The following is a 60948-nucleotide window of genomic DNA, read 5'->3' as shown; positions in this document are numbered from 1 at the left end:
CAGCCAAGACTTCCCTGTTCACTCACCCAGGAGGCAGAGTTGGAAGACGCCTCTCAGATCCAGTGTAGGAGGTGTTGTGCCTCGGGGTGGGTATGAAGTAGGTGAGGTTTTTCTTCATCACTTCCTACCTCCATCCCATACAGGATTAGTCTGCTCCCCTGGGGGAGGGGAGTCCACGATGTGACCTCCCACGCCTACCACCCTTGGTGTTGAATGGCCAAGCTCTCTGGCCTTTCTCCAGGTGACACTTGCTTTATCTAATTCCGGAGCTGACCAACCTTGGTAGGTAGGTAGGGGAGCATAGAGATGTACCCTTTTCTCTTCACTCTAGGGAAATTTGTGGCCCCGTTTCTGTGTCAGCCCTCTAGACAGGAAAGGTGTGGGCAGTTGGTTCCTCATCCCTCGTGATGAGCTGGTGACCAGGCTCGTCCTGAGGCATGGTGACCCTAGAGGTTTATCAAAAAGACCACCATAGACTCCAGCATCATTATGTCCCTGCATCTTATGCAAGCCTGGCCATGGCTCCTACTACTCACACATTTGTCTCATTTCCTTACCAGCTTCCTTTCTACCTTTCTGTGAGTTCTTTGCCCCATTTTCTGGAATCTCTCCCTCCCCTCCGATTTTCCAAGTCTCTGGCCCCAGTCCTCTGTTCCTCCCATACCTCATCCCCACTCAGAGCCAAGGACTTGGCCCCAGGCCCTTCCTACAGCTACCTTAGAACTCATGACCCATCCTCATCATCTGGCTGGATCTTGTCTCAATCATGTTCATGTCAGAACTCTCTCTTTTCCCTTCTTCCCTCACTATGCCTTAAGTGTCCCCTCTCCTGATTTCTCTTGCCATCTGTGGTTCTACCTGTTATTAGCCCCACACCTTAGAATCACTTTGACTCCTGCCCTCCCCTCCCTCTGCACACCTAATTAGCCACTGAGTCAGTTGTCTTCATAGTCCCTTCCACTGTCACCACCCCTCTTCAGGCTCCTTGGCTCACCAGATCACCTACTGTGTGCTTGGTCCTGGGGGTAAAAGGAAATGCCCACTGGGGGCCCTGCCTTGGGGGAGCTGTTGTGTCCTCAGTCCTTGATTCCCTCCACTTGCGTGGTCACAGGGTAAGGGCAAGAACTGGGGCTTCTTGGAGTGCTGTGGCGGCTCCTCATTGGTGGCCTGAGTATCATCTCCCGAGGACCCAGGCCCTGAGTCCCTCAGCCTTTCTGCTTCCTGGGAGTCGGAATCTCACCTCAGTAGCCTCCCTTATAGGAGGGCCCTGCTGCCTCTGGCCTCAGGACAATGGAGGCACATCCATCCTGGGGGAACCCTTTGTTTTTCCTCATCTCTCGTAATGCAGAGAGATTCTTACCTAAAGGCAGAGAATTCCAAAGAGCTAATAACCTGGAACTCATTTCTCTTGGGGTTTGGAGGGCACAAAATCAATTTTGTTTGTTTTACATTAATGAATTTGTCTTCATTTTTTTTCCCTGAAAATAAAAATTAAATTTATTTACACACTTGGACTCATGACAAATGATTTTGATCCCTGGGTCAGAGGTGGAGAATTTTTAGAAGAGCTCTCTGGGCTGAGTCCTCCTTTGTCCTTTGTCATTTGAACTGCTCAGACCACCCAGGTGAGCCATCTCTCAATTCCAACATCACCACTGCCGTCTTTCCCTACTTGGCACCTTCTCCCATCAGGGCTAGGGGAGAGAGAGGCATCCACCAGGGCTGTCCGAGGTGACACAGCTTCAGGTTGGACTTGAATTTCTTGCATCTAGGCTAATTGGTGTGGTGATGCATCCACCTATAAAAATTATAGAGTGGCTCACTCAGGGGCCTTGCGTGTGTCACCAGCGGTGGAAGGGAGGAGAACTGTTCTTCTCAGTGGGTTCCAACAGACTGGGGCTCAGAGAACCAGCCTCTCCTGCTGTCTCCTGAGCCTGATCCTTCTTGGCCATCACCTCCCCCTGCCCTATGGCAGCTCTCACGGACCTCTCCTTTATGTACCGCTGGTTCAAGAACTGCAATCTGGTCCGCAACCTCTCAGAGAAGTATGTCTTCATCACGGGCTGTGACTCGGGCTTCGGGAACCTGCTGGCCAGGCAGCTAGTCGATCGGGGCATGCAGGTGCTGGCTGCGTGCTTCACTGAGGAGGGGGCCCAGAAGCTTCAGCGGGATACTTCCTACCGGCTGCAGACCACTCTATTGGATGTCACCAAGACGGAGAGCATCCGGGCCGCGGCCCAGTGGGTGAAGGACCAAGTGGGCGAGCAAGGTGGGGTAAATTGCAGTCTTTGGCTTTCTCAGTTTGTCTTTGTTCTCTCTCTCCCCCAGGCCTCTGGCAGTTATCAGGGGTCCTGTTGTTCAGATGGGGCGGGAGAGGTGATGTAGAGAAAGGGGCTGGGGCTCTGGCTCGGTGGGATTGGAAACTGTTGCATGATTTGATCTGTCCACGTGAAGAGGTGATTTCCCGAGGAAGTTTTCTGTCCTAGAAACGCAGAGGGATCAGAGGGAGGTTGCAATAAGAGCGGGGAGAGGGAAGATGTGTTCTGTGTGTCCAAACGTGTAAAGATGGAGTTGCCTCTTGGGGACTTCAGTAGTCCCGACCATCAGCTCCTATAGAAATGTGAGCACATTTCTTGTCGGGACCAGACTGGGGAGAGGGTAAGAGAAAATGAAGTTGGCCTCCCTGAGTGGGGCATTTGCTCTCCTTGGCTGTGTCAGGCTAGAAGGCCGGGGAGAGAGAGACCTACGCTGCTCCTCACATCATGGTGGATAGTGAGTTGACCTCAGGGTAAGTCCAGACATCAGAGTGGCTGCTCCTATTGGAAAAGGAGGCTGTGTGTGTGTGTGTAGGGGGGTGGGTCAGGACTGCATGGGGACATACCTAGGAAAGCTTCCTGCACACAGAATGTGGGCAGGGGAACGAAAGGAACAGGGTGGCTCTGTTGTAGAAGCAGCAGCCTGGGGGAAGTCCTGACTCCTAAGTGAACTAGTCTGGGGTCCGTGTGTACAGGTAGGGGCAGGAGAGCCCTGGGCTCAGAAGGGGCCAGGCAGTAACACCTTGCTTTGTTTTTCTCCTTGGCATTTACCACTATCCTATACACAATATATTTTACTTATTTTTCTTGCATATCGTCTATTTCCCCTGCTAGGATAAAGCTTCCTTGGAGGGCCGGGCTTTTTGTCTCTTTTATTGACTGCATATCCTTAGTACCTAGAACAGAGTCTGGTATCTAGTAAGGTGCTCAAATAAATATTTGTTCAATGAACTAAGTAATGAAGAATTCAGCAAGAGTGAGTCTCTTTTTTTCAGCAGGCTGCCTCACCCAGCAACCCACATTCAGCCTTGGGCCACTTACGTTAATGAGCAACCAAGTATATTAGTTTCCTGCTGCTGCTGTAACAAATTAACACAAATTTAGTGGTTTAAAACAATGCAAGTCCATTATCTTTTAGTTATGGAGGTCAGAATTCCAAAATAGGTCTCCCTGGGCTAAAGTCAGGTGTCTCCAGAGCTGTGCTCCTTCTGGAGGCTGGAGGGGAGAATCCATTTCACTGCCTTTTCCAGCGTCTAGAGGCCGCCTCCATTCCTTGGCTTATGACCCTCTTCCTCCATCTTCAAGGCCAGCAAGGTCGGGCCGAGTCCCTTTCATGCTGCCATCTCTCTGGTTCTCTGTCTTCTGCCTCCCTCTTCCACTTAAAAGGACCTTTGTGATTATGTTGGGCTCACCAGGTTAATCCAGATGAATCTCTCCATTTTGAGGTCAGTTGATTAGCAACTTGAATTCCATCTGCTATCTTAATCCCCCTTTCCCATGTAATCCACCATAGTCACAGGTTCCAGGGACTAGTACGGGGATATCTTTGGGGGCCATTATTCTGCCTACCCCATTGGGAGACACTCTTGGTCTAAGAAGCCCTGGGAAATGGGGAGAGGGGCTCTTACATGCTTTCTTGTTGCTCCTGAGAGTCTCTGGTCACGGCAGGTTGGCACAGCCCTGAAGCTGTTCACACGCTCTGACAACTCTCTAGCTGCTCTTTGCAGGAAAAAAAATTAAGGTTGCCTGATTTGCCAGCAGGCAGAGCCGTTTACAGGGGATGGTCAGAGGAAGTGGTGAGTGTGTGTCCTTTCTCCACAGGCAGAGACCACTTGGGTTTTATAGTCTTTGGATCTCAGGAGCCTCATTTCCTCTTCTGCAAGATGAGAAAGCCCCCTCTAGCTGGAAAGGTTCTGAGTTCTGCCAGCCGGTTGGTCTCCTCGGGTCTCTCTAATTGGAGGAAGACAGGAAGATAGGATGGAGGCACGGCTTGTGTGTGGATCCCAGGCCTAGGGGGAGGCACCGTGAGTGGTGCTTACATCTAGACCTGCCCTCAGGAGAGAGTGGAAAGTGTGCCCAGAGGAATATCTTGAGGCTGCAGGGGTCAAGGTGAGGTGCTGGGATGCGGGGAGGGGAAGGCAGGGGGAGGAGTCAGGGCAGTGGGGATCATGGAATCCCTGAATAGAAGAGCCAGAAGGCATCCCTGGGGATCATTTAGAGACTTTTCCAATGTGTTTTTAGCATCAAATATCCTCCCCCAAGTGGAATTTTACTTGGAAGCTCAGTACATAACACAAATGAGAGTCGAGCTTCTGCATCTCCCTCTCTCAGCAGGTTCTGGAGTTCAACCTGGAAAGCTGTCAGGTTTGCAAACCACAGGATGGAAACAGCTGTTCTAGTCTAGTCGATGAAGAACCTGAGGCCCAGAGAGGGGAACTGAGTTGTTCAAGGCTGGAGGTCGAAGCAGGACTAGAACTTGAGGCTCTTCAAGCCTGGACCCCTGCAGAATTGAGTGGCAACACTTAGCGTTTTTCCTCTCCATTTATACCAACTCAAGTGAAATATCTCAAAGGAAGCCCTTATTACATTTCCCATAATTATTTTATTTAAATGTGTTATATATTTATGTATGAATATTATTTATTTTCCCTCTGGTTTGTGAGCTCCTGGAGGGATAAGAGCCTGTCTTGTTCATTTTCCATCGCCAGCACCTTCCTCTGTAGCTGCCAGAGGATGGATGCATGAATAAATGAATCAAGGGATGAATGTGCGAATGGATGACTATATGACTGATTTTGGCAATGTGTGAAATGGAGTTGGTTCCTTACACTTAGGTGGATAGAGAGAGGGAAGCAAGATGGGGGAGGATTTCAAACATTAATTCATTGGTATGAAAATGGTCTCTCTCTTCCCAGAGCTAATAGCTAAAGCCTGGATTACAGCTGGAAGAGGGCCCCAGCTAGCTGGCAAACTGTATGAATCAGAAGTGCCCCTTTAGGGAAAACTAGTTAGTGAAAGGCACATCTTCCTCTGGGCTGTCATAGCTCACCACCCCATGCCCCCAGCCTGGCCGTCTTGTGCCTTGTGCAACTGCTCAACCATCCTTGGCAGCCCCGAGCTGCTGGGTAGTGGACCCTGGCACTTTTCCAGAGACACTGCTGATTTCTGTGTGGTTTTCTCTCCCTCCATCATGCCCCCAGGCCTCTGGGCCCTGGTGAACAACGCTGGTGTGGCCCTGCCCAGCGGTCCCAATGAGTGGCTGACCAAGGAAGACTTTGTGAAAGTGATCAACGTGAACCTGGTAGGACTGATTGAAGTGACCCTCCACATGCTGCCCATGGTCAAGAAAGCCCGGGGCAGAGTTGTCAACATGTCTAGCTCCGGTGGTCGTGTGGCTGTCATCGGTGGTGGCTACTGTGTCTCCAAATTTGGTGTCGAGGCCTTCTCTGACAGCATCAGGTGACTGGGCCCTGGTGCCAAACCACCCTGGGTGGGCATCCTGGGGGTTTCACCTCAGGAACAGAGGGCTGCAGGGGGATGGCATGTCGATAAAGTAGTTCTGGAGGAAACTGAAACAGAAGCAGGAGGAGGGCTAGTCTTCAGGGGGCCTTCCCCAAGGACCAGGAGAAGAAGGGACGAGGAGAAGAGGAAGGATGGTGATAGGAAGCTATCTTCCTGACTTCCCCTGAGCTATCTCAGAGTAAGCCAAACCCTTTTGGGCCTGTGGGAGTAGGAGAGAGAGCTACCAGACAGATAAAGAGGCCTGGGGGCGCTCATGCCCGGTGGAGACCCTCCAGGGAGGAGGCAGGCCTCGCATAGACCTCCTCACTCCCTTCTCTACATTCTTGCTAGGTGTGGGGCTGAGTGGGAGGGACCCAGTGGGAGGCAAAGCCTTGGTTTAGATTCTCTGTTGACTTCCTTCTTGCTGGGTTTTCCTAATGCAAATTGCCCAGAGACAGGCTTGGGAAACAGTGAGGCTCTAAGCCAGGGCTTATTTGCAAGAAGGCAATGCCTGGCCTGGTGCAGAGGTCAGGGGAGCACCTCCAGGTTATCCTGGGAGATAAGCCCCTCTAGAGGTGTCAGAGGTAACCCTCCCTGATGATCCTCTGTCATCTTGGGGTCCCAGACTGAGTCCGACTCTTCTTTCCCAGGCATGAGCTCCACTACTTTGGGGTGAAAGTCAGCATCATCGAGCCGGGAAACTATCGGACATCCATTCTGGGCAAGGAGGGCATCGAGAAGCGCATGCGAAAGCTGTGGGCGCGGCTACCGCAGGAGACCCGGGATAGCTATGGAGAGGAGTACTTCCGCGTCTGTGAGTTCCCCGGGAGGGAGAGGGGTCTCTGAGAGGAACAGGGAGATCTTAGGGGTCACTGACTAGCTTTCGTTTTACAAATGATGGGTTGGAGGGCTCTGAGGGGCCAAGGCCACATAGCTAGTGACAGAGTGGGATTTGAGAAGAGAGACCAAACGGGCATGTGCTGGAAATGGCAGAACCACAGCTGCTGGGGAGATGGGGGTGTTGGGAGAGGGGCTGCCCAGGGATGCTGCCCCCATGCCTGGGCACTGGCGCCTGCCCCCAACATATCATTATGCAGGGGAATCTGGTGAAAGTGCCCTGACATGAGTACAGAGAAATTACTAAGAGCACGGCTGCTTGGGCCAGACGGCTGGTTTGACTGCTGGTTCTGCCGTTTGCCAGCTAGGAGACTTTGGGCGTGTTACCTGGTCGCCCTCTGCCCCAGTTTTCTCCTCTATAAAATGGAGCTAATGATACCTCACAGGGCTGCTACGAGGGTTAATGTCTGTGAAGTGTCTTGCGCACACTAAGTGCTTGTTAAATCAATAAAGAGGCAAAGGAACACTTGAGTATTTAAAAGGAAGGGGCTCCAGGCAGTCCCCTTTCTCCCTGAGTACAGATCTCTATGAATTTCAGGTGTCTTTACAGGGTGGCGGAGGGACATCTCAGCCATTTCTATATTGCCTAAAAACTTGGTGCAGTCCTTCTAGATTTTTTTCTCTTATTTGGCCCCCATGAACATCTCTGAGAGGCAATTTACCATTGTGATTAAGCTCTTAGACTCTGGAACTAGACTGCCTGAGTGCAAATCTCAACTCTCCTGCTTGCCCTGGGCAAGCTACTCAGTTTTCAAATCTGTACTGAGTTATGAGAATTAAATGAATTAATATAGATAAAGGGCTTAGAATATTAGCTGGTCCCTGGTAAGAACAATTTGATTTAAAAGTTTGTTGTTTTTAGCCTCTCTTGGACTGAGTATGGCTTCTTTTTCTACATTGCACAGGTATCTACAAGCCATAAGTTCTTGTATTGCAAAGAGAGACCCTTAGATCATAATTACCCAAAATCAAAAGTGATGAATTTTTAAAATATACCCAGACACCCTGGATGGGCTAAATGTAACCATTCAGATCAAATCCATGACAGGGGATGGCTAACTGTCCAGGGGTGGGGCCTTATTTTAGTGACATGCATTCCTGGACATCATACATCAACAGAGTCAAAAGTCAAGACACCAAAACCATGACAGCCATTTATTCACTTATAATACACACTTTACTGAGAGCCTGCCACATGCCAAGCACTGTCTGGGGCTGAGGGGTGAGACAGGACCAAGTAGCCGAGTCACAGCTCACTGCCTGTAGCGCAAGGCCCGGTAGGGGAGACAGACCTTAATAAAAACGCACACGTTGAATGACAAATGTGGATAAGAGCTATGGAGAAAAACTCAGGGCTATGAACAAAGAAGGGGGTTGGGAGTGTGGCCCCAGTTTAGTTACGGCTTCGGGGAGGGCTTCTCTGAGTCGACTTCGAGGAAGAATAAGTCAGGCGTTGTTGGAAAGTGGAAAGCGGGGGCAGGCAGAGAAGTTGGCGCAGGAAGGCTCTGAGGCGGGTGACTCTTTAGAGGAACTTTAAGGATGCGAGAGGGTGGGGAGCAGGGTCAGGGAGCAGAGGGGCCCAGGATAAAGACACTGAGCATTATGTGATTTGTGATTAGGAAAGACTGCTCTGGTTGCTGCAGTATTCCAGGCTAGACACGTCGGTGGTTTGGACTAGAGAGAAAGTGGAGGAGATTGAAAGAAGTTGATAGACGTCAGGTGTGTGTTAGACCTACTGGTACTTGAACTAAGGAAACTGGTGGATGGAGGTATGATTCATTCATTGATTTAAGGAAGATTCAGGGGAAAATATTTGAAGAAGGATTCCTTGGAGAAAGTAATCTTTTGGTTCTGGACATACAAGAATTTTGTGAGGAGAAAAAAAGCTCTAAGATTTACATCAGCTGAGACTTTCTCAGTTGCAAGTGACAAAAAGGCCAACCCAAATTATTTAAGCAGAAAAGGAATTTCTTGACACTCTTGACTAAAGAGTTGAGGGAGATGGGCTTCAGGCACAGCCAGATCCAGCCCACAAATGATGTCATTAGGAGCTGGGTTCACCCTATTTCTCGCCTCTGCTTCTTTTGTCCTGGCTCCAGTCTCACAAGCTCTCTCCCCTGTGGAGTTCACATGGCTGCAGCATCTCCTCATCTCCTCCCAGGGATAGTCCTTTCCAGTAGCTCCCCAAAGGGCCTAAGGTTCAGTCTGACTTGGTGGGCCTATAATCAGGGCAGGATCAGATGGAACTGCAGGATGTACTCAACCCTGCGTTCATGACTGTGCCCAGGGAATGTGAAGGTCTGATTGGCTCAGCTGGGTCGTGTGCTGTGCCCGGACCAAAGATCACAGAGTGGAAGAGGCGTGGATCCCCAGAGAGAAATCTATAGCTGTTGCTCTAGACAGAGGACTAGATGTTGTGGAAGGGGAATGACATGTCCTCTGTGAGATCCCCCTAAAACGCTCCCTTAGTAAAAAGCAATCCAAATCATTTATGGGGCCACTAGGAGGCTGGGGCGAAACAAAGATTCAGTCAGGGTCTGGGAACCTCACAAGGCATCTTCCGAGTAAAGTAGCTCAATGCAGGCACACGTTGCCGAGCCTTCAGTGCGGGCCATAAAAGAGCCTCTTCCTCTGAAAGCCTCTTGTTGCAAAGGCGGTATCGTTCTTCTGAAGAACGGTAAGGATTGGGTTTATAAAATACCGTAGGCTGATTCCTCTGTCATCCACCTCGTGATTTCAGATGAAAATTTTCAGGCAGGTGTTTGACTACTTATACATAAAAACATTTCCAAGTGAATATACTCTAATATGCATTTCAGTTGAGCTAGCGTTTCCTGGGGTAGAGAGATGAGACAAAGTCTCCAGGAATCTCGCAGGGCAGATCTGAAAGCAAATAGCACAGCACGTGGAGAACTGTGCAACAATGGGCGGCATACAAAACAAAGCAACACTACAGAGACTTAATTCTTCTGCCACAAAAGCTTTCACGGAGCTTTGACGATGGATGCCTTGGTGAGTTTTGAAGAGTGAATAGGAGTTCACCCATAGGGAAGGTGGCAGGTATTTCCCACAGAGGGAGGAGCATGAGCAGCATTCTGGAGACCTGACACAGCACGGCGTGCTTTTGGAGGCAGCGAGGATTCAGTCAGAACTTCAGTCTTCGTTAGAAAGTATAACTCCTCTCTCATGGCTCGTTAGGAGAATTAAACAAGAATGTAAAGGACTCGGATCAGCCATAAAATAAGAGTTCAACGAACCGAACCCATCTTTCTTGTTGCTGGTTTGGCCTGAGTGAAGTGCGAGGGGTGTTGGGCAATGAGGACGGGAGAGATTAGGAGTCAGATCATAAAAGGCTTTATGGCTCCACTAAGGAATGTGGCTCTTATCCTGAAGGCGTCGGAGTGTGCTGTGGGAAGGATGAGAGTAGAAACAAGAGACCATCTGGGAGGCAACGGCGGAAACTCAGTGCAGGAATGGACACAGGAAAGGTGATCGTGGGAAGTGTGTGTGTGTGTATGTGTGTGTGTGAGGCGGGTGTTGCAGGGGACTATTTCGGGAGGCTGGTGCTGTGGAGATGCACTGAAGACATCTTTCAGACTGGGCATACAGCACCACTGGGCACAAACTCCGGCAAGTTATTGTGGCCAACAAACAGGCCCCTGGATTGTGAGCCCCGGGGCCAAGTCGGGTATCGTGGAGTGATTTTTAACTACACCCAAAATAGAACCGGGTTGGAAATGGCTAGTAATAGCAACCTAAGGCGGGCACATTCTCACAGAAGCAGCATATGGAATCAGGGGACAGCCTGGGACCAGAGCACAGTGTTCCTGTCCTCACAGGCCTGGAGCTGAGCCACCGTCTGGCTTGGTTAGCTTTGCTTAGGGACAACAAGCCACCTGCCAAGGGCCTTTCTCCATCTCAAAGGCAGCCAAAATTTCCCCCTTTATTGTCCTTTCTTCCTGAGGAGGGACTAGATCAGAAGGCCAGAACGTGTCCCTGGCAAAAGGGACGGGGACAGAAACTGAACTCTTGGTCCATCCTAAGGGCCAAAGCTGGGCCTCTGCTGCTCTGTAGACTTCATCCTGTTTAATTCTTGCCAGAACCCAAAAGTTTCCTAGTTGCCTGAACCCAGAGCTTATGTTCTTCCTCACTGTCTAGGCAAGTGACAAATTAGGACCTCTGTCTCCCTTCCCACTCCGTGCCCAGCAGGGTGCCCAGCACAGAATAGGAGCTCAGTAAATATTTGAGAGAACAATGAAAGAATGTGCCTTATGCTACTTCCATGTCTCAGGTAGCTTCTTCCACCCCACTGCCCATGCGGGCCCTCCCCATCTTTCAGAGCCTAGTTTCAAAGCCATCTGTTCACATCTGCTTGCCTGGCCCTCATCAGCCCGTACAGCTTTCCCTGTGGCAAAGAGAGCACACTTGGCCCTGAGCACCTTGAACGAGTCCTTTGACACTTGCCTCCCTGCCTGGGACCTGCTGGTGCTGGACTCTGTGTCAGGCCAAAGGATGGAGAACAGAGTGTTGGCTTCCTAAGACGTTATCCCTCTGTAGACAGTCTGGCTTTAAGTTAGTGTGGCTGTTTTGGGGATCCAAAAATGTAGTGTGCCTTCTTCGCTGCTGGAGTTTTCTCTCTCAGAAACAGAAAGGGAGTTCCTTGGAGTTGGGGGTGAAGGGTCCTTGAACGACACTGTCCTGCCCTCATGAACTGTCCACCAGGGTCCTCGCAGAGAGGGTGAATTCTCTGCCTTCCTGGACCATCCTCACAGTTGGCCAGCTTTTGCTCCCTCTTTGTTTTTGAGTTTTAATTCTTTGTTGCGAAGTCTGACTCTCAGGCGCCACTTCCTCCGGTGTTCTTGGGGCTCTCACTAGAGTATGAGTCCCCTTGACCTGCCCCTGTCCTGGAGTCCTGGGGCGAGGGTGCAGATCAGCGCCCCATAAGTGTATCACGTGGCTTGTCTCCCATCTGTGTTGTGAGCTTTGACAGACTTGGACCGCTTGGGTGCCTTGTACCCATCTCCACATCCATGTACGCAATGCTAACAGAAGACCCCTCACATTTGTTAGGGCCTTACAAGGTGCCTGTCTGTGTCTTAGATCATTTGAGCCCCACAATGGCCTTATGACCAAAGCAAGGGCAGTGTTATTACTTTTTAATAACATTGTTTTCCTGCATGCTTCTGTAGAAAATTTGGGAACTTTAGGAAGTACATAAGAGAAAAAAACCCTCCAGTAACTAGGAATCCCACTGGCCAGTCAATATTTTTACCTGTTTCCTTCTTGTCCTCCTCCACTGTCTACCTGCTAGTATTCATCTTTATTATTCTCTAGGGCAGGTATCATTATTCCCATTTTACAGATAATGACAATTTCAGCTCAATGTCACACAATAAGTCGCAGAACTGGGCACAGATCTCATTGCTAGTCTAACGCAACAGTAGGAATTCAATACACAACTGTTGAATTCAGGAAGAGAACCAAGACTATTTGCAGGGTGTTTGTAGAAGGAACAACTGAGAGGGAGCGGTAGATGTGCCTGAAATGTTGCATCAGCGATCTGATAGAAAGGGAGCTTAGAAGGAATTCAGAAGAAACCGTCTTTAATGAAGAGTAATAGAGCCTTTGATTTTTTTTCCTGCCTATACCCTCAAACAGATACTGACAAGTTAAAAAACATGATGCAGTTGGCAGAGCCAAAGATCAGCGAAGTCACCAACAGCATGGAGCATGCCGTTATTTCCCGGAGCCCCCGCGTCCGCTACAACCCTGGCCTGGATGCCAAACTGCTCTACATCCCTTTGGCTAAGTTTCCCACCCCTGTGACAGATTTCATCCTGAGCCGGTACCTTCCAAGGCCAGCAGACAGTGTCTGAGCTGGGGAAGCCCAAGGGTGGTCAGCGGAATGTAGAGGAGAGGGGTGGGAGAAGGGACTATGGGGTCCCAAAGGGGGTATCAGATGTTCTGGGGGGACACTATGCTTAGCCGACACCCACTGCTGGGAAATTTATGGATAACTTCTAACAGAGGATAAGTGCCTCTTCCTACTCGCCGGGGCCCCACAGAAACCTGAAGTGGCCTTTGCATGTTCAAAGACTTGCAGCGTGGCCCTAAGAACAGATGTCCCCCAGTCAGCATATGGCCTTTCCTGGACCTGGGAAAACCAAGGAGAGGAAAACCAGCTCCTGCTGAATCGTGAGCCTCCCTGAGTGATCACCGCCGCTGGGAAATATTGTGGGATAATCCAGCCCACAGGAGAATCTCAACCACTTTCCTGCTGGGCCTCTAAATATGCATTAACCTCATTCACATAACCCATTATTCAAAGTACACAGTAGGGCAGACAGGAAGTGCAAAAGTATATCAGGCAAAAGTTTGTAATATTTTCTCTCTCTTTAGATTTCTCTATCCATCGGTGATTGGGATCCACAGGAAATAATAAGCATTTATTTAATCACCATTGATTAATTCTTCAAATATTTATTGAGTGCCTACTACATACCAGGCATTGTGTAGGTGCTGGAAGGATGTAAAGATGACTAACTCATCTTTTTATTGTTTATTTTGTGTTTTTGGTTTTTAGCACAGTGTCTACTACCAGGGATAGGACAAACAGTAATAGAAGAAACAGAAATCAGAAAAATCACAGTTTTAGAGTTGTGAGGAACCCTAGAGTTCATCTAATTCAGTAGTTCTCAAACTTAGTTGTACATCATAATCACCTGGTTAATTAAAAATACAGATTCCTGGGCCTCAATGTTAGAAAATCTGATTCAGTAGGCTTGGGATGGGGCCCAGAAATCTGTGTCTGTAACAAGAAGCTAGATTATTCTGATATACCTGGGCACTCGGGAGTCACTGATAGTTCCATAGAAGTAACTAATGCTCAGAGGAGGAAGTGACCTACCTAAAGCCCCCCATCTTGGTGGCCAAGACAAAACTCAGGTGTCCGGGTTCCCAGACTAGGGTTTTAGCTATAAGAAAATACATTTCTGAAATTAGTAAATATTGTCAGATAAGTCATTGAACTAAATTAAAAAAGAAAGCCTTAGACTTCTGAGTCATATGAGCTTCTATTGAAAAGACTTTTTTGATCTTGAGAAATAGTCATGTAATAAAGGTCAAACGTGAGATTTTTTAAGAAAAAATGTCTTTAATTTGTTTCTTCAACATCTGGCTGAACTTGAAAATAATAAAATGTAACTAATTACATCCACAACAGACCATGTTTCCAAACAAGGTAACGTTCACAGTTTCCAGGAATTAGGGTGTGGACATATCTTTTGGGGGCCACCAGACAATCTGCTGAGTCTGTTATGTGCAACACTTCTATTTCTGGCACCAAATTCTATACCAGGTGGGATGCATTGAGCAGCAAGTAACAGAAAAGCCAACTCACATTGATTTAAACAATAGAGAAAGAATTAGAGCAGGACCCTGTAGGTGAATGATGGCACCAAGGATGCAGGTTCCTTCTCCTTCTTTGCTCTGCCATCCATAGTTTTGGTTTTATCCTAAATCCGATTATCTTTATTGTTGTGGTATGACTGCCAGTGGCAATGGGAACTCTGTGCTTCCTTGCTTGCAGTTTATAGAAGAAAGAGCCTGTCTTCCATGGCATTAAAGATTGAGGAAATTTCTTCCCCAGAGCCCTTGCCAAGGCTCTCTTTGAGTCTCAATGACTCACATTGGCTTAGGTTTGTCCATCCCCGAACCAATCACTCACAAGGGGGCAAATTGCCATGAACTGTTTCACTTAACCATGGAACAGGATGGGAACACTGGGGAATCAGTCACAGTGCCTACTGCCCTGGAAAATTCAAAACTCAGACTCTGCTATTGAGAGGGTTGAATCTAGGTCAAAAATAAATTTTCTCTGTTGGAGACACAAAAATTTACCAGAGGGAGACTATGGCTAGGTAATATTTTGAGGTATTTATCTACACATTTTCGTTGCTCCTTGGTTTCTTATCTCCCTTTTCCCCACTCAAGTAGGGAGCCAGTGCAGTGCTCCTTTACCTGCAGGGAGATATTTGACAGAATGGAACAAGCACATTTCCTGCACTTTGTCCAGCGTTAGTTTTCCCCAACCTTAATACCTTTAGAAGAATTACAGGATTTGGGGAAAGAAGACAAAGGAATGTGACTTGTGGGCATCCACAACGTCTCAGACTAGCAGGGCCTTTCTCCTAAGACAAGGAGATTCACTCTGGCTGAGGAGAGAAGCGGGTGAGGTTTGGAACTCCCAGAGCAGGAGGGACCGGGCTTCACTTTCTGGAAGTACATCGGGGAGATGGCAAGATTCAAGAGAGTCACAGCTGCATCGTGTGTTTAGGCTGATGAGACCCTGGGTGACCTCACTGAAGATTCATGTGTCCCACCACGGCAGGAAGGCAGGAGAGATTCACCAGATAGAAAGGGCACGTAGACTGGGACAGCAGACGTTTGAGAAATAAGCTGTGCAGATAGAAGACCTAATTTTTTGCTCTGAGGGCTATCCCACCACCCCATCATTAATAGTTGAGGTATTTTTTGAGGACTAAGATTCTTATCTGCTCCAATATTACATTTCAGTTTATTTCATATTAGGATCATAACTTTTCCTGTATAGCTTTTTTATTTTCCTAGAGTTTTGAATTGCCTTTCCTTTTCTTATTCACTCATTCAGCCTCTTTGTCAAATATTCTCCACATTTTTTTAAACAGAGGAGTAATGTGATCTGATTTAAATTTTAAAAAGATTACTCTAGGGCTTCTGTGGAAATGAGGGGGCAATGGTGGAATCAAGAAGACTTCCAAGGGGACCACTGCATAATCCAGCAAGATACGATGGTACCCTAGGCGAAACTGGTGATAACGGGGATGATGAGAATGGATGAAATCAGCATACAATTTGGAGGTAGTACCACTGAAGGATTTTAATGAGTTAGTCTGTCAAGAAGAATTTATTGTGCTCCTACTATGTGCCAGGCGTAGTTCTAGATGCTGGAATTATAGTGGTGGACAAGGTAGACAGAGTCCCTGCCCTCCAAGAGTTTCTATTGTGATGGGGGAGGAATTGGGCAATAGGCATCTAAAGAAATGAATGACATATTTTAGAAACTGATAAATGCCATTGAGAAGAGAAAATAGAGAAATGTAATAGATGACCAGGGAGGCTGCTTGCTTTTTTTTTTTTTTTGAAACAAACGTTATTGAAGTGAAATTGCTATAAAACAAAATTCATCCTTTTAGCTGTAAATTTTGATGAGTTTTTACGTATGAATCCACCTGTGCAATCACCACCATCAAGATGGAGAATGTGTCTCTCATCCAGAAGGTTCCCTGGTGCCCCTTTGCAGTTAACAACCACTGATGTGCTTGCTGTCACTGCAGATTTGTTCTGAGGTTAATTACTTTTAAAGAAGATCACTTTTGCTGCCATTGGGGAATGAATTGGAATTGGAACTGGATTGGAGGGGGGCAAAAGGAGCAAGACTAGAGATGATGAGAGAAATGTAAGAATAAAATAATAGAAATAATAATTATTAGCGTTTATTGGACATTTACTCAGTCCCAAGCGCTATGCTTAGTGTTTTCTGCACAATATCCTTTTAATTTTGTTTAATCTCTGCAACAAGCCCTGTGAGGTTTCTCCTGTTTTATGGAGGAGGAAACTGAGGCTCAGAGAGGTTAAGTAATTTGCACAAGATTATGCAGCTAATAAATGGCAGAGTCAGGATTCCAGCCCCAGCGGTTCACCAGACACTGTAACAGCAAACACGTAGTGCTTACCATGCCAGGCCCTGTTCTGAGCACTTCTTCACAGACCTTGAAAGGAGGGTATTATTATTCTAGTTTTAATGAGGAGGAAACTGAGACCCAGAGAAAGTAAATACATATCCTGTAAGCAACTGGCAGGGCAGGTCCTTCTGGTTCTAAAATCCTATTCTTTGAGTGTGTCCTTGCTGTGTTTCAGCCTGAGGGGTGCCTGTGTACACACGCACGGCCAGCAGCTTGTGATGTGGCTTGCTCCTGTTTCCGTGAAACTTCTCCTAACCAGCCTTTCTTGGGCCTCTCTTCCAGCTCTTTCCCTGTGGAGACAGAGGAGGCTCTGTCCTCCCCGGGCCTCGTCTTCTCCTGTACGATGTGGCTGCCTTTCCCCCAGCCTCAGCAAGCTCTCCGATCTCCAGTGACCCTCAACCCATAAGTGAGGAGAGGGGGAGGAGAGAATGCATTCCAGAGTAACACGGGGCTGGCTGGTCACTGAGCGATCGCCTGGCCAGACCGGTTGAGACATGCTTACACAACCAGTGTGAACGCTGTACCTGGGCCAGAAAAAACAGACACAGAGAATTTTAATGCCAAACTTGAAATGACGAACAAAATGTTCCTTTTGGGATTTCTGACGCAGGAGTGAGGATTTTAAATATTGTGTGTTTGTTTAACAGTTGGGGATAAGTTTCAACTAGGAGATGAAAATGAACAGCTAGTAAATAATTTTCAAAGCCAGAATCGAAAGTCCACTGAGGAGGCATTTCAGAGGGCTTTGTATGTAAGGAGAGAAATGCCAACTCTTCTCTCTAAGTTTGCCAGGAAGGAGAGATCTGAATTTCTCCTTCTACCGAAGGAGACCTCTGCCCCCCGCGCCCCCACTGTCCTTGTGGCTTTACCACTTTCTGCCCTGGTACCTGGGGAGACAGGTGACGGGTGAGCCACCTCCAAGATGACTATGACTTAATTGCAACATGTGACTTGGGCTTTGGGAGACTTCTGTCCAGGCAGCTGGACCCGTGAGGTTTGAGGGTGCTGGCCGCATGTCTGACGGAGAAGGGAGCTTAAAACCTGAGGGACCAGACGTCAGACATGCTGGAGACGGCGATCCTGGATGTCACCAAGACACAGAACATGGCTGCAGACACCTAGTGGGTGAAGGAGTATGTGGGGGACAGAAGTATGACTTAGATATATTACTCTTAATCTAGATGTCCTCTTATTCCAAGTACTGACCCCACAAGAAGATGACACCAGCCTACTAAATAAGACAGAGATACTATTAAGTTATAAAGTTTGCTGTTAATTGTCTACCTTGACGGAAAAGAACGATGATCCAGATCTAAGACAGCAGCTAATTCTACTTAGTCATGCTCTATGGTATGTAGCCGTAGGGATATAAGCAGACTTCACATAAGCATAAGCTGTTTAATAATAAGTCATCTTTGTGTAGCACTTCATAATTTTACAAAGTTCTTTTATATGGGTTACCCCATATCCCACGCAAAGAGCTTTGACTTCACCCAGATCATCCGCCTGCAAGGTCTTTGCTCATAGCTTCTACACACGCTGGGGCACTGGGGCATGTGACTTGGAGCCCAGATACCTGCAATAAAATGCTGGCTCCACTCTATGTGACCTTGGGTAAGTCATCTAAGCCCTCAGTGTTTCAATGTCTTTCCCAATAAAGTGGGGATAATGCCACTTCCCCCAAGGGGCTATGGTAAAGTGTACATGAGGTAGTATATGAAAAGTTTTTTGTAACGGACAGATGGAGCCAGCTAGTGGAGAGGAGTCACAGGCCAAGTTAGAGAATTAGTACTCTGTCTTCTGTGCAATGGGGAGCCATAGCAGTTTATGGAGAGAGGTGGTTCTTTTCCTGATCTCGCCCAGATTTTCTTTGTCTATCCTGAATCCTTCTAATTTCTTGGACTTTGGATCTCTTTCCCCTGACAGTGTCCAGCAAATCCTGATTGAGAACTAGAAGAGCGAGAAAACTGTTGACAAGTGGCTACAGCAATAAACACCCAGGAAAGCAAGGAGAGGGAATAAGTTTCCAAAAGACAGAGCAGGATATAAGGTAGAATACAATTTAAAAAGAGAGAAAAACAACTCGACATCAGTTTATAAGAATCTCCTGTAGATTCCAGGGCAACAGTTTTTCTGTGATGGCTGCATGGTCATGGACACCCCAGGGGTAATGGCTCCAGACTCTTCATAGGAGGGACCCTTGAGAGGTGAGTAGGGTGGGCTGGGGCACATGGGCACATGCCATGGGGCTGCTTTTGCATGGCAAGCCATTTTTTCCTTTCAAATCGTAATTAAAAATCATTGATCTGGAATCAGACTTCATGAGTTCAAATCCCCCTTTGCCACTTACTAGCTGTGTGACCTTGGGCAAATTACTTAATCTCTTTGTGCCTCATTTTCTTCATATGCAAAATGGCGATAATAACAGTATCCATTTCATAAGGTTGTTGTAAAGATTAAATGAAGTAATATGTGTAAAGCTCTTAGAATACTGCATAGCCCACAATAAATACTATATAATCTTACGTTATTATTATTTTTGTTGTTGTTGTTATATGTTGACTTGAAGGGAGTTAGAGGGCCAGGATGGGGATTATGGGAGGATGAATTCTCCCCAAATGACCTGGCACCACCAGTGATTATGAGGTTTGTCCCGGTGCACCCCTCACTTCTGCCGGCCTTTTCTATCTTCTTTATGTCCATCCCCACAGCCTTGGTGGTCTCAGGCAGAGCCCCATGGGACACCCCCACCCTTCCCAGGATGGATCCTGCCCAGACTAGATCCTATATTTTGGCTCTTCTTGTCATCCGCTCACCTCTATTCCATGGCCTGTTCCTTCTTGGTTACCTGTCTCAGAAAGCCACCTCTGTGAAGGGTAGGAGAAGACCTGGAGACCGATGATCCAGCAGAGGGTGAAAAGCAGGAGGCAGGCGGAATTGCTGGGTTGATAGCTCTGAGTAGGAAAGACGGACTGGAAACTCTGAGTAGGAATGAGTGTACAAGCAGAGGCGATGTCTCCTGTCCACACCTCTGAGACTAGTTTCCTCTTCACAGTGACACGTGGCCTTTGACAGTTCCCAACCTCACACCTCATAGCTTCATCATCAGACCAGAGCTAAAATTTGCTCTCTTTGGAGCCAAGTTAAAAAAATATTTGGCTCAGATGACAATCCCTGGATCAATGAACTGTAGCCAGGGGTCCAGGGTTCTATTCTCAGCCTAGCTTCAGTCAAAGGCCCATCGTTTGATTAATCAGTGGGGCCTTGGGTGTGGGTGGGATCTCTGAGAGGATGGCATCTTCCATTTAAACCACATAATAAGAGCATTTCCCAGAAAGGGAGGTGGATAGATACATGGATGCTATTTTAGGCCAGCGGTTAAATATCTCCTACATCTGCAAAGTGAAAAAGGCAGTTTATAAACCATTTTATGGTAAAATTTAGTTGACAAATAATTAAAAAGTTAAACATTTATATATAACAGCATACATGTATAGTGAATATATTTTATAGTATTATATATTTCTTATTATTTTAATTTATAATATATTATAAATATTTATAAAACTGGAAGGTTATATAACATAAAATTAACCACTAACAGTATTTTTCCAGAGTAATACAAATTAGGATAATTCTCCAGGCTAGATCACATGATAAGTTACAAAGCAAGTCTTAGCAAATTTAAGAAGATTGAAATCATACCAAATATCTTTTCTGATTACATTTTTAAAAAACTAGAAATCAATAACAGGAGGAGAGCTGTAAAATTCACAGATATGTGGAAATTAAACAACACATTCCTAAACAACCAATGGATCAAAGAGGAAATCAAAAGGGAAATAAAAAAATATCTTGAGGGGCTGGCCTCGTGACCAAGTGGTTGAGCTCACAGGCTCTGCTTCGGCCGCCCAGGGTTTCCCCCGTTCGAGTCCTGGGCGTGGACATGGCACCGTTCATCAAGCCATGCTGAGGCGGTGTCCCACATGCCACAACCAGAGGCACTCACAACTAGAATATACAACTATGTACCGGGAGGCTTTGGGAAGAAAAAAAAAAGAAGATTGGCAACAGTTTTTAGCTCAGGTGCCAATCTTTAAAAAAAAAAATCTTGAAACAAACAAAAATGAAAAACAAAACCGCAATGAGATTTCACCTCACACTCATTAGAATGACTGTTATCAAAAAGTCAAGTGATAACAAGTGTTGGTGAGAATGTGGAGAACAGGGACCCTAGTGCACTATTGGTGGAAAGGTAAATTGGTGCAGCCACTGTGGAGAACAGCATGGAGGTTCCTCAAAAAATTAAAAATAGACCTACCCTATGATCCAGCAATTCCACTTCTGGGTATATATTCAAAGGCAAAGAAAACAGGATCTTGAAGAGATATCTGCACTCCCATGTTCATTGCAGCATTGTTCACAACAGCCAAGACATGGAAACAAGTGTTCGTGGATGGATGAACGGACAAACAAGATGTGGTATATGTATACATATACACATATGTATGTATGTATCTATGTATGCACACACGAAGGGAATATTATTCAGACACAAGAAAGAAGGAAATCCAACCTGGATAGATCTAGAGGGAAATGGGGAGATGTTGGTCAAAGAGTACAAAGTTCTGCCTATAAGACAATTAAGTTCTGGGGATCTAACATGCAGTATGGTTATTATAGTTAATAATACTGTATTATATACTTGCACGTTGCTAAGAGAGTAGATCTTAAATGTTCTCACCACACACACAAGAAGGTAATTATGTAACTTGATGGTGTTAGCTAATGCTATGGTGGTAATCATTTTGCAATATCTGTGTATCAAATCAACACATTGTACACCTTAAGCTTACACACTATTATATGTTTGTTATATCTTAATAAAGCTGGAAAAAAATTCAAAAATTCAAAAGTTAAACATGCATGTATAATAGCATATACGTATAATGAATATATTTATAGTATGATATATTTACAATATACATTTATATTATATTAATTTATAATATATTATACATACATATAAAACTAGAAGGTTATATAACATAAAATTAGCCACTAACAGTGTTTTTCCAGAGTAATAGAAATGAGGATAATCCTTATTTTTAAATTTTATTTCTAACATTGCTACAATTAACATGTACTCGTATTTTGTCTAATAAATGAAAAAGGCAGCATTTCATGCTCATCACGGGTGTGGGCCTCTCCAAGCCTGACACTCTTCAAATTCTTGGAGGGAGCCACTGCTTTCCACACAATCTAGTTTTGTAGCAGTTGCATATCCTTCCAGCCATCTGCTCAAGCAAGAGTAGAGGTGTTTTAGTTTGTTGGTGGTGGCATTTAGAGGGGACATATTTGATCAGTTTCTCCTGCATCTTCAATCTATGACACTTTTTGGTGGCTTGGTTGCAGAGCTTTGTCTTAGAATTTTGATGTGTTCTGCTGGACCCCGTTCCGGTGGAAAGTGTTTCTCTTCCTGTTTGCTTCCTGCAGACGGCCCCACTTGCAGGTCTGTGGGAATGGATGGTTCCTTATCTTCCAGTCCCAACTCTCCCTCAGTCTTTCACAGGGTAGGGGTCTGTCTGAGTTTCAGGGGCCATTCACCACAATCTCTGTCTCTGTTCATTTGCCCATCTATGTTTATGCCCTTCCTTCTCCAGCATTGGCACAGTTTGGGGCAAAATCATTTCAAAATAATTTCCTGCCTTTTGCAATCGTCTTTCTCTATGAAGATTTTTCGCTCTTCTCCTCCCCAGCCAGCCTTGTAGGGTTGTCCTTTGATGCCCCAGTGTCCTGTCCTGTAATTGTGCACAGCCTCTTCATGGAGGCTTTTCATGATCTCTGGGCTCAGACCTGGAACCAGAGCCTGAAAGAGCCTCCCCTCCCTCTGCAGGAACGGCTTCAGCGGATTGTAACATTTCTCACACTGGTTTCTGTTCTCCTTTACGCAAAGAAAGAGAAGTTTGCCAACCGCAGCCATCCTCGCTAGGTATTTACTGGTCTCCTTGTGACTCAGCAGGGAAATGCTCCGGATGTCAGGCCTGGATAGAAATGTTGCCTTCTCTCCCTCTGTCCCTCTGTCCCTCTCTCTCCCCCTCCCTCCCATCCTGCCTTCCTCCCTTCCTCCACTCCTCCCACCTGTCTTTCCTTTCTGACTGGTTAATGGATGCGTTTGGAAAGAAGTGCCCCCACTCTGCAGCTTCTGGATTGTAACAGGTGGGATTCTTGTTGTAGGATATAGTTTCAGCTGCATGTCCAGACACCAAAATTAACAGTGAATTACACAAGACAGACGTTTCTTTCTTCCTCATGGAAAAATCTGGAATGATATGGTATCTCCTCTCTATTAATCTCTCAGGGGTTCAAACTCCTTTAGTCTTTTTGCTCTGCCATCCTACAGTCCAAGATGGCTCCAGCAGCAGGAATGGAGAAAGGAAGGACAAGCCTCGGCCCTTTAAGGCACAGCACAAATGTTCCGCACATCTTGCTTTGCTCACTTAATTTGGTCAGAACTTAGTTACATTGTCACACCTCGCTGCAAGACAGGCTGAAACTGTGGGTTCTCCTTCTGAGCAGCCATGCATTCAGCTAAAAATTTCATTATCATGGATGAAGGGAATAATGCGTATTGTGGGACAGACGTCTGGCAGTCTCTGCCACACAGAAAAAGTCAATTCTTTTTGGAGATCTCCAGTAACAACTTCTTCCTTGATAGTCTTCAGTGTTCGGAAGGTTTAATAATTGCATTTCTGTACCTATGGGTAAAATGGTTGGAATTTCTCTGGGAGGATTGGACTAGACTGGCAGACTCCAGGAATTCTCCTTTTCTAATGTACCCAGTGTCCCTTAAGCGCAGAGAATTGAGAAGAGTTTGGAGACATTTCTTGTGATGAATCAGTTCTGGTCTTTGGGTTGCCTCCTTTGCAGGTTAGAGATTCTTACTTTTTTTTTTAAACAGTTTTGTTGAGGTATAATTTATATACCTCAAATTCACGTATTGAACTGTATGTAATGTACAGTTTGATATCTTTTTTTTACTAAATTTATACAATTTGTGAAACCATCCCCCGGTCCAGTAATAAAAAATTTTCTTCGTCCAAAATGTTTTCCTGCACCTGTTTGAAGTCAATTCCCACTTGCACTCCAGGTTTTCCTAGGCAACCACTGATCTGCTTTCTGTCACTATAGATTTACCTTTTCTAGAAATTTGATATAAATAGAATCATACAATAGGTAGTCTTTTGTGTCTGGCTTGTTTTACCTAGAATAATCTTTTGGGGCTTATCCATGTTGTTGCATATCTCAATAGTTCACTCTTTTTTATTGCTGAATTGTATTCTATTATATGGATTTACCACATTTTGTTTATCCATTCACCAGTGATGGACTTTTGGATTACTTCCAGTTTGGGGGTAATATAAATAACACTACTGTGAAATTCAAATTGCCTTAATTTCATTTCTCTTGAGTAGATACCTGGGAATGGAAGTGCCGGTTCATATGGTATGTTTAACTTTTTTTTTTTTAATAAATTTTTTCTCTTTCTTTTTTTTTAAGATTTTATTTTTTTCCTTTTTCTCCCCAAGGCCCCCGGTACACAGGTGTATATTCTTAGTTGTGGGTCCTTCTAGTTGTGGTATATGGGATGCCGCCTCAGCATGGCCTGGTGAGCAGTGCCATGTCCACGCCCAGGATTCGAACCGGCAAAACCCTGGGCCGCCGCAGTGGAGCTCGAGAACTTAACCACTCAGCCATGGGGCTGGCTGGGTATGTTTAACTTTTTAAGAAACTGCCAAACTGTTTCCCAAAGAGGCTGTACCATTTTACAGTCCCACTAGCAATATATGACGGTTCTGGTTTTTCCATGTCCTCACCAGTACTTAGCATTGTCTGTCTTTTGTATTATAGCCATACCAGTATGTGTGCAGTGGTATCCCATTCTGGTTTTAATTTGCATTTCCCTGATGATTAATCATAGTGAGTACATGAAAAGCTGTAAAATTCCCTCTGAGCACAGCTTAAGCTGCATCCCATAAATTTTGTTTTCATTTTCATTCAATTCAAGTTATTTCCTGGGGCCGGCTCTGTGATCAAGTGGTTAAGTTCGCGCGCTCCACTGTGGCGGCCCAGGGTTCGGATGCTGGGCGCGGACATGGCACCACTGGTCAGGCCATGTTGAGGCAGCATCCCACATCCCACAACTAGAAGGACCTGCAACTAAGATATACAACTGTGTACAGGAGGAGGGTTGGGGAGATAAAGCAGAAAAAAAACCAAAAAAAGATTGGCAACACTTGTTAGCCCAGGTGCCAATCCTTAAAACAAACAAAACAAAGTTATTTCCTAATTTCCCATGTGATTCTTTTCTTTAACCCAAGGATTATTGAGACATATTTTGCTTAATTTCTAAATATTTGGGGGACTTTCAAATTTCTTCTTGTTGAATTCTAATTTAATTCCTCTGTGGTTGGGAAACAATTTTTGTAAGATTTCAATCTTTTAAATTTTATTGGAACTTATTTTAAGGCCTTGCATATCATTTATTGTAGAGAATGCCTCATGTGCGCTTGAAAGAAAGTATGTTCTGCTGCTGTTGAGTAGAGCGTCCTACAACTATCAGTTAGGTCACGTTGGTTAACAATGGTGTTCAAGTCTTTCTATCTTACTAACTCTCTGTCTAACTGTTTTATCACTATTCAAGAGAGGAACACTGGAATATCCAACTGTAATTATTGAGTCGTCTATTTTTCCTTTCCATTCTGTTCATTTTGCTGCATGTTATTTTGGAGTTCTATTGTTAGGCATATACATTATAAATTTTATACCTTCCAGATGTAAGGACATTATAAAATGCCTCTATTTGTCTCTAGGAATATTTCTATTCTTAAAGTTGATTAATATAGCCATTTGAGCTCTCTTACAATTGCTATTTGCACAGTATATCTTTTTACTTCCAATCTGTTTGTGTTTTGGATCTAAAGTGTGTCTCTTGTTGACGGCATACAGTTGGGTCTTCCTTTCATAGCCAGTCCCACAATTTCTACCTGTGATTGGGATGTTTAGACCATTTATACTACTGTAATTATTGATGTCATTGGATTTATATCTGTCATTTTGCTATTTATTTTCTTTAGGTCTTATGTCACTTTTGTTCCGTTCCTCATTTACTGCCATCTTTTGTGTTAAAAAAATTTTGGTGTGCCGTTTTAGTTCCTCTCCTGATTTTTAAAAACTTCTTTTAAAATGTCATTTTCTTAATAGTTGCTCTAGAGCAATGTTTCTCAATGGGGGCCAATATTGCTCCCCCAGTCCTGCCAGAAGACACTTGGAAATGTCTGGAGACGGTTTGGGTTGTCACAGCCCAGCAGGGGCATTCAGAGACCAGCCATTTCTCCAATCAGCCTTGGCATTAGCCTTCAGCTTGGCTCTCACAGGTCTCCCCATGTGTGTGAGCACTGTCCCAGTCAGCTGGCTCTGTATGGAGAGCTTATTCCAGCCCTTCAATGGCTCTCTCATTTCCGGGGTCTCACTGCTAAATTTCTGTATGTCTTCTGTTTGCCTCAACCAGGGCCACAAGCTCAGGCTAGAAGAGCTGTGGGTTGTCCCTGTTCTACGTTCCACCTAGTTTGCTACTTTTCCTGATAACGCAGTGGTGTGTTTTCACCTTCTGCCTGAAATCCAGCCTGCCCGCTCTGGCAGCAAAGCTGCTGATTTTCCAGTCAGCTCTGCCATTCTCACCTGTTGAGTGGGGATGGGAGAGTGGCCACAGGCAAGGAGATCACAGATTCCTTCTGATCCCACCTGAAGAGCTAGCAATTCTTCATGAATAAATTATTCTCAATTTGTAGTTTACCTTTGGTTAATTTCCGGAGACCTTAAACCATTGTTTTTGACAATTTTGTCCAATTTTAGACTTGTTTTTGGAAGAGAGGATTTGCCAACCTCTTCAGTCTAGAAGTCTCCCCACTACTTTGGAGTTCAAGTTTGCATCATAAAACCTGGCAACTTTAGGATAGTCATGTTCACCCCGAAGGGGGTGAACAGCGTCCTTGAGGATATCCGGGTCCATGATTCTCTAGAAAGCAGAGAAAACTAAAGGTAAAAGTTCTTTGAAAACTGTAGGCCCTCTCCTACCAGCAGTCAAGCAAGTATTTTCTATATTTCATTCAGAACAACTGATTCTGAGGCCCCAATAGGGTTCTGATCCATGGGGAACAAGTCCCTCAAAGCTGGTGGGTTTAATCCCCAGAGAACTAGCTTCCTGAGGTCTTACACTGTGAGAGCTGCTCTCTCTAGCATGTTGGTCTCCCCATTCTCTCATCTTTCCACTGTATGTGCACACACACACACACATACTCCTGTGTGTGTACATAGATATACTGGCAGTTTGCTTTCTAGAGCAATCCAACTCAGGCTTCAGTAAGACCAATAACTTATATCTGAGGTGCCCCAGTCTAGGCCCTGGATGGGGCTATTGAAGACATTCTCCTCCAAGCGCCAAAAATCCAGGGCCACACCTTGTTCTTCATGCAACTGATTTATGTTGAAGCACCTGCGATGGAGCCCAGCACTGTGCCAGGGGCTAGAGACGTGGCAGTGAACATGCCATAGTACCTACTGTAGGGGAACTTTCAGTACCACGGAGCAGACACAAATAAACAAGTATTTACAATAAAGTGTGATGAGCATAATGGCAGGAGAGGTACAGGCTGTTTGTCAATAGGAACTCCGGTAAGATGGAACACTTGGGCTAGACTTGGGGGATCGGAGATGGCTCCTTGGAAGAAGTCATGTCCGCACCGAGACTAAGGAATGAGTCAAGAGTCAGGCGGGCAGCTAGCTTACGCTGTGTATGATTCCTGAATGACCAAACCAAGGTAAGATTAACTCACCTCCCACCCACTCACCTTATTTCCTGATCACCCTCTGCTTTGCTTCCTGGCCTCACCCTGCCTGTATAATTTGGTTTGTGATCTTCCAGGAATGCCAGCTGATATTAATATTGATTTGAGCCAGATAGATTTAGAAAGGTAAGTATCTAGCTGTAAAAACAATCCTTGGCCTGGTGATTGAGAAACAAACTCCCAAATTTCCTGGCAGCTTCTGAGTGTGATATGTAAAACCAGTTGACAGGGCGTCTCTAGAAGAGATTCATGCCTCTGGTGGGGGCTGGACTAGATAACCCTGAAATTCTAGTCCTGAAATTCTGCCCTTGAGTAACTGGGTGATGTTGGACAAGTTTCTTAATGTCTCTGGGCCCCCTTGTTTTCTTTATTAGTAAAAAGAGAGGGATAAGTCAGTCCCTAGTTGCCTTCCGCCTCTAATATGGAGTTAATCAAGTTATTGGCAAAGCTGGATAGAAATGCTCTAGAATGGGTGGTGTCACAGAAACCATTCTGAGAACGACTCTGCCTACAGTGCAGAGTAGAGTTTAGGAACAGAAGTAGAGGGCTTGCAATCTACCCTAGCAGCTCTCCCAGCTTACCCCGGACGTCTCTCATAGGTCTCTCTCCTACATGTGGTTGAAAACATTGTGTCTCTGTAGATTGTACCTGTTTATAAATGTTATTGATTGAAGTAAATCGATGTATCTCTAGGGACAGACAGCAAAGGGCACACATTGCTTCATATCTCCACACTTACTACTCTGCCAAGTTACGCTACATTCCTCTGTCTTACTAACTAGCTTTCCTGGAAGAACTCCTGCTTCTAACTGGGATGAGGGAAAAACCTGTAGGAAGTGAGGTAGACCCACTCTAGGGCCCATTACAGGGGTCCAGACACTATACGGAAGTTTAAGCCAAATGCACAGGTGGCCACTAACTCCAATATATGCCAAGTCCTGAAAAATCCCACAACAAATGTGACTCAGAAGTCTTGGCTGAATATGAAAGTCTTGAGTATGCTTGAAGAGTTAACCCAACTTTTCCAGTTTCCAAGTTCCAGTTTTGGAATAAACAACTTCCCTTTTAACACTGCCACTGGGAGTGGAAGATGGTAGACAATCTTTCCATTCATTGTGAGCCCCGGGTTCTTGTATGATCCAGGGAACAGGGGAGGGGCGGCCCAAGAGTGTCAGACTTCCGCAGCCAATAGTGTGTGTGTGTGTGTGTGTGTGTGCACGCGCGCACGGGCAGGGAATGTCAGGTTGGTTTTCATATCATTTGGGGAAAATTAAATGCGAATAACTGAGCTGTTCGTTAGTGACAAAGGTACAAGCAAAATTTTACCACAGGGCCATTCTAACCCGCCATTGGTGATGTCTTTTTGACTGTCCAGGAGAAGAGAAAAGTACCTTATAGTAAGCGTCAGTCACTAGCTCTTTCAAAGTGAGAGTTTCTGCTGTCCTGGGTTTGAAGGCCCTCAGTAAGATGGGTGGAAAAATCGAGTAATACTAGCAGCCAACATTTAATGAGCCTTTTTTATGTGCCAAGCCCTGGGCTAAGTGTTTACATAGAAATGTTTACACACATTATCACCTTGGAGCTTGTGAAGTGTTATTTCTCCTGTTTTGTAGAAGAGGAAACAGACTCAGAGAGGTTATATAACTCATCCAAGGTCACACAGCCAATAGTCTTGATCTGAAGCAAATTTGTCTCGAGAAAGTCATCGAACCCTTGTCTCTGGATGACATTCTGCACTTTGATCATGAGCAAATACCAGGAGGTCACTGCCTGTCAGTCTAGGAGGGTGGTCCTTCCACGTTGGAACGCTCCACTGTTCGTGCTGCAACTAAGCAGCCACTTGTGCTGTTTTGTGAGTGTTCCTGACACCTCCTCTTCTCAGACTGTCATTTCCTAGATGTCACTGTGTATAGTGGTAAGATGAGGATTACTATATCTTGCCTCTCAGAGTAGCTTTGAGGCTTAAGAGAGGGAGTGTCAGCGAAGAGCTTTCCTCGGAGCAGGGCATCGCGATAAGCTTAGGATAGACAGCGGTTTGAACATGATCAGTCCTCTTACCAATTCCTTGTTCCTCCACCATGTATATTTTTATCTCTGCTTCTTTTCTCTAAGTCAATTTCCCATCAAAGTTATGATCGCATACTTTTTTTTTTTGAGGAAGACGTTGCCAATCTTCCCCCCCTTTTTTTTCCCTCCCCAAAGCCCCAGTACATAGTTGTATGTCCTAGTTGTAAGTCATCCAAGTTCTTCTCTGTGTGACGCCGCCACAGCTTGGCTTGATGAGGGATGTGTAGGTCCATGCCCAGGATCTGAACCATGAGCCCCGGGGATCCCCGAAGCAGAGCACGTGAATTTAACCCCTTGGCCACGGGGCTGCCCCGATCCCATACTTCTTTGAAAACTGGACTTTGGAGTAGGCTTCCAAAAATTCAAAGTAACTTCATCTACTCGATTATCACATACGCACATTGTCTAACCACTGCACTCCTCTCATTCCAGTTAAACTGCAATGGTTTGCAAATCCACAGACATGGGATTCATTGCCCCTGTATTGATCATTTGTTTTAAGGAAACAAATGGGAAGCTGGGGACACTAGAGGGTCCTATTTCCTAAGAGGGATCTGCAGCTCTGGTTAGAATCAAGCTCACCTTTCAGTCTTTGTTCTAGAGATTGAAACCTATCCTTGACAACATGCGCAGAAGGGGAAAACATGTGCTAGATTGTCCTCCCCACGTTCTCCACCCTAGCAATTCCCACTGGTCATTCGAGGCGCCCTGTAAGCATCCTCTCCTTCAGGAAGCCTTTCCTGAATCCCTCTCATGTGAGGTGACTCTCCTCTCAGCACCCACAGCTTGCGCGCTTCTCATCCTTTATTGTCATGGTGCCTGATGATCTTGCCCTGTAGACTCTGTGCTCCTTGAGGGCAGCAACATTGTTTCCATTTCTGTACCCTACCCATAGCACCATGCCCTGCTCATAGGAAGTGTTCAATAATGTTTGTGGAATGAATGTCGCATAGTTATTTGCTTCCTGACAGGAAGGTGAGTTTGGCGGGCGTATTTTCCCCTTATAGCAATATTGTTTATATTGTTCCTGAGCAGATAACCAGGGAATGCTGGATTGTAAATTTAGCAAACCTCACCTGTGCTGACCCTGAGGGCTCGTCTGTTTTTCCCATTTTACCTTAAGGTTTTTTCATACCTTAAAGCAAATGAACAAACAAGAAAAACACACACACAGAGCACACATGCACAGGCACGCACGTGCTGTTTTATGGTTTTCCCTTATTATATAAGCAATATGTGCTTATTGTAAGACATTAGAACACACGAAAACAAAAAAGGAGGAAATAGTAATGAGCATAATTCTACCACTCAGAGATAACCATGATTAATATTTTTCTAACCATACATGCAGACTTTTCTTTATGCATGCGTATACTTTAAAAATGGGTCATAGTGTTTCTATGATACTTTTTTCTCTTAATACATATTTAAGTACTAAATAACCTTTTATGTCATATTTAGATCACATAGTTTCTATTGTATTAATATGCCACATTTTGTTTATTCTTGACTGGCTGCAATCTTTCCAATTTTTAGCAATTATCCACAGCACTCCAAGGCGGTTAAATGTTTTGGTCGTTATTTTATTATTACTTTAGGATACATTTTTGATAATAAAAATGCTGGTCCACTGGACATGCATAATTTATGCGGGTTTTTAAATTTTTTTACGAGCTACCAAATTACCCTTAGGCCCCACTCTTAGTGTCTGAGTGTCCAGGTCCCCCTGGACACTTGCATGAAAAACAAAGCAAAGCAAACAAGGCACTTGGTCACTGCAAAGTCGTTCTTGTTTTATTTGGCGTTTTATTCACCTGCTGGTGAACAAATTTCTTTTTGTATGTTTATTGATGCTTATCTCGTTGGCAAAGTGAGTAGTCTCATCTTTTGCTTATTTTTCTGTTGAATAATTTGAATGCTTTGTTTCACATGGGAATTAGATCAAGACTGGAAATCTCTTGGACTCAAAGCCCATTTCATAATGTGTTAAGTGAAGTTTTGCGCGTGTGTGTGTGAGTAGGGGTGTGCCCATGAGCAAGGCATTTATGAGTAGAAAAGACTTTTCTGGGGTTACTCTGCTTATTAAAATTAATGTTTGATTTACTAAAGTTCTAATTAAAAACATATTTTTTCTTTAATAATTTGTTCATTTTATAGATCTTATGTTAGCCATAAAATCTAGCAAATTTTTTCAGTTTTTAAGGGGGAGAGGTTAATATTTGGTTCTGCTGATTAAACTCCCTTGAAAAACTTAAAATGCATTTGTAAATGTAACATATTTCATTTTCTTTTAAAGTACATTGATTGTGTGACTGAGAAACAAAACTTAAGTAAGCCTCATAAACCAATAACAGCATATAAATATGGCAAAGTCAAGTTATCTTAAACTTGCTGATAAGTTTATGAATTTAGAACACTTTTTTTAATCTTAAAATCACAAGTCTAATAAATACTCATTATACATTTTAAAATTGGAATTATAAGGTGAATCAGTTAGTCTGTTATGCTAAATTGTTCTTTACTATGCCAAATTCTCTTATAAGTACAGTACTTAAAATACTATATACAAAATATACTACAAAGCTATAGTAACCAAAACAGCATGGTACTGGCACAAAAATAGACACATAGATCAATGGAACAGAATCGAGAGCCCGGAAATAAACCCACACATATGTGGATGGCTAATTTTCGACAAGGGAGCCAAGAACATACAATGGAGAAAGGAGAGTCTCTTCAATAAATGGTGTTGGGAAAACTGGACACCCACAGGCAAAAGAACAAAAGCAGACCATCGTCTTACACTGTGCACAAAAACAAACTCAAAATGGATTAAAGACTTGAATGTAACACCTGAAACCATGAAACTTCTGGAAGAAACCAAAGGCAGCATGTTCTTTGGCATCAGTCTTAGCAGCATATTTTCAAGTACCGTGTCTGACCGGGCAATGGAAACAAAAGAAAAAGTAAACAAATGTGACTACATCAAACTAAAAAGCTTCTGCACAGCAAAGGAAACCATCAACAAAACGAAAAAACAACCTAACAATTGGGAGAAGATATTTGCAAACCGTATATCAGATAAGGGGCTAATATCCAAAATATACAAAGAACTCATACATCTCAACAACAAAAAACGGGCAAAAGATCTGAACAGAGATTTCTCCAAAGAAGATATACGGATCGCCAACAGGTACATGAAAACATGTTCAACATTACTAACTATCAGGGAAATGCAAGTCAAAACTCCAAGATATCACCTCACTCTGGTCAGAATGGCTATGATTAACAAGAAAGGAAACAACAGGTTTTGGAGAGGATGTGGGGAGAAGGGAACCCTCATACACTGCTGGTGGGAGTGTAAACTGGTGCAGCCACTATGGAAAACAGTATGGAGTTTCCTTAGAAAATTACGAATAGATCTACCATATGATCCAGCTATTCCACTGCTGGGTATTTATCCAAAAAACTTGAAAACACAAATGCATAAAGGTACTTGCACCCCTATGTTCATTGAGCATTATTCACAATAGCCAAGACTTGGAAGCAACCTAGGTGCCCATCAAGGGATGAATGGATAAAAAAGGTGTGATATGTATACACAATGGAATACTACTCAGCCATAAGACAGGATGAAATCCAGCCATTTGTGACAACATGGATAGACCTTGAGGGTTTCATGCTAAGTGAAGTAAGTCAGAGGGAGAAAGTCAGATACCACATGACCTCACTCATAAGTAGAAGATAAAAACAATGACAAACAAGCACATAGCAACAGAGATTGGATTGATGGTTACCAGAGGGGAAAGGAGGAGGGAGGAGGGGAAAAGGGGTGATTAGGCACACATGTGTGGTGATGGACTATAATTAATCTTTGGGTGGTGAGCATGATGTAATCTACACAGAATTTGAAATATATTATGATGTACATCTGAAAGTTATATAATGTTATAATCCAATGTTACTGCTATAGAAACAAAAATTAAAATTAAAAAAATACTATATAGCTATAGGGTATCACCAAATTTAATTCAAAATAGTAATAATTCAGGGTTCGGTTTACTTAACCATTTCTTTTTTTTTTTTGAGGAAGATTGGCCTTGAGCTAACTGCTGCCAATCCTCCTCTTTTTGCTGAGGAAGACTGGCCCTGTGCTAACATCCATGCCCATCTTCCTCTACTTTATATGTGGGATGCCTACCACAGCATGGCATGCCAAGCAGTGCCATGTCCACACCTGAGACTCGAACTGGCGAACCCCGGGCCGCCAAAGTGGAATGTGTGCACTTAACTGTTGCGCCACTGGGCCGGCCCCAACCATTTCTATATTTACTTCTAAATCTCCTCAGATGTTTATCCATGAAGGAGGAAATTATTTCCTCCAAAGTAGTTTGACATTGCCCTTTTGGGTAGCTGAGGTTGCCTAGGGACTGAGAATTTCGTTGGGATAAGAATATTTATAGCTGTAGACATTGACAAAACTAAAACAATTTAGTAAGAATTTTGATGTCCTTTATTCAAGGAAAAATAATTCACAGATTGGGGGAGTACAGTGTCTTGCAAGCTGTGGAACACTCTTCCGGCGGGATTTTGGGCAATAGTGAGCTCTACGGAGCATTAGGAGTGCCAATGCCGACACAGTGCCTGATTGGCTGGGGTTGCACATCTGACCTTATTTAGAAAGATGAAGGAACAGGGAAATAAGTATAGAGCCCAGAGTTGGCTTGGCATTTGGGGATTGGCTGACTGGATATACTGTGTTTCTGGTCAAGAGTAGAGTACACAGGGACACAAAAGTTTTGCTTGCTGACGTGACACCCTGGGCAGAAGCGGCTCCATCTTGGGCTTAGAAATTTATTTCAACAACATCTAGAATGAGTTTTCTCACATTGATGGAGGATGAGTATTTCCAGAAGCCTCTTATAACGTCCTGTGCCAGATCAGGGCTGTCACACGAGCCCCTGCCCCTGCACTGGAGTATGTGGCCCCTAATTTTCATGTCTGATTTAGGCCTGCAACCCCCATGCATGTTGCTTCACCAACTGATTGGATCCAATGGATCATCTCCAGTTATATTCTAAGCTGAATTCTTGTCATATTCTTCCTATGTGTAGCGCCACAAGTCTTATAGATATTTGAACGACATCTGTTTGGATTCTGTCAAGTCTAGGTCTGATTCAAGGGTCACAATTCTAAGATCATTCTTGTGACTACACTTTTTCTTTTTGGTCAAAGCAAATAGAACAAGATAAGCATGAAGTTTTACAGTTACTTGAATAAATAATCACTGTCATTTAACCAGGTTTAACTCGACCATAGAGTTCTCCTTTCCTTCTTCTTTTCTTCTTTCTTTTACAAATCACCGCAACCACATATTTATCACTTCACTTATAAACGTTGATGCATAAGGCAGCTATTAGCTCTAAGTGGGGAGATGATCTCAGAATTTGAGAATAAAGTTAGAAACAATGTGACTCTCTGAATGTGAAGTGAGTCACCTTAGAAATAACCCCACCCAAGAGGTGGTTTGCTAGTGTCACGATGAAGTGTCATGAGAAATTCCTGAGTTTCATCAGGACAAGACAGGTCCTCAAGAAAGCAGGCCTGGAACATGTGTGTACATCACATGCATGCCCCTGACACACTGCAACAAGTGTGGAGTACGGTAGGGTTCTGACAGAAGGATGATAGGTTACATGGAGCGTAGGAGAAGGTAGCCAAAGAGGAGGGCCATGGCAGATGGTCTGCTGCCCTGCCCTGGAGAGAGGCTGTTCTGGCCCTGAGGGCTGCTGCTAACCCTCAGGACCCATGCTTCTAGAGTAGAGAGAGGGCAGTTCACTCAGGTAGTAACTTGATGGGAATATTCTTTAAAAACACCTAGTTCCTTTGTCTCTACACCTGTCCTTACTAAACAGCCTTCTGATCTATGATAGGGACTCCAGGTGTTCTTGGTCTCACTCAAGATAAATTATTACCCTATAAAAATGCCCTAGATAGGTTTTACACCCAGATGTAGCTTTCCTTGTAAATTGAGTTCTTGGTTTATAAATCAGCCTCCTCCCAGAGTTTGAGCTTCTTGAGTAATGGCTAGAATTGGATGTAAGGACCTGCAAAGCTGAAATACAGAGTTGGCTGAGGGATCTTTTGCCAGGAAGAGTCCACCATTGGCATTTAGCCTGAGGCCGTGGCCAATTGACCTCCCCACTGATTTTTCTTTAGCCATACTTTGACTATGAGTCTGGTGAATATAGAATTCAGAACCAGTAGGCTCTGATATCTCTGTGGAATAAAGCTAATTTTGACCTAAGTGGAAAGAAGAGTTCAGATAGGGAAGAAGTTAGTGGCTGTGTGTCCAATGGAAATGCCATCAAGTAGGGAACTCTTGGTGAGTCTTGATGAGGTTTGGGGGATAACTGGTTTCTATTCATAGCAGAGACAAAAAGAAGATCAGTAGCATTTAAAGTTGCATGTTATTCCTAACAGAGCATGCTCTCCAAGGGGCAGCCCACCGTCATGGTGAAGCATGTGGACCCTGGAGCCAGCTGTCTAGGATCGAATCCTGGGTCCACCACTTACCAACTGCGTAACGTTGGGCAAGTCACTTAACTTTCTGTGTGTCTTGGTTTCCTTAACTGTAAAATGGGTTGTTGTGAAGATTAAATGAGATGATGTGCATAAAATGATTACCACTGTGTCTGACATGTAGTAAGTGCTACATAAGTTTTTGCAATTATATTGTCATTAAGTGATAGTATATCAATCTTCTAACAATAATTCTGGAGTAGCGTACTTCTCATGAATTAGATGGGAAAGAGAAAACCAACCATCAGCTTGTTAAGAAGTTGGCACAAAGAATGGGAGAAATGGTTAACTAATTCTTAAGTCTGTCATCTTCCGTGAGTAGTAAAGGAAATAGACTTCTATTTGAACCCACTCAGACAGAATTTATTTCTATCAATCATGAAATGCTTACATAGAACCTAATAGGTGCAGGACACCCGTCTATGTGCCTTACAAATATTAACTCATTTAATCTTCCTTAACGACCTTTGCTGTTACTAACACACCCATTGTACAGATGAGGAACTGAGTGGGAGGAAAGCCGTGTTCCAGTTGCAGTGTTCAGGCTCCAGAGACACGTGCTGAACCACTGTGCGATGCTGCCCAGCTCCCCCGTGAGACAGGGTGGCAGCTGCAGAGTAGGGAAACTAAGAGGCTGCAGCCAACACCAGCAGACAGCTCTGGGGCCAGCCATTTCTCATCTGTTTGCCTTGTTAAGTTTTTTCCTTCATCAGGTTGGTGTAAGAGAAGAAGTTATGGCTTTCTTTACCCAAATCAGGTTTCAAGTGTGCAGAATTTAATTTTCTTATTAGGATAATAAAGCTGGGAAAAATAAACCACCTGGGGTCACCAGGCCACTGCACTGCCACAGCTTTCTACTGAAGCCATATCAAGGATAACCAGGTCACTGTCAGTCATGTCAGCCAAAGGAAGGTCTGTAAGCACTTATTACACTTGACATTTTTTGCTGGTAGTAAGAATTAAATTTGTAAATTCCTGATTAGTCTGTAGTGGGTTTCATTTTGAAAGTGTATCACTGGGCTTGGCAAAGTTTCTTCTCTTTCTAGAACTTCTGGAGCTACAAAGACTAAGTTTACGAAGTGCAGTGTTTGCTGATAAGAAATGAAGGAGGGCAACTTCTCAAGCCAATGAAAACTCCGTGTTGCTCTTACCTCCATTTGAGTAAGTCTCACACTTACTCGAGTAACAGAATTAATACACAGGGACTGCGTCTTTGTCTTGATGTTCTTGGCACCTCACACGATGCCTGGCGTGTAGCTGGTGCTCAGCTGTGCTTGCTCCGTTCAGTTAAATCTGGCAGTGCAACAGGAACGCACTAGGTTGAATGCTCACCAGCGAGGAAAGACACGGAAACTAACAGCTGAAATCTTAACAGCAATGATCTTTGGGTGGTGAGATTCTTATGCCTTCTATTTCCTTCTTTATACTTGTGATATTTCCCCAAAACCACAGCTTTAGTCTTTGCAACAGGTGACTTGCTTACAGAACTAACAGAACCCTTTTCTCTATCTCATTCCTTTTGAAATTGTGGTTTTTATTTTTACAAATCCATGTTTTTACAAAAATGTTATGGGCACACAGACAGTCAAATGGTTGCTATGAAAAGTAACAGGCTCCCCCTCCCTCTCTCTCCTTCCACTTCACAATCCACTGAGAATATCACTTTGGATTCTTTTAGTCGATAATTTTGGTGTTTAGCGCCATATGTCAAATAACATGGTTATGCTGCCTGTGTTTGATTTTGGTATTTTCCATTGATTCTCTCTGTGGGGGATGAGACTTCAGCTTGTTTTGCCACCACTCCCACCCCACCACCCAGGCACATTCCAATTACCCCCATTCTTCCAGCTGTGCAGAAATTGGCTGGATTGATACTCAGTGTTGACATTATACCAACTCTGTGAATAACTACTTCTGATTCCCTGAACAACATTTAATTTTCTCTAGAGTTAATAATTATGTTTTTTTATTTGCTTAGTTTTTGATGTTCTTACCACTAAATCAAACCCCTCCCCCCACCACCATTTTATAAATCACCTCTCAGGATGTTCAAACACCTTAGATATTCTATAATTTCATTTTCTAGAACCATTTATTGGACCTCTGGACTTGCTCCAATCTGAACTGATTTCTCCAGGCCTGCACAGAGCTGTCGGCGTGGGGTTTCTCTTCACTGTTATCCTAGGGATTCCTTTTGCCCTTTTCCTACGTGGGACCACAGTTGCCTGGATCCTCATGTCTTCCTTTGGTTAAGTCTGTCATTTTGGAGTAGCTTCCCAACAAAGGATGCAAGGGAGATAATATTTCTGAGAATTTCCATGTCTGAAAACATCTTTTTTTATTTTATGTTCATGTTTAATTGATGTTGGCTGGATGCAAAACCCCAGAATGGAAATCTCTTTCTGAAATTTTTAGGCACAGCTCCCTTCTCTTCTAGCTTCTATCATTGCTGTTGAGGAATCTGATGCCGTTCCAACGCTTGACCATTTCCAAAAATCATGTTTCCCTCCCTGGAAGTCTGTGGGATCTTCTCTTTGTCCCTACTGTTCTTTCCTTTCACTCTGGTGTGCCCCAGGGCACGGGGAGGGCCTGCTTTCACCCACTGTGCTGGGTGCTGCATGAGCCCTAGCAAGATGCAAATTCATGCCCTTCATTTCTAGAAAACCTTACTGAATTTTTCTTTGATAATTATATCCTCTCCTTTTTGTGCCCTCTTTCTAGAATTCTTATTTGAGGGTAACACTTTTTGTATTGTTTTCTTCTTCATTCCATGTCTTTGCCTTTTTGTTTTAAAGAGAAGTTTCCTCCCACTTAATATTCTAGCCTTTCCATTGAGTTTTCATTTGTGCTGTTCTAATTCCCAAGAGCTCTTTTTCATTCTCTGAATGTTCCTTTTATTAGCATCATCTTCCTGTTTCATGTATGTGATATTTTCTCTTATTTCTCTGAAGATATTGAGAACATTTTGTGTTTCCCCCTTGCATTTTCTGCTTTCTGCAGGTGGCTTTATTCTGTTAGCTCATTTTGGTTTTTATCTTTCATACTTGATGTTTTCTTCTAACATCTGTTGATCCCTATCTCTATTTGCTCACGTTTAAGAGTGGGGAACTAAACAACTGCAGTCGGTGGTGCTTGTCAGTTAAGATCTTCACTATTTTGTTCTGACTGGACTGCTTCTGTGGATCCATGGCTTCAATGTCCTAAACCTTTTTTTTCTCTTGGATTTGTCAGATTCCCTGGCGAAGCTTTTCCAGTCTTCTACCTGAAGGGCATATGTCTGGCTGCCACCATTCTTGTTGCCAAATACAGGAAGCAGGCTGGGCCCAGGGTTTCAGTGCTCATTATGTACATTTTCACTCCATCCCACTTTCAGTGCAATATCCGTGCCCTTGCCTCTGCAAATGCCCTCCCACTCTCATCTAGATGCTCATTGTTTTTATCTGCACTGCCCAGGTGTGAAAGGGACAGTTGCCATACACATCTGGGTGGGAATCTGATGGTCTGTTTCTTAAATAGGCTTTCAAACAATCCTCTTTTTCTCAGTCCCTCATTAACCCCCAATTCCAGAGATATCTGGTGCCTCAATTCTTGAGCCCTTTGGGAGTTCTTCAATTAAATTGAGTTGCTTCTTAGGTTCTCCATTTCTGGCTTATTGTTTAACAATTTCAATTCTGCTAAATCATTTACCACTTGTCCATTTCCTCTCTACCTCCAAAAATTATGTTGCTATGAGTCTTCTCTTTTTCCTTGTGGACTTATTGTCTTATTTTAAAAGGTATTTACTATCGATAGGGGGTGGGACCAAGATGGCAGAGTGAGTGGTCTTCTTTGTCTCTCCCCCGTTGAATCCACAACTAATTGGACATTCACCGATTAGCAAAGGATATCCAGATAGCACCTCAAGATGACTAAGAGACTCGTGCTGCTGTACATCAGAAGACGGACGGGAGGAGGTGGAAATAGGTGAAAACTCTCCGACCCCCGACCCCTGGACAGCCTAGTACCTGCAAGAGGCTCTCTTCCAGTGGACTCCCCCATAGCATTGCCATGCACCAAGGGCGGGAGCGTGCACTCCCCAATGGAGCGACGGTGGAAACAGGTGACAACAGCCCTACCTAAGCCCCCCGCAATTACACCTAAGCCCAGGGGGAATCTCCAGTGTCCCGCACCCACCGGCAGGGAAGGTCTCTGCTCGCCATTAGCAGGGAGGCCCCGCTCAGAAACCAGAACAAAAGAAAGCTCCCAGCGAGCAGATTCCCCGGCATGGCACCAGCCCGCCAGCTGCTGCTGGGCCCACGGTCTCCGGCGCACCGGTCGGTGCACGGGGCGCCCAGACTTCCCATGGATGTGCTTGGGGACAGGGTTGGAGCTCCAGCGCCTGGCTCTGCAGCCTGAGGGGAGGCTCCGGGGTGCCCCCCCCACCCCCCCGCAGGGAAAGCCTCTGCTCGCCGTTGGCAGGGAGGCCCCGCCCAGCATTAGGAGCACCAGGAAGCTCCCTAGAGCAGAATTACCCGCAAGACAGCAGCTTGCCAGCCACCGCCAGGCCCACGGACTCTGGCCGTGTCCCAGACGAGGCAAGGGGCTCCCAGAGATCCCATGAGAGTGGTGTGGGGCAGAGTGGAGCTCCAGTGAAATGGCTACATGGCCCAGGGGGGAACTCCAGGTTCCTACAGCAGCCTCAGTGAAAACCTCTGCACAGCACTAGTGGAGGGGTCCCGACTGACAATCACAAGGGGGGAAGACCCTGGGGCAAAAGTAGCACAGCTAGGTGAGTTAACGACAGACTGCAGAAGATACTCATAGCTCTGCTGGGACCTATAGTGGACAAGTGTGATCTTGTGGGCTCTGTCAGTGACAAAGCTGCAATTATAGATGATCCTGCTCCCAGCTGCTGGGAAAGCCCATAACACCGCTGCAGATCCCAAGGAGGGAGCGTGTCTAAGTGGGCTGCAACAGTAGGCACCAGCAGCCTGAGGCCCCCTTGTGATTGCCCCCAACTGACGAGGGACCCCACAGGACCACTGTGACTATGAGGAGGTCCTCATAAAGATAAAGAAAGACAAAGAGAGACAGTATATAATGATAAAAGGGACGCTCCACCAAGATGACTTAACACTTATAAATATATACGCACCTAACACAGGAGCACCAAAATTCATAAAGAAACTATTAACAAAACTAAAAGGAGACATCAGCAGCAATACAATAATAGTAGGGGACCTCAACACCCCATTAACACCAATGGACAGATCATCCATACAGAAAATCAACAAGGTAATTATAGAATTAAATGAAAAATTAGATCAGATGGACCTAATAGATATATATAGGACACTTCATCCAAAAATAGCAGGTTACACATTCTTCCCAAGCAGGCATGGAACATTCTCAAGGATAGACCATATCTTGGGAAACAAAGCAAGCATCAATAAGTTCAAGAGGGTTGAAATAATATCAAGCATCTTTTCTGATCATAATGCTATGAAACTAGAAATCAACTACAAGAATAAAGCTGGTCAAGGGCCAAAAATGTGGAGACTAAACAGCATGCTACTGAACAAACAATGGATTATTGAAGAAATTAAAGAAGAAATCAAATATCATCTAGAGACAAATGAAAATGAAAACACACTGTACCAAATTATTTGGGGCGCAGCAAGGGCAGTCCTAAGAGGGAAATTCATTGCAATACAGGCTCACCTCAATAAGCAAGAAAAATCTTACATAAACAACCTCAAACGACAACTAACGGAATTAGAAAAAGAAGAACAAACAAAGCCCAAAGTCAGTAGAAGGAGGGAAATAATAAAAATTAGAGCAGAAATACATGATATTGAAACAAAAAAGACAGTAGAAAGGATCAATGAAACCAAGAGTTGGTTCTTCGAAAAAATTAACAAAATCGACAAACCCTTAGCCAGACTCACTAAAATAAAATGAGAGAAGTCTCAAATAAATAAAATTAGAAATGAGAGAGGAGAAATCACAACAGATACCGAAGAAATACAAAGGATCATAAGAGAATACTATGAAAAACTATATACCAACAAATTGAACAACCTAGAAGAAATGGATAAATTCCTAGACTCACGCAACCTCCCCAAACTGAATCAGAAAGAAATAGAGAATCTGAATAGACCAATCACAAGTAAAGAAATAGAAACAGTAATCAAAAACCTCCCCAAAAATAAGAGTCCAGGACCAGATGGCTTCTCTGGAGAATTCTACCAAACATTCAAAGAAGATTTAATACATATCCTTCTCAAACTATTCCAGAAAATAGAGGAAGATGGAGCACTCCCTAATACATTCTATGAAGCCAACATCACCCTGATCCCCAAACCTGACAAGGACATCACAAAGAAGGAAAACTACAGGCCAATATCGCTGATGAACATAGATGCAAAAATCTTCAACAAAATTTTGGCAAACCGAATACAGCAATACATCAAAAAGATTATACACCATGATCAAGTGGGATTTATACCAGGGACACAGGGATGGTTCAACATCCAATTGAATCAACGTGATTCACTACATTAACAAGATGAGAAACAAAAACCACATGATCATCTCAATAGATGCAGAGAAAGCATTCAACAAGATCCAACATCCATTTATGATAAAAACCCTCAATAAAATAGGTATAGAAGGAAAGTACCTCAACATAATCAAGGCCATATATAACAAACCCACAGCCAACATCATACTCAACAGACAAAAACTGAAACCCATCCCTCTCAGAACAGGAACAAGACAAGGGTGCCCACTTTCACCACTCCTATTCAACATAGTACTGGAGGTCTTGGCCAGAGCAATTTGGCAGGAAAAAGAAATAAAAGGAATCCAAATAGGCAACGAAGAAGTAAAACACTTGCGGTTTGCAGATGACATGATCTATATATATATAATATAGAAAACCCCAAAGAATCCATAGAAAAACTATTAGAAATAATCAACAACTACAGCAAAGTTGCAGGGTATAAAATCAACATACGTAAATCAGTAGCATTTCTATATGCTAACAATGAACTAACAGAAAAAGATCTCAAGAACTAAATCTCATTCACGATTGCAACAAAAAGAATAAAATACCTTGGGATAAACTTAACCAAGGGAGTGAAAGACCTATACAACGAAAACTACAGGACTTTCTTGAAAGAAATCGACGACAACATAAAGAGATGGAAAGACATTCCATGTACATGGATTGGAAGAATAAACGTATTTAAAATGTCCATACTACCTAAAGCAATCTACAGATTCAACGCTATCCCAATCAGAATTCCAATGTCATTCTTTACAGAAATTGAACAAAGAATCCTAAAATTCATATGGGGCAACAAAAGACCCCGAATTGCTAAAGCAATCCTGAGAAAGAAGAACAAAGCTGGAGGCATCACAATCCCTGACTTCAAAACATACTACAAAGCTACAGTAATCAAAACAGCGTGGTACTGGTACAAAAACAGATGCACAGATCAATGGAACAGAATTGAAAGCCCAGAAATAAAACCACACATCTATGGACAGCTAATCTTTGACAAAGGACCTGAGGGCCTACAATGGAGGAAAGAAAGTCTCTTCAACAAATGGTGCTGGGAAAACTGGACAGCCACATGTAAAAGAATGAAAATCAACCATTCTTTTTCACCATTTACTAAAATAAACTCAAAATGGATCAAAGACCTAAAGATTAGGCCTGAAACAATAAGTCTTCTAGAAGAGAATATTGGCAGTACACTCTTTGACATCAGCTTCAAAAGAATCTTTTCCGACACCATAACCCCTCACATGAGGGAAACAATAGAAAGAATAAACAAATGGGACTTCATCAGACTAAAGAGCTTCTTCAAGACAAGGGAAAACAGGATTGAAACAAAAACCCAGCACACTAATTGGGAAAAAATATTTACAAGTTATTTATCGAACAAAGGGTTAATCTCCATAATATACAAAGAACTCACACAACTCAACAATAAAAAATCAAACAACCCAATTGCAAAATGGGCAGGGGACATGAACAGACATTTCTCCAAAGAAGATATACAGATGGCCAATAGGCACATGAAAAGATGCTCATCATCACTAATCATCAGGGAAATGCAAATCAAAACTACACTAAGATATCACCTTACACCTGTTAGAATGGCAAAAATATCCAAAACCAAGAGTGACAAATGTTGGAGAGGCTGTGGAGAAAAAGGAACCCTCATACCCTGTTGGTGGGAATGCAAACTGGTGCAGCCACTATGGAAAACAGTATGGAGATTCCTCAAAAAGTTAAGAATAGAAATTCCTTATGACCCAGCCATCCCACTACTGGGTATCTATCCTAAGAACCTGAAATCAGCAATTCCGAAAGTCCCATGCACTTCTAGGTTTACCGCAGCATTATTCACAATAGCCAAGTCATGGAACCAACCTAAGTGCCCAGCAACTGATGATTGGATAAAGAATATATGGTGTATATATACACAATGGAATACTACTCAGCCATAAAAAAGGACAAAGTCATCCCATTCACAACAACATGGATAGACCTTGAGGGTATTATGTTGAGTGAAATAAGCCAGACAGAGAAAGAGGAACTCTGTATGACTCCACTCATAGGTGGTAGTTAACATATGGACAAAGAGAACTGATTGGTGGTTACCAGGGGAAAAGGGGGCGAGGGGAGGGCACTAGGGGTGAAGTGGTGTACCTACAACATGACTAATAATGATGTACAACTGTAATTTCACAAGGTTGTTAACTATCATAACCTTAATTTAAAAAAAAAGGTATTTACTATCATTTTAGTGGATTTTCAGTAGGGAACACACATAAAGTAATGTGCTAAAGCTGCCATATTTATTGCTTTTCGTACTACCCAGTCTTAAAAGTCATGACATGTGCACAAACAGGTTCTAGGAACCTACTTTTGAAAGTGTTCATGACACCTACCCTGAGCATGCTGAAAAGCAGGGAGAGGCTCCTTATCACACAGTCTAGAATCTTGCTATTCAAAATATGTTCTGTAGACCAGCATTACTAGTGACAAATAAAAATGGCAAGTAATAGGATATATTGGAGTATATGTGGAAGCCACTTGTGTCAACCTAATTCGGCCTGACCTTGTCTTTCCAAAAGGGCCTGACCGAGGCTGTTGAGCATGCATTGTATATCTGCATTAGACATTCCCTATGGCAAGAGCAAAGGCCCTTGAGATAACGGTGCCACTTCTCTCCCCCTCCCAACGTTGGCAGCTCCTTAAAGATTAAGCATGTTTCTTTAGGCTGGAAACTGATTGCAGTGCTCATCTGTGACCGCCCAGCCCAAGGCAACACACCTGCCACCCTGCGGCGTTCACTGAGACAGCAGACTTATCTGCCATCTCCATCAATCGCTGTGCTGACAGAGCAGCCTCATGACTATTGTGAAAGGGACATTTCAATCATATGTGAAACATACTCTTTGAGGGTATATAACCACCCTGTATACCCCCACTTCTTTGGAGTGCTCTGTTCCTTTGTGGAAAGACTCTCCCGGGTTATAATCCTCAGATTTAAGCTCAGAATAAACTCACCCAAATTTTCATTTATAGATTGGTTATGGATTATTTTCATTGACACTAGCATTACCTGGGAATTTATTTTAAAATGCAGAATCTCAGGCTCTGCTCCAGACTTACTGAACCAAAATCCACTTTTTTAACAAGGTCTCCAGCTAATTCACAGCCAAATGAAAAATTGAGAAGTGCTGGTCCATAACAATAGCTTTTAATGCTTCATTCAACAGTGTTAAATTGTATTCGGAAACCAATTGGCCAGTATCTTTCAACTTAAATTCACACAACTATTGTTAGGGATATGACCTACAGGGGAAAACAATGGTTAGTCACACAAGTTGAGTGATGATCCAGAACATGTCCTGGGACTTCAACCTCTGAGCATAGTTATGCCAATCATCAGGGTCAAGATTGTCTAAGTGGCTCAAAAAAAATTGCCAAATGCAGACACATGTCTTATCCACCTTATTGGCAATCAAATTTTAAAAAGAAAGAATTGGTTCTTACTATAAGAGCCTGGTAAACAAGTGATACTGACAAAGATTAGAACAATCAATTCACCCTTGCCTTTACCAACTCTTTGACTTGGAAATTAGAAAAAAGCAACTGCTTCCTTGAGAATAAGGTTATCAGTTCTCTCCAATCCAGGTTGCTTCCAGATACAAGATATTAAACCTTAGAAGAAAAGCTCACAGATTGGAATTTGGTCGTTCAGTGCAAGGGATGGGAGGGAGTATGCTCTGTGAAATCTCCTAGGCCCGGAAGGATGCAGCCATTAGCTTTATATCTTTAGGATTAAAGAATTACAACTACAAATTGAGTCCATTGATCTTAAACGAACAAGCTTAGCACCAGTGGGCCAAAGACCAGTAAGATTAGCCAATCATCTGGGATAAGGGAGTTTGTCAGGTTTGCAAAACAAGTTAATGACATAGGGACAAAATTCATAAGAGAGTCAACAGGCTCAGGTGAATTACTGCCAACCATGACTGCAGTTGAGTGTAGAGTTAAGCATTTGTGTAGAGTCAGCCTATATAGGGACATTGTCTGTGCCAATTCTGCCAGATCAGCTGGATGAGTCCTAAGCTGAGCTCAGCAGTAGGAGATTTATTTGAGCAGACAGAAGTTACATAACCAGAAAAAGAACCATGTCATTTGGAGAAGAGTGCTGAGGCTGGGGCTAGTGCCAAGTGTTAAGTCAAAAAAGTGACATAAGGGTGCAACTGAGTAGTTGATGAAAAAGTGAGCAGAAGAAGGCAGTGTTCAAGGATGTCAGAAGGAGTGTTGGATCAGGTGTGAAGAGCAGACTGAGGTGAGTCGTACAGAACAAAGACCAGGGATGATTCATTTGATTCCTATATACCCTGCAGTAGCTACTTCAAAGAGCTCCGTGGGGTCCAATAGTTAGCTGATGGGATTCAACCGGACAAGTTACAGTGAAGGAGAGAATGCTTTCTTAGACAGGGGCTCTAACTGGAATAAACAGAAGTTTGGTCAACATAGCACTATCTGAGTGGGATAATCACTGTGAACCAGCACCTGAAGCCTAATGAAGCTATTTTTCAGAGATACAAACCTGTTCAAAATGGAATCCTTTCCTCTCTCGGGAAATGGAAAATGAGTTGAGTCCTCACTCTGATGAGGTGTAGGATAGGATAGGGGTCTGGGAGTGTTTTTTATTTTTAATCAACTATTCACCTATCTTCCAGAGAAGGACACTGTGATTGTCAACCAGGGATGGATACAATGGGTATTAGGACATTGTGTCTTCTCATTATGGGGAGGGAAAGAGAGCGTCTTCATTTGTACAAAGGAAAGCTACATCTTGTCATCTTGTACGTAAGTTTAACATGAGTAGAGGGACTGAATGATCTGAGTAGCCAAAGGAATGGAACCTGCTGGTTATGAAGCTATTTTCTCTAAGCTTGTCCTCTTCTTTGCTCTGTTTGATGCTGCTGTGCCTGGGTTTCTGCAAACTTCTCTTCTGCCAGCTCTCCCTGTTAGGCTCTTCTAATAGAGACTCTGTAGGGAGACTAGAAGGCTGGAGATGTGAGGGATTTACTCCTTTCCATTTGCTTTCTGTTCCTGTCAGCGCCACCCTAGCAACTGTTTTTTACTCTGGCATCAACACTTGGTTTCAGGAGCAATACTTGACTGCAGGTTGCGGTTCTTTTCTACACTCCCCACACTGCTCTCATTACGCCCCTTCAGAGACACCACTACCAGCCAGCTGGCACCTCCTCCCCAGAGGTCTGAGTCACAGCTCTGCAGAAACTTCCTCAGAGCTCCCATGGCCAGTGCCCCATCCTCAGGGGTCTAGTTCCAGCTCCTTGGGGGTCTCTCCATGGAGCACAACGATTCAAATGATCCCGACATCTTTTCTTTCCCAGCCCCAGGAGTTGCAGTTGCTTCTTGCAGCTCTACCAGAAAATCTCAGAGTTCCCTTTTCATTTTTTCAGTTCTCTCAGTCACTGATTAACAAGTCTTTATTTTAAATTCTCTTTCTTAAAATAGCCGGTGTGATATCTGTTTTTCTCTGTAGGCCCTAATTGATACTTATATCCCTGGCTACTCTGACATACTCATACACGCTTTCAGGAGATTAAGCCTTTGGCCCAGTTGAAAATTACTGCTGTAATTAGGGTACTCATATGTCCTAGTTTGCCTGGAATAATACTGACTTATGCCTGCTGTCCTTGCATAATAACTAATAGTGTAATGAAATATATAGTTCCTTTGGATATAAGGAGCCCCAGGGAATGTTTTATATCTATCAAGTATATTGTGGAGCAAGAAAATCAGAAGTGCTATAAAGGTATAGTAATCAAAATAGTATGATAATAGCATAAAAACAGACACATAGAGCAATGGAACAGAATTGAGAGCCTAGAAATAAATTCACCCATATATGGTCAAACAGTATCTGACAAGAGAGCCAAGGATACTCAATGTGGAAAGGATAGTCTCTTCAATATACAGTGTTGGGAAAACTAGATACTCATATGCAAAGGAATGAAATTGGACCTCTATCTTACGCCACCCACAAAAATTAACTTGATTAAAGACTTAAATTTAAGACCTGAAGTCTTAAAACTTCTAGATGAAAATGTAGGGGAAAACTCCTTGACATTGGTCTTGGCAACAATTTTTTGGATGTGACACCAAAAGAGACAAAAGGAAAAGCAAAAATAAACTAAGATATCAAATTTAAAAGCTTCTACACAGCAAAAGAAACAATCAACAAAATGAAAAGGCAACATACAGAACGGGAGAAAATATTTGCAAACTATATATCTTATAAGGGGTTAATATCCAAAATATATAGAGAACTCATACTACTCAATAGCAAAAAAGCAAACAATCTGATTTAAAACTGGGCTGAGGACTTGAATTGACATTTTCCAAAGAAAGCATGCAGGTGGCCAACAGGTACAAGAAAAGATGCTCCACGTCACTAACCATCAGGGAAAGTCAAATCAAAACCATAGTTAGATATCATCTCACACTTGTTAGAATGGCTGTTACAAAAAAGACAAGGGATAGCAAGTGTTGGCAGGATGTGGAGTAAAGGGAACCCTTGCGCACTGTTAATGGAAACGTAAGTTGGTGCTGCCACTATGGAAAACAATATGGAAGTTCCTCAAGAAATTAAAAATAGAACTAGCATATGATCCAGCAATCCCACTGCTGTGTATATATCCAATGGAAATGAAGTCATTATCTTGAAGAGGTATCTGTACACCCATATTCATTGCAGCATTGCTCACAGTGGTCAAGACATGAAAACAACCTAAGTGTCCATCGATGGATGAATGGATAAAGAAAATGTGATATATATACAATGGAATATTATTTAGCTACTATAAAAAGAAGGAAATCCTGTCATTTATGACAACATGGATGGACCTTGATGGAATTATGCTAAGTGAAATTGAAGGGGGGTACCCGAGGGTTACTGCAGATATTCAATAAGAACATGATTGCTGGGGCCACCCCATGGCCAAGCAGTTAAGTTCACATGCTTCGCTTTGGCAGCCTAGGCTTCGCTGGTTCAGATCCCGGGCATGGATCTACACAGGCCTCATAAAGCTGTGCTGTGGTAATGTCCCACATAGAAGAACTAGAATGACCTACAATTAGGATATACAATTATGTACTGGGGCTTTGGGGAGAAAAAAAAAAAAGAAGATTAGCAACAGATGTTAGCTCAGGGCCAACCTTCCTCACCAAAAAAAAAAAAAAAAATGCATACTTAAAAAAAAGCTACATTAAAAAAAGAAAGAACGTGGTTGCTTTTCGACCTTGTTCAATTTGCTGTTTTCTTGTTTAACTTGAAGGGAGTGACTCAGAAGTCTTGAGGAGTATGTGAGCTTGCTTTGTAGAAGAAAGAGAATGTCATTGGGGAGGTTGCAATCACCAGATGGCCAGCCCCCAGCTGCTGTGGATGCCTAGAAGTCACATTGTGCAGGGGCTTAGTGGGAGTGATCCCTTTGTTTCTCCAAGGTTCCTCCTGCCCAGCCCCTTAGCTCAATAAAACCCCCTGTTTTCTGCTCCTGGGAAAGTGGATTTCCATGAACCCCTGCTCCTCTCTTCTCATTTCAGCCAATTCAAAGAAAACCTTTCTGCATTTCTAGGCACTGATGTCTCAGTGTTTGGCTTATTACATTGGGCACATGAACTTGAGATTAAGAGATTCGATATCAAAATAAGCCAGACAAAGACAAATATTGTATGATCTCACTTATACATGGAATCTAAAAATGTCAAACTCGTAGAAACAGAGAGCAGAATAGTAGTCGGGGGGGGGGGGTAGCCTGGGAGACAGGGAGTGTAGGGAGATGTTGGTCAAAGAGTACCAAAGTTATGTGATGAAAAATTTTGGGGATCTAATGTACAGCATAGTGACTATGGTTAAAAATACCATATTATATACTTGAAAGTTGCGAAGAGAGTAGATCTTAAATATCCTCACCACATGCACACACAAAATGGTAATTGTGTGAGGTGTTGGAGGTGTTAACCGACATTACTGTGTAACTAACTTTACTGTGATACATATTACATATGTGTATCAAATCACCACACTGTACACCTTAAACTTACACAACATTATATGTCAATTATATCTCAATAAACCTGGAAAAAAATAAAAATTAGAAAAAGCAGAACCACTGCTCAACAATAAATAATACAATTAATTAAAAATAAGAGATTGCTCGACACCAACAGCTAAAAGATTAAGAAAGTATAAAATTTATAAAATAAAGCAAAGAGTGTAAAATTAAAATAGCAAATATTCTGAACAATAAAGATAAAAGAAAATGAAATTAAAAGATAATTAAAATGATAAAACCATTTTTTAAAGTAGAAGGAAAATAAAATTTGGAAGGTTATATAAAAGTCAAAGTTTAGTGTGCTGACCACAATTATAATAAATAAAATAAAAAGATAAAATATGGTTATTAAATTCAGAGAACAAAAACTTTTAAGTAGAAAAAAGCCACTTAAAATGAAGAAATGATTATAATAAGAAGGAAATTCTAGCTGATTAGACACAAAATATACAATAAAATCAGAAATGTAAAAATTAAGTAAATAAAAAGACAAAATTTGTTAAAACAATGCAAAAACCAGACGAACAATTTTAGAGTCTAAGAAATTAAAATATAAAATTTCGCTGGATTAAAAGAGATAGCAGTTTAAGGGCTTAAGGTTAATACTTTGCTTTGGGGCAAAAAGGGTTTCTGGGTAAAAGCCAGGCTCCTTAGTTGGTGTTGAGCAAAGCAGTTTTGACCTTTCATCTTCCCCTCAACAGCTGGCAGCTCATAATGCCTGCATCTCAAAGTCTCTGAAATACCTGTGGGAGAGGGATGAGCGTCCACAGAGAAAGGGCCGGGCAGAGAAGTTACACTGGGAGCTGAGCCTTGGCGAGCAGCCCAGACATGCTCTCAGGCTGTAAGCAACAGGTGAGGCTCCAGGTTGGCTGAGAGACTAGCCCGCAAAGATATCTCTGCTCTTTATCACCTCCAGAACTAAGTTCAAAGGCTGCTTAGGTAGTAGCAGCTATAGAAAAAATATGATGATTATTATTTTTAAATGTTTGATGTTGACATGGTAAATATGTTGTTTAGACAAGACTAGTTTCTAATTGTATTAAAAGAAAAATGAGTTTAAAGTCCACTGCAGAAATTATGTAATCGAATGGAGAGACCAAGCAACCATTAAAATGGAGGGCAGTAAAAATGTCTCTTAAATAGAGCATTAAATGCAAATAGATTAACTCTTATGGGAAAAGAAGAAGAGCTCCTTGTGATATTTTTAAGAGATCCAATAATTTGCTGACAACAGGGCTCACACTTGAAAAGACATCAACAAGAGTTAGGAGATCTAAGATCTATCATGTCAATACGATTTAGGAAAGTCAAGTACTACCATTATAATATCAAATTTCAAGCAAAATCATTAAGGAGAAAAATAGTATCACTCAATAAAGATAAAAAGAACAACGAAAAGTTAATGATCCTGAACAACTAGATACAAAAGGTAATTTATAAAGAGGAGAGGAATGAGAAGAAAGCAGGGATGGGTGGAAATATGCTTAAAGATTTCAATGTTTGACTATCAAAACATGATATTTAGTAAGCAAAAATTTTAATGAAGAATCTATTATATACTATAGTTTTTTTTGTTTTATGTCCACAAGTTATATATTACAATAAATAATTGACAAATAGGATAAAGAAATGCCATTTCTTTTCAAGAATATATGAATATTCCAAATTTTATCATATACTAGGACACAAAGATGCACTCCAAAAAATGTAAAGGCAGGGTATATTTTACTCGTACAATGTCTTAAAATGAGCAGCAGAGCAGAATAGGAAAATGCCTGACCACTGAAAATATATTAGAATAGCCTATTATCCAGATCAGGGATGAAATCCAAAGCAGAATAATGCTTTAGCTGCTAAGAAAATTAAATACCATGAACATACTCAATTTTAGAAAATTTGGCTGACATAGAACATACAGTGAAGTTAATTGCACCAAATGGTGCAACTGCTTTAGAAACCAGTTGGCCACTTCCTTGAAAAAATTAAACATAGAAGCAACCCAAGTGCCCTTCTACATATGAATGGATAGAGAAGATGTGGTATACATATACAACAGAATACTACTCAGCCATAAAAAAGATAAAATCGTCCCATTTGCAACAACATGGATGTACCTTGAGGGTATGATGTTCAGCAAAACAAGCCAGGCAGAGAAAGACAAATACTGCATGATATCACTCATATGTGGAAGATAACAAATACATGGATAAATAGAACAGATTAGCGGTTACCAGAGGGGAAGGGAATCCGGGGGTGGGTGAAATGGATAAAGGGGCACATGTGTATGATGATGGATGAAAATTAGACTATTAAGGGTGAGCATGATGAAATGTATTCAGAAATTCATAGGGCTGGCCCTGTGACCGAGTGGTTAAGTTCACACACTCCCGCTTAGGTGGCCCAGGGTTTTGCAGGTTTGGATCCTGGGCACGGACATGGCACCACTTGTCAGGCCATGCTGAGGCGGCGTCCCACATGGCACAATCAGAGGCACTCACAACTAGAATATACAACTATGTACTGGGGGGCTTTGGGGAGAAAAAGGAAAGAAAAAAGAAGAAGATTGGCAACAGTTGTTAGCTCAGTTGCCAACCTTAAAAAAAAAAGAAATTCATAAATAATAATGTACACCCAAAATTACAGAGTTATAAACCATTATGATCTCAATAAAATTACTTGAAAAAACAACATAGAATTACCATATGACCCAACAATTCTACCCCTCGGTATAGATCCAAGAGAACTGAAAACATGTTCACACAAATATTTGTACACAAATGTGCATATCAGCATCATTTGTAATAACTAAAAAGTAGAAACAAACCAAATATCCGTCAATGGATGGATTTTTAAAATGTGGTACAGCTATAATGAAATATTATTCAGCGGTAAAAAGGAATGAAGGACCAATATATGCTACAACATGGATGAACCTTGAAAATATGCTAAGCAAAAGAAGCCAGACACAAAAGGTCACACATTGTTTGACCCTGTCTATATGAAATGTTCAGAATAGTCAAACCCCTAGAGACAGAAAGTAGATTAATGATTGCCAGGAGCTGACGGAAAGGCAGAATGGAGAGTGACTCCTGAGGTATGGGGTTTCTTTTTGGAGTGATTAAATGTTCTGGAATTAGATAGTGGTAATGGTTGCACAACCTAAAAACCCCTGAACTGTACATAAAAGGGTGAATTTTACGGTATGTGAATTGTCTCAATAAAAAAGTAAACAAAAAGTTACTTTCACTAGGTAGCTACTTTAGAAATAAAAACAGAAAAATGAACAAAGAATTGAAAATCTATGCCTACAATGTAAGAGAGAATCCAAAATTGAAGTGGAAGCATTCTCCACTATATGCTGTACCAATAAATTTGGTGATCAAATAGAAAAGGCAATTACTTACTCTAACCAATACTTAGCAGTTGCATAGTTCAAGAGTAGATTGGGTGTATAAAACAGGTATAGAAAGTATCAGTTTGTAGTTTAATTAAGACAGTTATTTCTCTCTCTGCAGTAGTTTGAGCATAAACAGTCCAGGGTGACATGGCATCTCCAAGATATCAGGAATGCTGGCTCCTTAGACCTTATTGCTTTAACATCTTTAAGTGTTACCCTTGTTCACATGGTCCAATATGACTCATCATCAAGTCTTCATTCCAAACAACAGAAAGGGAAAAGAAGGCATACTCCTTTCTTTTAGGGAAGTGAATTATAATTTGCACAATTACTTCTGCTGACAGACCATTACCCAGAATTTAGCCATAAGACCACATATAGATTGAAAGGAACCTGGAAAATGATGCCTTTAGCTGAGCAGTGAGATGCCTAACTATGAAAAATCTTTTCACTATGAAAAAGAAAATTAATATTTGTTTTCTTCTTTAATCTACTCCTTGTTCACAATGATTGGTTCAGGGATGGGCTTATGACCCAAGCCAAGCCAATGCAAGTCAATCCTGGGACTTACGCTCGAACTATTAGGAAACTTGAGATACTAGTAGAATGGCTTAACTACTGACCATCCTGACTATCTCAAGGGGAGAGCTTGACAGAGAATGACAACACAGAGAGAGTGGAACCAAAAGATGGAGAGGGACAGTGTCCTAAGGACACAGGTTAAGGTCCTAAATCTAACTGGGCATTTTCTTCCTTAAATGTTTTCTCTGTGAACAGAATACTGTGTACCACAATGTTGAATAGTTAGAGTTTCATTCATGGATTCTCCATTCTGCCTGTACTTGAATGTTCTTTGACAGAGCTGGGAACCCAACCCTTCGACTTGCCACCCAGAATTGCACAATGTCGTAGCCTCACTCAGCACATCAAAAACATGTTCTGTGGGATGTCAGCTAGAATTTGCAAAATCTCTTCTTGGTGAATGTTTATCACATCATCCTTCCGTGTGATTGTATATTGCCTGTATGGGGTAACTTGTTACTGCTGCTATGTTTACTCCCACTGCTCTGGGTGGAGTTGCATTGACGGCTGACCTAGATGCACATGATTACGTGGTCTGTGTCCTTGCTGTTTGCCCAATGTTCCTGTACCCTGAATTTCCCAATTATATGAGCCAATACATTTTGTTTTTGCTTAAGCCAGTTTGAGTTGGATTTCTGTCACTGGCAGACAAAAGAGTCCCAACTAATGTCCCCAGTAAAGTTTGTTCAAGAAAGAGACTTTCCACCAGACTCTAGATATTCTGGCCTCAATGGCTTTTCTTAAAATGGAGAGTAAAATTTAAAGGGTTAACATATATATTTTTTTCCTTGGTACCTATGTATGAATGTAAAATTAAAATTATTTTGTAAAAGTTTAGAAGGATACACATCAAACTAATAGTAGTGGGTTACTTCTGGAGACAGAGTAAGCAGAGCAGAATTGGAAGTAACAATCAAAAGAGCTTTTAATTTTATCTGTAATGTTCCATGTTTAAGAACATAGCTGTAAATCTGATTTTTAAATTAGCAATAAAATAACGTTTTAAAAACAAGGTTCACTTTTCATCTTCTCTACCAGCCCATTCTGGAATAATTCGGTCCTGAAGCAGGTAAGTGCGCATGCTGGGTGGAGGTGGCGGTGTGTTGTGGTAGGAGCTGCAGTGGCCAGAAAGAAATGTCAGAACCGAAGCAGGTTGAAGAAGGAGTCCGTGAGGGAAGGCTGCCTGGTGTGGAGTGCTGGAGCCCAAATATACTGTGAAGGAACATGTACGCAAGAGGGGGCAATGGGAAATTTGTTATATACAGAAGTTTTGTTAGAATAAGTAAATCTACTAAGGGAGATGGAAACCAGAGTTCTCACTGAGAAAGGAGTAGCAAATATGGAAAAGGAGAAAACTAGTGTGAACTCTGAGATGTTGGGTTGGAATTGAATATATCTGTGTAAAGTCAAGGTTTTCAATAGATATATGAATGGATAGATAGACAGATAGGGATTCAAAAGTGAATATGTTTGTGTGTATATGTTCCCTAACTTTCTCACCGAGGGGACCTTGGAGCAGCAACATCCCAATAACAGTTAGAACACCTACCACCCAGATCTTGGCTTCTAAATACCATTCTCCACTAAAAAGAAGCAAGATCCTGATACTTGCAGGGAAAGTATAAGATGGACCTGGAACACATTTCTGTGCCAGAAAGTAAGGCAATGTGCAAAGAATGAAGGGGACATGACAATTGGGCCCAGAAGCTAGTTCAAAAGGAGCCCCATTTATTAAGTAGGTGACAAATTGAACAACAAAATATTAAACTTAATAGAAAATAACCAGTTGAATAAAATAGGAAACTATCAGTGCATGTTGATATTAATTTATTAGGTAATGGGTAACAGAATATCTACATAGTTTCATAGTTACCTCCCCACAAAATGCTCACTAATTACCAGGGGAAATAGAGCAACTTTATGGTAGAGAAGCTTGACAGACACCACCTGAATCACGTGATGAAAGTGAACCTTGTCAGTAATGAGACAAATTGAAATTGTGCACCACCTGAGAGGATGTAACGAGAGGAACATAGCTTTACCTGTGTGCTATTCCTGCCAAAGATGCATAGCCTGAATCCAACCATGAGGAAATAAATACCAGACACACCCAAACTGAGGGACGTTCTACAACATAACTGATCTGTAATCTTCAAAATTGTTTGGGTCATGAAAGTCAAGGAAAGCCTCAGGAACTATTCCAGACTGAAATAGATTAAGGGACATGACAACCAAATACAACATGTGATTCTGAACTGAATCTTTCCCTACAAAGAATAATATTAGGACAACTGACAAAATTTAAATAGGGTCTAAGATTAGATGGCAGTAGTGTAACACTGTCAATTTCCCGATGTTGATGGCTGTACTGTGGTTGTGTAGAATGATCTTGTTGGTAGAAAATACAACTAAAGTTTTCGAGGATGATGTGGCATCATTTTAGCAACTTGCTCTCAAATCATTCAGGAAAAAAGTAGTTTTTCATACTGTATTTGCAGCTTTTCTGTATGTTTGAGATTATTTCAATATGAAAAAAACAAGATATATAAGAGAATGTACCATAAAGCAATATTTATGTTACCCTAGAAACCAGCAATAGCAAATACTTCTAAGGGAGAGAACTGATGGGCCCGGCCTGGTGGTGCAGTGGTTGAGTTCGCATGTTCTGCTTCTCGGCGGCCCGGGGTTCCCCCGTTTGGATCCCAGGTGTGGACGCAGCACTGCTTGGTAAAAGCCATGCTGTGGTAGACATCCGACGTACAAGGTAGAGGAAGATGGGCACGGATGAGAGCTCAGGGCCAGTCTTCCTCAGAAAAAAGAGGAGGATTGGCAAATGTTAGCTCAGGGCTAATCTTCCTCCAGGGGGGAAAAAAAAGTTCAATTTCTGAGGCCAGCCTCATGGCCTAGTGGTTAAGTTCAGTCCACTCCACTTTGGCAACCCAAGTTCACTTCCTGGGTGTGACCTACACCACTTGTCAGCGACCTTGTTGTGGTGATGACCCACATACAAAATAGAGGAAGATTGGCACAGATGTTAGCTCAGGGCCAATCTTCCTCAGGAAAAAAAAAAAAGTTCAACTTCTATGAAACAGTTATTTATTAGAAATGCATGCCTTGAAGGAGCTACATTCCAAAATCAGAACATCATCTCCTAGGATTTAAGGCTAGGAAAGATGACCTAACTGTGTGGTTTAGCTTCAATGCCAAACCAAGGGCCATGAGCCAACCCATCCACATCTGGTGTTAGAATATCCCATCAGATTTCAGGTAATCCTCCTGGTACCACTTCACAAATGCACAAGCTGCAATAACTCTGACACCCACTTCTGCAGGCAAACTTTGGGTCTTTCTCAAGGTGAGGGGCCCTGTTTATTGTATTTATGTATTTCTTATCATTTGATATGTGTAAAACTGGCTATAGTTTTCATTGGATTCCTATCTTTTTAAGAAATGTGTTATTGCAAAAGCTTTTCAGTGTTGATCCTAAGCTCAATTCCCAGTAAACCCTGAGGATTGTACCCTGTACTTTTGCATAATACAGTGATTTTTGTAAGGAGGTGTAGGGGAGGAAGAAACATTGTTCTACCCTCTAGGTTCTTTTGTTGGTCCAAGAATTACATTGACATGAGACGGAATAACAGAGAAAATGAAACAAAGTTTAAACGCATGTATCCATGGGAGATACCCAGGAAAACAGTAACCACAATGGCTGAAGCCACCGCCTTAAATACCATTTTCAGCTAAAGACAAAGGAGGATGTTGGAGATAGTGGTTTGGGACTTGAAAGAGAAGGAAGGCAACTCACATGGAGACAGAAAAGCAAGTGTTTGTTAAACAAATGTTTTCCATGCCTTGTAGAGACAGTGAGACATGGAAAGGACTTTGATCAGATGGACCTTGTTAGGTTCATCCCTGTCTACCACACCACATTTGTGTTAGCTATAATTTTCTATGGTGATAGCTCCTTCCTGGACAGGCCTGCTATCTTAGATTCTTTTAGGCAGTTAGGGGGAAGGTCAAAATTTCTTCCTGAGTCTTTTGTTCTTAAAAATAGTCAAGTCAAAGAGATAAAATTTGGGGCAGTAAATTCTGCTCCCCTCCAGAGGCGTGTATTGAGTAACTGCAGAACTGAATGTCCCTAGATGGAAAGACTCACTCTTATCACTCTGGAACAGTGAATACACAAAGTCAATGCAATCGCATTCAGAATTCAAACTAGATTTATTTTGGATCTTGACAAATTGATAATAAAGTTAATCTACAACAGAGTTTCTCAGTCTTTCTGCTATTGACATTTTGGACCAGGCAATTCTTTGTTGTAGGAGTCTGTCCTGTATACTGTAGGATTTTAGCAGCACCCCTGGTCTCTACCCAACAAATACCAGTAGCCCCGCCCTTCCAGTTGTGACAATAAAAATGCTCTAGACAGTGCCAAATGTTCCCCGGAAGGCAAAATTGCCTCCTTGAGAACCACTAATTTAAAAGAACAGATTTGGGAAAAAGAGCAGACAGAGGGGATTGCTTTATTGAATCAAAACTATAAGACTATAAATATTAAAATTGTATGGTACCATCTTGGAAATCGACAAATATCTCTGGAGAATAAAATAGAGAATACCCAAATAAACCCACGTATATTTGAAGATGCAGTATATTACAATGGTACATTTCAAGTGAGTGAGGAAAATACTGGCTATTCAGTGAACAATGTTGATACAACGGGCTATCCAAGTGGGGGCAAGATCAAATCTCTGTCTCATGCAGTATACAAACATGACTTTCAGACAGATTATCATTATAACTGGATTATGTTTATAAAAGTACATATAGGAGAACATTTTTATTATTTTTGTGGTAGAGAAAGCATTTTTAAGTACTATTGCAATACATATACAAGATAAAGGAAATAGTCTACAGATGGACTAAAAATTGAAACCTTCTTTATTACCAAAAGACAGTTTAAACAAGATTAAAAGAAAATTGGGAGGAAATCTTTCAATATGTTTAATACACAGGGAGCTAATATCCCTTACACACAAGAAAATCCACATCAGAAGTAACACATGAAATTTTCCCAACTCTGAGTACAACTCATAGAAAGAAAGACATAATTAGTAAGTAAATGGAAAAAATAATTAAAGAAATGGATTTTAAGCAATAGTGATAGAAACTTATATTCAAAATCAAATGTTTAAGTATGAACATGCTTGGTATTCATCCAGTTAAAAATTATGATTTATACATATAATGGAATAATATGTGGTCATCAAAATTATTAGAGAAATGTATCAGAGAAAAATGTAAATGACAGAAATGATTATGATTATTAAGTGAAAAAAGATAGTTATAAAATTAGTACGTACCCTATGATCACATTTTTGTTTTGAAAAATGTTTAAAGAGGGATGGAGAAACAAAAGGATGCACAACAAAACATTAACAGTTGTTATCATTAGGTGACGGCATTTGTTTTGATTTTTATTTTCTTCGTCCTTAACTACAGTTTCCATAATTTTCACAATTGATGTGTCAATCAGTTCTAGAACCAGAAACAAAAAAGTATTTTTAAGAACAATTGGATCTTGCTTTAGAATATGTATGCTTTGAAATGCTGGTAAGAATATTGCCCTCCCTCTGTACTGGAGATCTGTGTCACACAGCCCCCTCCTGGTAGGTGTTCCCCACCCTTTTCAGAGAATCAGCTCAAACACTCTCTATTGAATGGCCTTTGGACCATGTGACCTTGCATCTCTGTCCCCAGCTGATTGGACCAGGGGTGGAATTGAGCAAAGCCCTTAAGTTTCTTGAGAATTTTATTTCAGCAGAAACACTTGCCAGCTTGGGCTGAAAGGGATAGAGAGACAACAAAATGACAGAAGACTATCAGATCTCCAAAATTCAACCTGTAGGAAGTTAGCTGATAAAACTACTCAGCTACAAATGCATGCCAACTTCCACGAAAAAGGAAAGATGGCTCAGAGGTGGCTCCGAGGGCCCAGAGGATGGTACCAACAGCACAGAGCACCGAACCCAGAGCTCACAGAGCATTATTCCCAGGCCTTGAAAGCTAAGGAAGTTTGCCTGGCTGCTTTTCAAAACTGCTTTGTCCTGGTGACTCCTTTTTAACTTTCCATTTTCCCTCTTTTTGAGCTAGAATTTCTATAACTGTTGTCCTATGCCCATACCACCATCCATTATGCATTGGAACAGACAACTTCTTAAATCACACAGGTGCATAGATGGAGAAGAATTGTG

The 60948-nt window shown here is 42.6% G+C and overlaps 1 protein-coding gene and 1 long non-coding RNA gene across 2 annotated transcripts; one reads left to right on the top strand and one right to left on the bottom strand.

Annotated features, from left to right (window-relative positions):
• The first annotated feature begins 987 nt into the window (after positions 1 to 987).
• Positions 988 to 13861, top strand: SDR9C7 (short chain dehydrogenase/reductase family 9C member 7). The gene is made up of 4 exons (XM_008544443.2): positions 988 to 2269; positions 5516 to 5774; positions 6467 to 6630; positions 12372 to 13861. The coding sequence occupies exons 1-4, from the start codon at positions 1969 to 1971 to the stop codon at positions 12587 to 12589; spliced, it is 942 nt and encodes a 313-aa protein (XP_008542665.1). The 5' UTR covers positions 988 to 1968; the 3' UTR covers positions 12590 to 13861.
• A 2369-nt stretch (positions 13862 to 16230) lies between these two features.
• On the bottom strand, positions 16231 to 19590 carry LOC139083623 (uncharacterized). Its single transcript, XR_011540495.1, has 2 exons — positions 19312 to 19590; positions 16231 to 17019 (listed from the first exon to the last, which is right to left on the bottom strand). It is a non-coding gene; the product is annotated as an uncharacterized lncRNA (long non-coding RNA).
• Positions 19591 to 60948: the final 41358 nt, after the last annotated feature.

Source organism: Equus przewalskii, chromosome 5 (genome assembly GCF_037783145.1).
Source record: "Equus przewalskii isolate Varuska chromosome 5, EquPr2, whole genome shotgun sequence".
Lineage (NCBI taxonomy): Eukaryota > Metazoa > Chordata > Mammalia > Perissodactyla > Equidae > Equus > Equus przewalskii.
This window is presented reverse-complemented; position numbering and strand designations above follow the sequence as displayed.

Coding starts and splice junctions, on each gene's coding strand:
- SDR9C7 (XM_008544443.2), top strand. CDS start 1,969: ATGGCAGCTCTCACGGACCTCTCCTTTATGTACCGCTGGTTCAAGAAC. Junction 2,270..5,515: donor GGACCAAGTGGGCGAGCAAG/GTGGGGTAAATT, acceptor TCATGCCCCCAG/GCCTCTGGGCCCTGGTGAAC. Junction 6,631..12,371: donor AGAGGAGTACTTCCGCGTCT/GTGAGTTCCCCG, acceptor ACCCTCAAACAG/ATACTGACAAGTTAAAAAAC.